General features: G+C 37.5%; 1 protein-coding gene and 1 long non-coding RNA gene across 2 annotated transcripts; one reads left to right on the forward strand and one right to left on the reverse strand.

Moving 5' to 3' along the window:
* Positions 1-25,767: 25,767 nt before the first annotated feature.
* Positions 25,768-28,984, reverse strand: LOC132841734 (caspase activity and apoptosis inhibitor 1). Its single transcript, XM_060864213.1, has 6 exons — positions 28,798-28,984; positions 28,381-28,575; positions 28,200-28,284; positions 27,478-27,544; positions 26,731-26,792; positions 25,768-26,389 (listed from the first exon to the last, which is right to left on the reverse strand). Exons 1-6 carry the CDS (start codon positions 28,888-28,890, stop codon positions 25,980-25,982), a joined length of 912 nt encoding a protein of 303 aa, XP_060720196.1. The 5' UTR covers positions 28,891-28,984; the 3' UTR covers positions 25,768-25,979.
* A 1,846-nt stretch (positions 28,985-30,830) lies between these two features.
* On the forward strand, positions 30,831-34,784 carry LOC132841735 (uncharacterized). Its single transcript, XR_009647961.1, has 2 exons — positions 30,831-31,154; positions 33,056-34,784. It is a non-coding gene; the product is annotated as an uncharacterized LOC132841735 (long non-coding RNA).
* Positions 34,785-72,089: the final 37,305 nt, after the last annotated feature.

The raw sequence follows: 72,089 nt of genomic DNA on the forward strand, positions 1-72,089 counted from the left end.
TGATAAAGAAGAAGAAGGAGGAATGAAATCATGTATCAGAACACACACACGAGAAATATTGCACTTGGTAAAATTACAGCTCAGTTTAGTGACTGGATATTGATAAAACGCTCAGAAATCCAAATCCTGTGTTAAAATTTGATCTACTATATAGAAATACTTCTATACTTTGCTAATTTTAAAAATAAACCCCAGTAACCTTCCTTCTACCTGTTTACAGCTAATCACATTTACAGTTGTTCTGATTTACTATGGCTAAAAAAAAAAACAAAAAAAAAAAACACACTGCAACACTCTTTCAAGGACAAAACACACGCCAACAGCGGATCGCTTTCTTCGTCTCCTGCCATTCTCCTCTTTCTTGGTTCCCAGAACAAGTTCAGCGGCGAGCATTAATTATTTGCGAGAGAGAGTATTTGCCTAATCAGCAGCACTGGGGTTTAAGGGCTGAGCGTGAGTGGCAAACGCCAATAACCTCTGGGCCGAGTATGGATCAAACAGCCAATACGGCAGGACGGATTTGTCACGGCGTGTCAGCTCTCAATGTGGACGACAAGTACGGTTTGTCAATGGGGAGGAAATTAAGCCAAAAGTTTCATGATCTTTGGAGTTTAGCTTTTTCTCTCTCTCTGTCTCTATAATCCTTTACTACATGAACTGCTAGCATAATTTATATCATGTACACCTTTTGTTCACAATGCTGAGAACAAAGTAACTATGTAACCTTGATTAATTTACATAAAAGTACATAAAACAGCTGTTTTTAAATTTATTTATATTTATTTTACAGGAAAAAGTTTACATGATCGTGACCCGACAAAAAGATTTTCACTACTAAATTTTCTAAATGATCAAAAAAGATCAATTAATGATTTGCCAAACTGAGCAGGTTTGTATATACCTCTATCCATCAATCCATCCGTCCATCAATCCATCCATCCATCCATCACTGGATGTCAACACATACATACTGTTCATTCTCTGGATATTACCAACGCTATTGGTGTTCATAGCAAATTCGCAGTATTTTTGTTGCCAGAGATTTTCAAAATTGAGCCAAAAAAAATGAACAAATTGTAGATTTGAGATTTAATACAGTACCAACACGTGCAATGCATGCAGCTACATCCAGTCAATTGATCCTTCATCATTCACCTTTTTTGTTTCTTTGAATCTGGTGATTATATGATGAGATATAAAGTTAATATTTCTGCACTTTGACTATGTGTGATAGAATAGAAGTCTTTATTTTTTCACATAGACATTACAGCACAGTGGAATTCTTTTCTTCACGTATGCCAACTTTGGTGGTTGGGGTCAGAGCACAGGGTCAGCCGTGACACAGCACCTTGCTCAAAGGCCCAACAATGGCACCATGGCAGTGCTGGGGCCTGAACCCCAATCCTCCAATCAAGAACCCAGAGCCTTAACCATTAGAGCCATGACTTTTCATACAATTACCTCCATGTGTTTTTTTTTTTATCTCAAATTCCTGGTCTCCTTTTTTTTTTTTGCTAGTTCAGTGATTCTTGTAATTCTGTTAATAAATAAAGTATATTATGGATATTATGCATATCAAAACACGACACCCTTCTAAGAAAATCAAGAGCTAAAATGAAGTGGACTCTTTTTCTTAGTCCAACACATTCCAGAGCTTTTTATTTCTCTTACATAACAGCGATTTCCCAACGAATACAAATTTCGATTTGTGAAAGAAAAACAATTTTTTTAGACATACACATATACACTGTTATCACACTTTATAGCAGGATCATTGGATAATGGATCAATTAGGAGATATTTTTAAATAAAATGCATCACCATCAACACTAAAGAGAAGCCTTGGGGCCAATGCTAAGTAGTGAGCATAAGGAGAGAGATAAATCTATAATATTTCTTGAATTTGTTGGCTTTAAATGCTCTCTTTCTTCATCGTAGAGTGCAACAAAAGTGTGCACTATGAGCTCACAGTCTGCCGCTGTGCAATCCAAACACTTACTGAGAGCTTTTCACTCGATAGTATTATTTAAAAACGCAGGGTGTCGAACAAAAGCAATTTGGCAGAGTGATGGCTCGCTAAGGGTACTGCTGTGAATGCTTTTGGAAGTTGGCCAGTGTAATTGTCCGTGTTTGACGCTGTGGCCTCGACACACTCACCCCAGTCAGATTTGACACTGGGAAGCGTTACAGAAACGCTAACCCACATTTCCGCAGAATTGCCTCATAATTTTTTCTCCTCCACACTGTGCTTTTCAGTGCAATGTCACGCATTAGCGAGGCTAATTCCGATTAAAACTGCTTTTCATATCGCAGCTCTATGCTGGACCGGATTTAAAGGTGATAGGATTGAAATGAAGTCAAAAAGTGTCAAGTCTTCAAAGTTGAGCGTAACTTCTTAGCTCAGACTCGGATCATTTCCACGCTGATGGCTGGCAAACAGACGCTCGAAGTCAAACGTTAAAGGTGAAAGAAGGGAGCAGCGAAACTGATGGGACGCCGCTGATTAAGATTCAAGACTGGCATAACCTTCAGCGCTTTCCAGTCCGCCACTTTCTCCCTCGAGTGGCAAATTAAATGAGAGCGACACGCCGAGAGAGACGAGCTCAATACTGATGATTTATCTACTTAGACAAATGAAATCATGGTCAGCGATTCCTCCCTTGACAAGGAAACCCGAGTCCCGTCTCAAAGTGTCCGACGGAAAACTTAAGGGATAAATCTAATTTGTATTGGACTCGGCTTTTGGCAAGTCTGGCTTTCCGGGGGAAGATAAGGACGTTTGAGGGACACAGGAAAAAGACTGAGTGAGATATTCTTGTAGTTGTCAAGCTGAAGACAGTACCCTGATACATATGCACAGTACAATAACCTCACGCCTGAACTTCATGCTCGTACGTGGTTCGTCACCAAACGGTTGCCACACTGTTGTACTAGATGGTGATTAAGACATATGACATAATTCCAGCACTGCCAACTTGTGATAAGCAAGGCTCTTATCCCTGATCTGTTTAGCTGTTAGATAAACACAATTCACTCAGGATAACAGCGTCTACCAACCAAGTGCCATAAATGGAAATAGATGTTTCCTAAGCACTGTTCCAACATGACAATGTTGAACACCTTGAGTGTCCTGCACAGAGCCCTGACTCTGAACCCCACTGAGCACCTTTGGGATGAACATGAATACCCACTGCTCCCTAGACCTCTTCACCAGTGTATGATCACATTAACCCATCTCATGAAGAACCTTCCCAGAAGAGAAAAATGGAGCGCATTATATCAGTGATGAGTTATTATGGGATGTTCATCAAGTTTTTTTTTTTTTTTTTTTACATAAATCACACATACATGATTAGAATGTTTATTATAATAAATTGTTACTGTCATTAGGTTTCCATTACATGGTATCTCAGCAATTCAAAGGAACATTTTGTTTAAACCCAAGGAATTAGTTATTACTGTGATAAAGATAACACACTTGAAGATCTGAGATTTAATAGACTACTGAAGCATATTTAATATTTATTCAACGAATCCGTCCCTGTCCTCATAATACAGGAAGCATCATTTAAATACAGTATTTTACTCTGCATTAACAGACCCTGGCTAAATTTCTCTCTTTGCATCACTATTCTGGTTCATCTGCCTAAGGATTAGTCTTAAAACCCTGAGGTGGGATAACTGTCGGCCATGATCAGGCTCAATATTTTCATGTAAACACACCTGTCACCTGTCACCCGTTTCGGAATATCGCAAACACTGCAAGTTAAACTGCTGGCTGAATGCAAATCCGGGACTATTTTCAGAAGCGTGAAATACTCAAACGTAATACTCTGACATATTTAAAAAGGACGTCCTCCTTTTTCAGGTACACGTACTATATATTTGTCTGAGGGGAAAAGAAGAATATCAGGATAAACCGTCGTATTTCCTTCGGTTTCTTCATTCCTAACTTTCTGAAGAAAATTTGAAACGTCTTGAAATGTTAAGAGCAAAACGTCTGTTCTACTGGGGTTAACTCTCTCTATAAATGATCGAGTGTGTGTACGAGTACATACGTTTATGTCGAGCGATATATAGCTAAGGTTTTATATAGTTAACCACATCGTATAACATCATCATGCTGTTCAAAATGTACAAATGCATCATAGCTCCTGCGTCGACTGGCAAGACCATCAATACGCGCCGGTACTTGAGAACCATTTCCAGCATCTTCATTTCAATTAAAAACATAAATAAGGTTTAAAAAATGGCTTTTAGTTTCATTTATGAAAGAGACTAATATCAAGCTGTAAAGAAATTTTATTAGCCAAATAGCGGCACTATTTTTAACACTTGTGTTGATTTGCCTCGTCATCCTCCCATGGGTAAATCTCTGTCACCGTCTTCAAGGCTGTTCCTTTATTTTATTAGCTTACATATGAGTCACTTAACGCTCGCTCGTCTGTTATTGATCTGTAAGTGGATTCCTTTCTGGAGTCCACAGGGAAGGTCAAGGACTCTCGGATAGGCTTGAACATGATATCACGTCAATAAAAAAACTGGTCCTCCGGTCCATTTTATAGCATACTAGAGCATTCAAGATGAATATAGTCCTATGGATAATATTACAAATCTAAACACAGAAACCATAGAAAAGGAAAAATTTTATCAAGTTTAATTCTGTCATTATGAGGCGCCGCTTAAACATGACCCGAACTTTGAGTTTTCTAGTTAATGGAATATTGTTAATATTGAAGAGAGAGAGAGAGAGAGAGAGAGAGAGAGAGAGAGAGGGAATGAAAGAAAGACCGACAGACAGACAAAATGACAGACAGAAAAAGACAGACAGACAGGCATAACTACAGAAAGAGAGACAGACAGAGAGACAGAACACACTTTGAGATTTGAGTGAGTTTTACTGCCCTAAGGGGACACTATACTCCTTTCAATTCAAGTTTATTTGTATAGCGCTTTTTACAATTGACATTGTCTCAAACTAGCTTTACAGAACATAAACATAGAACAAAAGGTTATTATAAAGAATAATATAAAGATTAATATAATACATAATTCAAGATTAATATTAGATATATTTAAATGTGTTTGATTTATCCCCAATGAGGAAGTCTGAGGTGACTCAGGCAGCATTGGCAAGGAAAAACTCCCTAGAATGGAAGGAAGAAACCTTGAGAGGAACCAGACTCAAAGGGGAACCCAGCCTCATATAGGAGACACTGGAGAGTGTGATTATAAATATACAGTCTGACAAATGTATTAGTGTAAAAGACCACATGGTCTTCTCTTTAGTATCCTGCCCTAAAGACATGGCTCAAAGCTGTATGAGTGTAAATAAAAAAAAAACCTTCATAGCAACAAACACGATATAAAAAGAAATAAAAAAACACCCTCACCATATTCCATAAAGGGTATTACGCTTATTGCCCTAAAGGAATTTAACAATATGTTCGACAAAGGAGTCATATCCTTATTAACTAAATCTAAGATTTCCTTTAAAGGATGATATTTTCAAACTGCCAAAGGACAAAGCAGGGAAGAAAGAAGGGGAAGAAACTGCCCTAAAGGGAGACCAAGCTTCTTCCTTAATAGACGACTCACATTTCCTATGTGTATAGACACTTAAGGTACGGTCAATGTGAAACACGGGATAAAGGGTTTTACACACACTGCCCTAAAGGCATACTGCCCCAAAGGTGGGAGAAAAACCCAAAACACATTTCCTTAAAAGGACAGCTCACAATTATCTACAAGGGTTATCATGTGGACACTTTACCTGCCCCCAAAGAGTAAAGCTCTGCCCTAAAGGCCCTGCCAAGGCTAAAGTATTTTATTCATTTAAATATAAATGTTAAATGTTGAGTAAAAGAATTGTTAACTGTCATTTTGCTTCTTTCTCGGACAAACTTTAAATGAATAAATCTTGTAAATCCTTCCCAATTTGCTAAATAATTTATTTTAAAATGGGACACCGTACTGAACAATATTGTTAAAAGCAAGATACGAAAACGTTTTGAGGTGAGCTAGGCTTTTATTACTTCAGCCGTATTATCCTCACAGCTCCAGACGTGTCTGATTGTCTAGATTTGGTGTAAGTGAGGAAAAAAAAACCTGTCAAGTTTTTGTTGTTGTTGTTTTTACTGCTGTAATATGTAAATGATGTTCGTAGAGTGACATTTCCTTTTTTGCAGAGCCTCTTAAACAGAGAGTCTGGTCTGCTGCATGAATATAAATTTCCTTATTTGCTTTTCACACACAAAGAAAATTCATTATTTGTTACTCTCTCTCCTGCTGTGTTAAAGTATTTTTCTGTTTTTAGGTACTTGCCTGCCTGTTTGTATGTCAGAAGCCTTTTGGGGAGCGTTTTTCAAAAAGCGAGGCAATTTGGACGTGAGATTTCGTTACTTTACGTCACTCCTTAGGGAGTCAACCAAGAGAGAACAAACATGGAAACACTTTTAAAAGCAAACTCTCAAGCTGTGGTGTGTGTGTGTTGCAGCCTTAAGCGAGAACCATCTTACCCCAACACCTAGTTTCACACAAAGCCCACACCTTGAAGTGTTCTAAAGAGGATTATAAAAAGCCACTCAGACCGTGCTACTTAATATGACATTCAGGATAATATCTATTTATGGATGTGCCTGCAGGGACCCTTTAGGCTTTTTTGGCAAAATGCAAAGTGCTCAAGTCAATCTTATTGCCTTAAGGGGCACAACTCTACTGCCCCATTCACTGGTCTAAAGAATGCCACAACGTTATTATTCTCACTCCTGCAAAGACGTGAAAAGATATTTAAGGATCAGACACTTTTAATGCCTTAAAGGCAGAATATTCTCATGGCTCTCAACAAGTGACGTGCATTTACGGTCTCAAAAGTCAACACACTTATTACCCCAAAGAGGACACAATCATACATCCCTAAAGGGAATACATTCTTAATTCCCAAACCTGCCCTTTAAACCCCTCCTTCACATACCCCACCTCAGACCCCAAAATACACACCAAAGAGATGCTACATTTACTAACCTGGTTGTACAGGTGGATCAATGGATGGATGATAAATAAAATAAAATAAATCAACAGATCATGAAAGGATGGGTAATTGGAGGTGTGGAGGGAAGGATAGGCAGCTTTAAGCAATATATTGTTTTAAACAATGGAGATTTTATAAACAGATGAGTGATGCATGGGAAGATAACGAATAGATGAATAAAAAAATAAAAATAAATGGCTGAGTTGTACATAGACAGATCACCAGCTTATTAAGGGATGGAAAGGCAGAAACATTGGTGGATGGGAGGATGGGCAGAAAAATGAGAAAAAAAAAAAAGATAAAATGTATGAGTGATGGATGGATAGATCAACAGATCATGGATGAATGGATGGATGGATGGGCACCTGTATAAAAAAAAAAAGACAAATCTAAAAAGATTTGAGCAATGGATGCTTAACTGATGAACAAGAGGAAGGATGGATGGATAATTGGACGAGAAGGACGGAAAATCGACACTGAAGGAATGCTGAACGTTCATAAAAGCTTTTTGACACCGTTTTAGGATTTTCAGCTTTTTCAGCATCGCCTTCGTTTTTCATAACTGTAGAGCAAAATCAATTAACCAAGCTGACTGTGTCCTTAATAGCAGTGTGCGGTAATGATCTGGCAACCTACCAGTTCTGTCGCAGTGACTAATGTGCTTTAGACATATTTATGAAATGATCCGTCATTAGTCCACATATCAAAGCCATATAAGTCGCATTCTCCTGAAAAAACGACAAATTCACATCTAGTTTAAAACATCCAGCATGAGCTGCTGTCATGTGCTGAGGGGAAAAAAAGGTGTTGTATTATTTTACATTTTTCAATCAAACTGCTGGTGAGATCTGTAATAGACTCACACTGGGACCGAGCTGTCTGGCACATGCCTAAATTGCTTATATCATTATTAATTACTTTTAGATTGTTCATTTTGATTCGCCTTTACAATAACATTTCTCATTTTGTCACATTCATCACTGCAAATCTACCTTAAAGGGGTAAAATTGTTTGTTTTTCAAATCCATTTTTCATCCATTTATTACCTCCATAGATCTAGAAATTTCATAAATAAAGAGTTTAGAGCTCTGAATTAAACTAATAAGCTAGGACTTATGAAACCGGACATTTGAAAAACACAAAAACTGAAGAACTGCATAAAGCAAAATGATCTCAAGCGTCAGCAAATAATTTTTGGTTTAATACAACTATCAGCAAGTAAACTTTCATTACGCACAAAGAAAGTGAAGTTAATTTTTTCCCCACAAATATCCCATCTGAGGGTCTTGCGGTCAAAAGCACAGCCTCTGTCCTGTTACAAACTCTCTGGAGCAGAAAGTATTAAGGGCCTTGCTCAAGGGCCCAAAGGTGGCAGATTGGCAGTGCAGCGGCTTAAACCCCCAACCGTCCATATCTGAGAGCGACCTCATGACATGACTATCAATGGGAATGAAGACAGTAGAGCACACGTGAACCATAAGCCTAAATTTTATAGACAAACGTCAAATTTCATGTCCCTCCAGAATTTTTTTTTTAACTGACATGAATGATGAATCTTATTATGCCTCTTGTTCAAGACCTACTTCATCAAACAAAAAGCTATGCACTCTGCTGGGGATTGATCTGCATGGACAGCCAGCAACTCAGGGGATTGCTGTGGATGGGGCCACTTGGAGACTGTTACGCCTTCTATGAACCCAGCTTTATGGTCGAGTCTTCATCAGCAATCATTTGAAGACTTTGGCAAGAAGAAATTAGTGTTGGGTCTGTGGTGAACTCCGTTGTAGAAAGGACCTTATTTCCTGTCTAGTGTCACCCAAATGAGCATGAGGTTCCCTTCCGAGTCTGGTTCCTCTCAAGGTTTCTTCCTCATATCATCTCAGGGAGATTTTCCTCACCACCATCACCTCAGGCTTGTTCATTAGGATACATGTTAGATATAAATAGTAACTTAATTTTACACTTAAAAAAATTCTGTTTCTATACTACTGTGAAGCTTTGAAACATTATGAATTGTTAAAAGCGTTAAACAAAGAAATTGGATCGAATTGAACTCAGCTTAAAAAATTGTTTTATTTGTCTAGCTTTCTCCTTTTGTACATTTTATACAGATCACATCAAGTCAGAAAGTATATCTATGACGCACCTCATTAAAGCAGTTTGGAACGAGTGTGATGATTTAGCGCCATGTTCTTTTAAACCTTAAAGTCAAATCATCTGAAAATGCTGAGTATGTGAAAGGTTCTGCAGAACACACACACACACACACACACACACACACACACACACACACAAAGAGCTTGAAAAGGATTACACATAAAACACAAGGAGACAGTCTCTTTAAATGGAAATTAACCCCACAATGGATGTGTTCAATAACACTCACATATTTTATTAAAAAAAAAAAATCCATATACATTAATGTTTAAGCTCCTGTTCAGAGAACTAACCAACTTCCTGCAAGGTGGCTCGTTCAGAGATTATAAAAATAAATAAATAACTTAGCACTGTAATTAAAGGCAGTTAGCATTGTAATAGGGAGCTGATGGATAATCTGACTATATTATAGCATCCCAAATGCTCTGCTCAATACTCATTCCATATTAATTGGTATTTACTTCAGATTAATAATTGCCATGGAGCTGTGGGCGGTGCAGCATGGAGCTGATATAAAGAACTCAGGAGAACGTGTTTCATTATGAGATCATTACTGCTCATTGGGCTTTTATGAGCTGCCGGGGATCCGATTTTACCCATAGTTCACCTGCGCTTTGTTCGGCTCTCTGCACTATTGATTGTGGTCTGAATCTTTTTTGGGAAATGGATTTTGAGGAAAAAGTTTTTGTGGAGGAGCAGAACATTCAGATGAATTGAATACTCTGATGATTTATGTTGTAAGTCCATATTTTGACCTTTCAATACCTTTTATCCAGTGAACCAAAATGCATGAGGTGGATTTTGCTTTTCTCGTTCATCTAAAGCTTACAAAAAACCCCAAAAAACTGTGGTTTCATCCTATTTAAAATCACATTGAACCTTTTATTAACTGTTTATAGAGACATCCATTATTCATCCATCCATTTAATTTCTGTAGCACATCTGTCACAGGGTCATGAGCAGCCTGAAGTCTATCCCATGGGACTTGAAGCACAAGGAGGTTCCAACCAATGACACACACACAAATTCACAGATGCCAATCAGACAAATCAAAATCATGTATATGGACTTGGGAAGGAAACCTGAGCACCTAGGGGAAACCCCTGAAGAAAGAGGAGACCTTGCACACCTCACACACACCGCAGGAATCAACCATCCAACCCCAGAGATGTGAGGTTACCAAGCTATTTACTAAGCCAACACAAAAAAAAACAAAAAAAACAAAAGGAAGTAGCAGAGATCGTTGCAGCCAAACAATAGACTTTGTTTCCTGCTTGTGTGAACTCGGGTCTAATATTATCACATTACATGGGGCTTCATTTTAATAGCATACTATAATAGCAGATACCTAATACTAAGGTCCTGATTAGACTATATATGGTTCATATTAGTCCACATAAAGTCAGGAAAAATATGTATTGGTAAAACATAAAATGTTCCTGACCTTCGTAATGTAAAGGAGTTACAGGACATTTGCGATCACAAAATTTCCTACTTAATCCATATTGTTTCCTCCCCTTATACAGTAATTGCATCCTAGTCATGTCATCATTTTTAAGTCCTTGATTATTTTTCTTAAAGCACATGAGAGAGTGTTCATTGGAGAGAGGTAAAATGTAGACCCACAAAATTTCTTAAAAAGCCCCATTTGGTGGATCATGAGATTCATTCAGAAATAGGACTGATGTCAGGAGGAAATGCAATTGGATACAAAGCAAAATGGCAGGTGACAGTAAAATACATGCATTATGTAATATTTGATATGTTTTGAGTAGCCATCAAGTTGGATATTAGACATCCATCTTGTTAGCAAACTAGCATGACTTTGCAGTTTTGTAAACAATGGAGTGTGGGAATTTCCAAAGACTTTTTCTTCAGGTAGCTTTTTAACAGTGTAGACCAGACTGGTAAATGCAGGTCAAATGGTAGAAAGAACACTAAAGCAACTGATCAATTACGGAAGAAATGAGGATGCTGGAAAATAACTTTCAAGCTAGCATGTTCAGTTTTGGCAGCAGGTATCTTTTCAGACCAAGATAGATTTTTTTCAGCGGGGAGTTCCTCTTGCACAATCGTGTGAAAGTCATGGCCTTTGAGAACAAGAGACAACAAGAATCAATCTGTATGTGACAGCAGATTATATTTTGCTTGCTAGCATGCAAGGCATTATGCTAGGAAACTTGGAATCCTGTTACTTAGCACTCACATTGTGTTAGCTTGCTGCTGATAGCAAGTATTACGTATGACAAGATTGGTATTATACCCTCAAGAGTTGCAGAGAAGGTGTGTAAAACATGGCATCAGTACAAACGACCAGAATCAAATCAGAAAGGATGAAAATTGAAGTAACTGTAGTTGCTGCTGGTTAAACTAAAGCCGTTTCCTGCAGCTCTCTGACAAACAGAGCTGTGAGTTCGTCTCAAACTGTTGACAGTGCACTTGAGTAGTCAAACAATACTGGCCTTTTCACACCATTGCCATAGGAGACCATCTATATAAAGATTCACACTGCCCCCTGATGGTGACTAGAGGAACTACAACATGCCAACAGAGATCCTTAACGAAGGGGCGGGAAGACAAGATTTACTTTACATGTTTATGACAGGTCTTTTGATGTTAAATCTTGCCAGGAGCAGAAATAAACTCACTTAAAATGTGAACAGAAAACATCTCCACTGTTATTAGGTCTTATTTTGATCACATACATTTTCCAAAATATCTCCAAAAAAAGTCTGTAAGTTCATGTTAGATTTATGTCACCTGTCACTACATGAACTGGAGACATGGCTTTATTGATTGCCAAGTTGTCAAAGCACATTACTGTAGTAAACTGTATGACACAAATACCCTTGCATGTAGGCAAACATCCAGAGATGGAGAAAGAGAAGGAGAGGAAGAAGAATGTCTCTACTGGAGGATCAAAATAAACACAGCCTTGAGAATGGGAATCTGCAGCCATTAAAAGTCTGTCTGTGTGACTTTGTGTGATCTTTGCCACTTTGTCTATGACAACATGCATCGGTCGTCAGTTAAAGACAAATCCACTGTGAAGCCACATTAATGTATGTAATGTAAGCCTTTTGGAATCTATTGTATATTATTTATTAATGTTTACGTCTGACATCCAAAAGGTGATTTTTCGTGACTTTGACTATTCACATTTCTTGGGATTTTTACAGGCAACACAAGTTCACACTGTTTTGTGGTTCTCAGGGTGGAATTGCTTGGTTGATAAAGTTCAAAAAGGCTTCCTGGTTCAAACTGACAAAGTCTACAGTAACTCAAATAACCCAAATAAGAGTTACTATAGACTCAAAAAAAAAAATCAATCATTCTTGAAAAAAAAAACAGACCAGAAAAACTACAGTAGGGTTATCTATTAGTTCTATATATCTATTATCATAGGTCTATAGTGGTCTGTATATACTGTAACATCTGTATTGCTTAAACATTAGAACGTACAGACAGGGACATTAGACATGGAACAGCATTTTTGGACAGTGAAAATGTTATTATTTTTGCTGTCTACTACACTAAAATGAGATCAAACTAGTTTTAATTGAAGGGTTTTTACATCAAGATCTTGAGAACAGTGTATGAATTACAGCACTTTTCTTACATTTACGGCATTTGGTCGATGCCCTTAACCAGAGCAACTTATTTTATACAATTGAGCAATTGAAGGTTAAGGGCCTTGCTTAAGGGCCCAACCGTGGCAGCCTGGTTGTCTTGGGATCTGAACTCACAACCTTCCACTCAGTAGTGCAACACCTTAAATCACCAAGCTACCCCATCCCCACAAACCATACATTCTATATTTGCTCCGCCCCTTTTTTATGGGACGAAAATTAATTGTACAAATGTCTATAGATATTGTCAATTATGAATACGGTATTGTGGAATCTGTTGCTCTCAATATGAAGAGTACAGATCTGTCAAGAAGGTGCATCAAAAAGCTCCATCAGACCCCAGATAACTGTTGTAGATGACAGAAGAATTCTTTCCATGGTGAAGAACAAGGCCTTCACATGAAGAGCGACGGATGTAGGTGTATCTGAGTCAAAGACAATCAAGAGAAGACTTCAGGTGTTTCATACAGACTGTTTAAATCTAGATCCTCAAAAACCAGAAGACAAGATTAGAGTTGGTCAGAAACATCTGGAACAACATTTTATGGACAGGTAGAACAAAGCTCAACTAGTACCAGAAAGACGAGAAGAAAAGTTGAAAGATTTGTATCCAAGTATCAAAAATGACAAGAAAATTCATAACTGAATGATTGTCCTTTCTTATCCTCATCTTATTCTTATTCTATTTATGAAGCAAGCAAAATAAAGATTATATAAAAAGGTCTGTATCTGTACATTTTGTTGTTATTGTACATAAAAATCTATATTACATTAATACAGTTTACACTGCATTTCCAGTGGGAGGTTTTTTTAGATACATTTTATTTTTAAGTCCCTTTTAACCTTCTTAACCTAATAGCACTACAACACCCTCGCATTTCATATCACTATAGAGGGCTGCAAGATTTTGCCAAAAATGCAGGCTGCTACAGTAGGTCTCTCTCTGTCTGCTACTGGAAACAAGCAGAACATGAACAATTCTACAAAAAGGTCAAAAGTTACTGTAGGAGTATTTAGATCTCATCAAGATCAAATTCCTCTGATCTCTGCAGCTCATCTGTTCATCTCTTTAGCCTTCGATATCTCCATCACACTCGCTCGTCTTCCAAAAAACCCCAAGGTTTCTCTCCATGAGTAACTCGTGACATATATGATGCAAGAGTTTCCTCAGCACTGTTTGACGGATATGGCAGTACGGCTATAAAAAAAAAAAGCCATTTCAGAGTCAGTATGTTCCTAAATGCATTCAACTACAGGCTGTGCGTCAGAAATCAGTGTGCACTGCAGAAAGAGGAGCGCCGGAGCAGCACGAAGGCCTGGAGGTGACCTGGGGCTCCTCAACGAAAAGCTGAGGATGATGAAAATGCAGTCAAGGGTCTCTAAAGCCCAACACTGCCTTGTTAGTGACTGCAGTGGCTAAGAACTGACAAAACTGACAAAGGGGCAAACGAAAAAGAGAAAAAAAATGGTGAACTACAATACACAGATTATTTTTGTTGCTTTGTATGAGTCACTTTACAGATATACTTTTTAAAATATAGTTGCCACTAAATATTTAATACAGCACAGAATCAATGCTGTGTTTCTATGCAGCTGTGTTTGTTCAGATATAAAGAGATACAAGTACAGGATTGAAAAAAAGCACAAGTGAGAATGTTCTGCTGTAAAAGAGAGAGAGAGAGAGAGAGAATGAAAATAAATGGCTTAACATCAGTTACTTTGCATTGCGCTAAATCAGATTTATAGTTGGCACTAGATCAGTGGAATGACTATATCTGTGTATTCAGATAAACCTATACGGTACTGATTCATGTTACTGGCCATAAGTCAGAGGTTTACGGAATGGATTTGCTGGCCTATGGCCATTTATAGTGTGTGTGTATATATGGGAGAGAGAGAGAGATTTCGGACAAGATTTGACTCATCATTTACTTTTATCTTATTATCTTCAAGACAGAGAAAACATGCTGTAACACACAGTAGGAGCTTTTTGTTTTGTGGACAATCTAACATTAAATGCAACCATAAATAGTTATAAGCATGACGCGTCATTCTTTAATAAATCATAATCAGTGATGAATATAAAGATTCAGAGAGATCAGCCTACAACACATCTTAGAACTGGGGTAGAAAACTCTGAGGAAACCCCTGAAGAACATGAACACACACACACAAGGTGGAGGGGGAAATCGAACCCCAATCACTGGAGGTGGGACATGAACAAACTAACCACTAAATGGTTGTTTAATTCCTTACTTTAAAAAAAATAAATTAATTAAAAAAAATATATATGTATTTAATTATGAGATAATTTGCTTCTTTTTAGGAAAACTAATCTACAACTATTTTGAGTTGAGTCTAAAAATAGCTTTCATAATCACACATTTAGTCTATTCTAGTCTTATTATAAGATATACTAAATAACCCTGACCAGATTCAAGATATGTTCATACTTAATTCATGGCTGATCATTACTTTATTGAGGTAAATGAAGTCCCGAAAGAAATGTTTACACTCTGCTAATGAAATTTAACCACCATAAAGTACCTTAAACTAATATGTTGTAGAACACCACACCTAATATACTTCTTACATGACTGCCAGTTAATTAGCAAAAAAAAAAATAAAAAAAATAAATAAATAAATCATTCGCTCTGAGATCAGCAGTGACTCTAGTATTGGAGGAAACATGGAGTAATATTTAGCTTTTATCGCTCATCTCCATATTTATTCATATCTATATTCTTATCTCTTTAATAATGGAGGTTTGTGTGTTCTTTTTTACTGCACATATTGTTGCTAGTCAGCTAGCTACCCACAACTAGCTCATGTTTGTAACAAGATTTCCAGCACTGGAGTCTGGATTTAGATCTTCGGGCATCAGCTACTTGTATAAAGAACTTTTTGTTAGCAAGCTAACTTGAAAAATAAAAGGCTGAATTTTCAAATGGAAACATGTGAAAAGTGGTACAGCCTGGCCCAAATATGGTACCTAAATACATCCTACATCCATAATAAATAATTAGACAGCAATGTTTAACGCGCAATACATGAACATTTACTACATGAATTGTTTAATACATGAACAATTTGAATTGTATTTTCACTTCAAGTAAAGTCAAGAAGCTTTTACTGTCATTTCAATCATATATAGCTGACGCAGTATACAGTGACACAAAACATCATTTCTCCAGGACCAAGGTGCTACAAAAAGTGACAGACATAAAACAACACTTATAAGCTAAGAACTTAAAGCGTCTAGTGGTCGTATGGCTGCTATCTCGGGTGTCCATATACTTTGAATACTAGCATTAAGCACACAGCTACTGCCTTGCCGCCATCTTGGATCTAAAGTGTCTAGAGCAGTGTTACTTTTCCTTCATGAACTTTTTTTTGTATAATTATTTTAAACCTTTGTGATTTTGCTAACAATCCTTTCTGCTAGCATGGCTATTAGCTTTGCGGGCATTAACTCTGAGCTGAGTGTTGTGTTCCTTCTCATAAGCTTCCTGCTGGACCAACATGCCTACTGTTAAAACTAACATATTACAATATACAAATTCTTTCACTGCAGTGATATCACATAAGTCTCTTCTGTGCTAGAGGGCAAAAATAATAAAAAAAATCCTACCATCTTAGACCATCTTCATTAATTGACAGTGCAGAACAATATTGGGAGTGACTGTGTGACATGATTGCTTCATGCTTGTTTGTGCCCTCGGCTTCAAAAGCCTCAGAAAATAGATTCATATTTTCAAAGACTGCGCCATTCTCATTATGCCAAACATAAAATCCATACAGCTTCTGCACATTCTAATGTGTCCATCTGCAGCCTGGCAGAAAATCACTTGCGTTTACCCAGAAGCCTCGGCGTGCATGAGAGACAAATATTTGATGGTCAGTGTCAGCTCATATCACGCACTGGGACGTGGTAGGGCAACGGACGCGAATATTGGATCGAAGCTATGTGTAAATATTCATAAGCGGTCAGAAGTGATTCAGAGGAACCATAGAGTATCACTGAATCAGTAAATAACACATAGGGATTCTTTTAATGTTGAAGTATAAAAACAAAAGCACTATATATATATAAAATTAATTTAATTGTGGATGATGAAGCTTTATTTCTTATTTAATTCCTTTTTTACTTTTGTTAAATAACAATGCATTAAAAAAAATTTAAAATTTATTGCACATTATTGGTTACTGTGTAAACAATAGCAAGAGGTGAATATGTCACAACAGAAAGGCTGAGACAGATCCAACAGTCAGGTGAAACGCAATAACGGACGCATGAACTAAAGGCTTCACAGTAATGAGCCAATGTCTGATTATCTAGGACGAGTGTTACTGGAGCGTGTAATTGGTGTGTCATTCAGATGGTGGGGATTGTAGTCCGGAGTGGCCGTGCCTGTAGGCTGTGTGGTGCATTCTGGGAAAATGAGTTCAAGGATGAAGGCCACGTGACAGAATGCATCAATATAAACCTGTAATTTGTCTTGCAGTCTTGTCTCAGGTTGCTAATATTATTCCATGTCAAGTTGTCTGCTTAAATCTATCCCTTATAATGATAATATGAAATGATTTTTTAATTACTCATTCAAATAATGCAAATTTCTTCAGTTACCATGAGGCAAAACTATTATCTTTGTCCATATGTATACTGTTCGTATATCTAAACACGTACAGTAATGTATGTCTATATAAACATAAGCGTATTCTCTCATCAGCTGTCTGTGTCCACACTTTCAGAGGATGATATAAACATAAGCGTATTCTCTCATCCTCTGTCTGTGTCCACACTTTCAGAGGCTTTTCAGACACTAATAGCGGAGACCATGGTCTCATTCCTTCTTGCCTTTGGTGTCAGCTTGTCAAGATTGTCAGAGAAATGCAGTGGAGTGTGAAATTAAGTTCAGAGACAGATGGAGGGAGAGAGAGAGAGAGAGAGAGAGAGAGAGAGAGAGAGCAGCAGAAATGTGTACACAATTTTGTTTATTCATATTGCACAAACATTCAGCTGCAGCTCTGACAGCGTGTGTGATAGAGGAATGTGTAAAACACAAAGACGGATGACAGTTAACGCTGCTTTGGTGGTCAGTTTTTTAAAAAAGAGATGGATGTCTTCCGCTTCCTGTTCAAATGTGCTTGAAAATGACTGTCCCCAGCTTCAACTAGGCATCTTGTATTCATGAACATGGAGAAATCTCACAACATATCAAGCTCCTGTCTAATCTGTGGCTCAAAGTAAAAATAATTGGTATTTGTAGCTCTGCTGAGGTTGATCTGGCCTTTGGTAGCTTATTATAGACAAATGACCTAAGCAGCCAATCAAACCCTTAGACAGGCTGTAAGTAAGTAAGTAAGTAAGAACAATGAATGAATGAATGAATGAATGAATAAATAAATAAATAAATAAATAAATAAATGGTTCACCAAATATTTCTGCATTGGTTGCAGTAATTTGAAAAAAAAAAAAAAATGCATTATTTAGAAATATCTATCTATCACAACGCCACCTGCCACCCCCCTCTGTACTCCAGAGGGAGTTTTGATCACTTCTCCTTGTGATTTCCCGCCACAAAGGACTACTAAAGCAACATTTTTAGCAAAGTATTGTTAGCCCAGAGACATGCCAAGCCGTTGTCTGTTTGCTAATGTCCAACTGTCAGTCCTTGCTTGACAATTACCTGTTTACTGGATTCCTTTTGCTTGTGCCTTGTGATTTTTTGCATTTGCCCTCTGCTCATCTTATTGTTTAACTGCGTTTCTCTATTGTTTTCTCTATCTCTCATTTCTCTACTCTCTTTTTTTCAGCCTGTTTGCTCTGTATTTGGAAATAAACCACATATCTATCTAGCTATCAATCCCAGTCTCTTCTAACAAAAAGTGACATGTGTGTCATTATTGCAGATGGGAATTAATTCTATCTTGAGTGAAGAAAGAGCAAATGGCTGCATATGTGTGGGTGTATGTCATCTGTAAATAAATTTACTGCAGGTTTAATGTGTGTGGGTGCATGATTGACTAAAAGTGTGTAACTCTTGGTATAATGCCTAATCGCTCACTCAGCTGTCAAAAACCTGCATGACTTTGGGAATCGCTTCGTTTGCAAATGAGTCACTTTCACCTGCCAAACAGGCATGAAATATAATCACATAAAACCTTGACTCATTTACACACAGTGTCATTTTTTTCAACCGCGTGTCTGGCAGGAGCTTGTTACAGAGGGTAAAGAAATTCAGCGAGAAGATTTGTGAAGAAAAATAAATAAATTAACAGTGAACATGTCAACTAACTGTTGAATAATATACCGTTGAATATTTTTAGCTTAGTTTGTAGTCTTAGTGTTAACCTTTTTTCTAGTGGTAAAAGAAAGTGAGCAATATTGAAGTTTCTTCTCTCTAAGCATGTGCATTACAGAGTTATTGTTCAGTTAAGTTCTTTCTCCTTCCCACGTTGGCCTTTAAGAAAGGAAAACGAGGATGTATGAGAAAGAATGATAGCACATTCTGGCCATTTATAGACTTTGTGACTCCTGAATTCCCACTGAAAGCTTCTGCAGGTGACGAGAGTCTCCTTCTCGCTCTATAATGGCCTATGCCGAGGGACTGTTACTATGGGAACGTGGCATGAAAACGACACCAGCACAGCTAAAAGTGTCTCTATCTGAAGAGTCGCAGGACTTGTCGGAGCTTGGTGTGGAAATGTGAGTGTGTGAGTCAGAGGTGGTGAAAATGGGTCTCGGGTGATGTGGGGAATCGAGGAGCTTAAATCTGAGGAATTTTCATACATTTCTGAACTCTGAGATTTCCACTGGGACTACAGTGAGGGAGGCCACATCTCAAAACCCATATCTGCCTTATTCCCTTAGCGACTTTGCCCTCTTTGTCAAGCTAAAATGGAAAAATAATTATATGTATGTATGATTAAATGTACAACTATAAAATGCCAGTGAAAATTTTTTATCGTAATGGCTCACCTATAGCAGTGAATAAAACCATGTCAGACAAAAGCATTCAGTAATGAGACAATATTATTTGACAATGTAAGGATGTACAAACATAATGTGCAGGAATGTGGTAGAGATAAATGGGAATACAGGAAGGTATCTGAATCTGTTGTGATGAGAAATACCAAAGCTGAACAGTGCAGTCCACAATAGTGGAGCATTGATCGAGCAGATCAACAGGATGGAGACTGGCAATGTTGGAGCTTTAAGGATGGGACAGTGTTAGATTTCATGTGGATGGAATTGAGGATATTGGAATTGGATATATTGGAATTAGCTTGTGGGATAGATTTGAAAGACAGTATTGGAGATTGTAAGGATGGACTGGGGACAATGTTGGAACTTGTGAGGATGAAATGAAAAGTGTTGGTGCTTGTTTGGAAAGAGTGGGGACCAGTGTTGGAGGATGGATTGGGAAGACTGTTGTAGATTGTGAGGATGGACTAGGGACAGTGTTGGAGGATGGTTTGGGGACAGTGTTGGAACTTGTGTGGATGGAGTGGAGCCAATAATGAATTCTGAAAATGGAGTGGAAAGAGTTGCAGCTTGTTTGGGTGGACTGAGGACAGTGTTGGAAATTGTGAGGATGGAGTAGGGACTGTGTTAGAGGCGTGTTGGAGCTTGTGAGGAGAATGGACTGGTGACAGTTTGGATAAATTGGGCACAGTGTTGGAGCTTGTGGGAATAGAGTGCACACATATTGGGGATGGAGCGGGGGGAGGGGTGATTTGTATGAAGGGGCTGGGATGGAATAGTTGGAGGTATACTGTAGTGTGGATGTTTAGGAAGGCATGAAAAGTATCACTGGGATGGAGATATGGCCTGATATAACAGAACTGAATCAGTGTTAGATTGTGCAGGAGGTAAGGATGTAGAGATGATGAGGCCTGCAGGGAGATTATGATCTTTTATGGGTTAAGAGTAAGGGTTCAGTGTGGGGATAAGGGACATGGTAGGAATAGTATGGTATGGTCATAAGGAACAGGGGGACAAGGTGGAGATTCTGTAAGAGCATGTGCTGCTGGGTTGTGATAGTTATTTTCAGACTCTGCAGATCTTTAATTACTGCTAATACCAGCTGACCTTGCATTATGATCCTGAAGGGATTTCTTTAAATCACAAGTTCTTCATCAGTTGTTTTATTTAACACCCAGTCCATTAATAGACTATGCTGGTTCAATCCTACGTTTGGGCTCTTTCTGTCCTGTGGTCTATTTTATTTTCACTTTGTCCCTAAAACAAAAGCATATCACATTTAAATGGGTCATAATGCCATACATCACTATTTGATATTCTCACCAGGATTCTGTCTCGGAAATAAAAGGCGAGCTCTCTTGATGGATGTGAAGCGACAGCAAATGACCTTGCACAATCAGTGAGGTGTAATCAGATGAAAACTCCATGAACGAACATACACAACGTCTGATGGCCACTTTGGCAGGAATGACAGAACAGGGACGAGGAAAGAAGAAGGAAACGCATAGCGGCAATCAGGACACAAGCTCTTTGGAAAAATACTCAAGTTTAGATTTGATGGCACTTAAAATTGATTTCAGATCTGAGTTTTATTTTACAAACGGTCTGTCTAGACAGATAATTTAATTTATAAAGGGTTGGGCTCCAAAAAAGGTGTGGCTATATATGGAAATGCCTTTAAAGTCAGAGATCTGGTAAAGACCATACAGTATATGGAAATTAAGAGCTATTAATTTGTTACCTGGCCAGAAATATAGATCCTATTTTTAAATCATCATCACTGCTGTTGTGAGCCAAACAGCTAACATGAGCTTATATGACTAGCGCTTTGTAGGATATAGGTGCAACTTTTAAGGACATAAAGGCGGTGTATTTGATTCAAGATAAAAAAAAAATAAGAATAATAATGAAACCATGTAGCCAGTTGGAAGACCATCTTTCTTCTTAAGGTTCTTCTTACTGTATTTATATACCCATCTCAGACTCTAAGCTTCATCCAGACGGTGGCTTAGTGGTTAGCACGTTCGCCTCACACCTACAGGGTTGGGGTTCGATTCCCGCCTCCACCTTGTGTGTGTGGAGTTTGCATGTTCTCCCCGTGCCTCGGGGGTTTCCTCCGGGTACTCCGGTTTCCTCCCCCGGTCCAAAGACATGCATGGTAGGTTGATTGGCATCTCTGGAAAAATTGTCTGTAGTGTGTGATTGCGTGAGTGAATGAGTGTATGTGTGTGCCCTGCGATGGGTTGGCACTCCGTCCAGGGTGTATCCTGCCTTGATGCCTGATGACGCCTGAGATAGGCACAGGCTCCCCGTGACCCGAGGTAGTTCGGATAAGCGGTAGAAGATGAATGAATGAATAATAATAATAATAATAATAATATTAGAGACCAAAAGTTCTGGCTAAGTCCTTCTGTGTGTCCTTCTACTTTTCCTAATTTATTTTTTATCGTGGATCCCCGACATGTCGGTACAGTGGATACAAATGAACGATATGTAGCTTTTCAGTGCTTTTATATACACAATATTTAAATGCACATTTAGCTTCACATTTGACTGAAGTGCTGAAATGAGACATGATCAAGAACATCTTCAGGATTAAAAGACCTTGTACATGGGATTTGATTCAATCAGTAGCCCAAAGCCTTAACCTCTGAGCCACTGTTGGCCGTAAAGACGGCGGTGGGAACATGTTGTTAATGAGATGTTTTGATTAGCAGCGAACTGATCAGATGCTACAGAGAAATATATTGGAGTGAAGAGTTCCTCGATCACGCCTCTGGTGTTTGTGAGAAGCTTGATCAGTTGTAGGGATCAGATTTAAAGGGCTGATATGAGAAAAAAAAGAAAAAAAATAGTAATTACTTGTCTAGATAAGCATGAATAACTGTTGGAGGTATTTGTTCTGGGTCATTAAAATGACAAGCCCAAAGGTAAGATCAGGGAACCAAGTCACTCTCACAGCTCTGATTGCAAATGGTAGAGTGAGTAATGGGACTCATTTTAGCATGTTATTATAACGACTGTGCTACATTGGGTGGACGATCAGCATCAACAGAGCCAATTTTAGAGCCCCTGTTAAAGGGATTATGTCTACTCTATAATTTTGTCTTGTTTAACAAGGAAGATGGGCTGACATGGAAGAAAACGGGTCACAGACTGGTCTTATTAATAATAAACATTTATTACTCTTACATTTTTTAGATTCAGATTTGCACACAGACTTTATAAGCTTAAAAATGTTACTTTTATTTTATTAAGAAATAAATAAATAAATAAATAAAATGATTTTTAATTTGTCAATGTCCCACTGGGATGAATAAAGTATCACTGCATGTTATTTCGTTAAAGAAAATTTCCATGCACATGAAATTTTTATACTGAAATATTCTTGGTGTCTTTACCGATTTTAGTTTGTTACTCTGTACGTACATCAGTGGGGATGATGAAAATGCAAGCACAGTTAGAATGGGGTTTATTAGTTAATTAAATTAATTTAAATATAAAAAAATATTAAATTAATTTAAATATATTAAATATATAAATTAATTAAACAAAGAATAATTGCAGCATGAATGTTGAAGTGTGAGAATCTTATGCAAAAAGACCAAAAGATGCGGCTGCACTTAAATCCATCTCGTTAGTTAGAGATGAAGGGCCTAAACGCCACCACCGCAACAGGTATTCGAATGGCTTTTAGAAACAATTCGAATAATAAATAGACAATGAAAGATGTTTAAAAAAAAATAAAATTCTGAGTTGATTGCTATTGGTTTAAAGTTTAAAACATTGCTACATATCTAGTTAAAAGCAAACTAATAAAAAGACATCATACACAGCACCAGCCATGAAAAATATATACAAAACCTGCGAACAGACAAAAACACGACAGGCTCACATTTAAGAATGTTTGTATTTAGATAATTTTACATACTGTGACCCAAGTAAGACCCTTAAAAGACCACAGTCCCTGCTGTGTCCCTGAATACTACAGTGAGGGAAACTGTTCATACCTACAAATAAAGTAAACTACAACTGGTATTAACAGGAGTTGAGCTGTGTGTTTAAAGACAACATTTCGTTGTGTATAGAAACCCAGATGTAGCCTGTGATTTATCACTAAGGGAATCGATTCATTTAGCCAATCATGAGCACTGTGTTATTTAAAGCTTGTTAAAGTGCTCAGAAATTAATTCACCCTTCAACTCTACACACACGCACTGAAGTTTTGTGTGTGTGTAAAAACACTAAACAGACCACACGACATCATGTTTAAAAAGAACAAAAACCCTTCAATCTGATTAACTAACAGCGTCTACAGATGACTGCGTCTTTCAAACGAGCAAAACAGGTCCATTTTGCATGTCTGCTCTAATGAATATGCAATGAATTGATCCTGTTTGTGTGAAAATGCAAAATATAAGATGGCGTCTGTGCAAATGGATGAACCTGCAGTGTGATTTACAGCAGGCTGAAAGTCACTTTGTAAATACAGAAACACCGCAGCCAATTAAGGACAAAATAAAATAAAAAAAAATAGGAAAGATGTCTTGTTTGTGAAAAACCAGAACAAATGAAAAGGTTTTCTTTGCATTTACCTCAACAAGCACTCACATCTACATGTTGGAGTTAAAGAATATGCATCATGTCTTATTCATAGCCTTTGGTTAACTTTGAATTTTTTCCTTTTTACTCAAATGTCACATTCCAATATTACCCGCAACGAGAGAATGCTAAGAGAGACGATAAGATGCTGTGACACCTTTCCACCTACCCAGCTTTCCCACCTCCTCATCTCTACACGCCGTTCCTACAATGACATCATTAACAATGACTTAACGCATTATCATCATCATATTAGTAGATTCACCACATTAAGTCCTCATTCCATGCCCTTTTACGGAAACATGCTCATTTCATGTTTTACATATCTGAAGCTTACAGACATCATGACAATGACCTTTAAAAGTAACACCAATTATGTGCAATTAAGGCACAAACATGAGTGATGTCTCTGCCCCACCTCATCTGTGATTTATAGCCTGCATTTGAGTAGGTTTACTTCAGCTGTTTATTTGCTTTTATAATTTATAGGTCCAGATTTCTCACACACACACGTGCCATCTAAAACAGCTTCACACGGCACACAGACCTAAATGTTTTGTCAACAGCGGCCTCTAGTGGACATTATTATTTTTAATTGTTTAAGCGTCTCTGCGTTTGACCTTGTATTTCCTGCCACAAGGTTCTATTTTTTGTTCAATCTGCGCCTCTAGTGGACACTTAAAGCATCACTTAATGAAGATGTGAACATGACATTTCACTGAGCACTGGTAAATGCTGAAAATGCTGGTGTCCTTTTTCTTCTCATGCTCAGTAGCTGCTACACAGTTTAGCAAATCATACATGAACAATAAGCTTATCTGCACACTTGTCTATTGGGGTATAGAACCCTTGTTTATTTGGAGCACGCACTAATCATTTGGACTATTACTAAACGCCGTCTATTATAAAAAAAAAACAGCATTCTGGTTCGATAAATCAGCCTTTTTAAAAAAATTTTTTATACATCATGTGGTCAGCTGTGTCTTACCTGTGGAGGCATCTGTGGGATTTTCAGGACAAGTCATGAAGGCATCACCAGTTGGTTTTGTTAAAGTGGCTCAGATCCTTACACTCACCCATTTTTACTGCTTTCAAAACATTATCCTCGATAACGGACTGTTCACTTCCTTCCTAATATCTCTAATCCCTTAACGAGATAATCAACGCTCTTCGTCTCACCTATGAGTGATTTTAATGCTGATTGGTGTATTCTAAACTAGAACTGCAGCAAAACAGTGACCTCTAGTGGCACTTACCAATATAGAAACGATAAAAATCAGGTGGGAAATGTCATGCTTTTGCTGAAGACTAAAACTGTAGTGTGTGAACCAACAGTATCGACTGTTACACCTATAGACGCATTCATATTAAAGTGAGCGTGTATTTTAAAATATTAAAACATGTTTGTAAGAAATCACAGGCAACAACCATGAACGGACACATTTTAAATCAGCAGTTTGTTGAGGTTCAGAGACTGAAAACAAAACTAAGCAGAAATTAAAAGCCAATATGGCGTATGTTCCTTGGCTGCAAAATTTTTGAAGCCAATATGACTTTGAGACCGACTCAAAGTTTATTTCTTCACCTCGTTGGCCTTCATTAGAGCTTTGATGGCTCTCGCTCTCATCTCTAACTCCAGAAGTGCCAGCTGCTGTGCTGAAGGTGCTGCGGCAGGAACAGGAAATGATGCGGGAGCCGCTTCCATAGCAACCTCCTGCGAACGCAGCTTGATCTGTGCCTCGTCACTGCTGTGATCAGTGAGAGCGAGAATCTCGCTGACGCTCTTGTCGATGTCGTCCTGAAGCTCCAGCTTCGGCTCGTCCGATTTGAGGTCCGCCTCTGGAGGAGGGGCTGAGGACAGAGGGGGCATCACCATGGGAACGGGTATTTGCTCTTGGGGTTTGGGGTCTTTGTGGCCCTCGATGTCACTGTCGTTCATGTCAGCGTTTATGCTCAGGACGTCGCTCTCTTCTCCGGATAAACCTGAGTACGCAAAAAAAAAAAAACACGACACAATTTTAATAAACAAACAAACAAAATAAATAAATAAATAAATAAATGATAGATAATCATTTCCTCCAGGATTTCACAACTGCAGAAATTAACACAAAATAACACAAGCAACCTCTTGCATATTATAAATATTCTTGCAATTTTTTTACAATTACAACAGATTTTCTGCAGATTTGGGTCGAGGCGTGTTTTAAAATTTTAAAAAAAAATTTAAAAAAAAAAAGTCAGAAAAATATCTTCAGAGACTTGTTTATGGACTTGTATATGCAATCTGAATTGCAATATTTTACTTCCATCATCATCATCACCACCTTGCTTGTCTTCTTCAGCGTTCTCTTTCATTGATGACGTGGAGTCCACGCTGTTGTCCTGCCTAAACATCACATTCAAAACAAACAAACAAAACACCCTTAGGATTAAAACTAAGCCCTGTACTATTAGCTGCATGTAACCACTTAACAATTACACCACTACATTTGACAAAACAACCTTATAACCGTGCAATTATGACATTTTTCTCAAACTGCGTCAACATAATGTTATAAAACTTAAATATCAGTAAATGCATTTCTACGGCTTAAGTGTTCATGCAACATTTCATGTCATGAGTCATGTCACTAGGTTTATTTACTACAGTACAAACCTAGTTCTTGGAGTCAGAGGCATGACGGAATCTACCCTAACACCTGAGTGGTTACATTTCAGTGTGCAGGGTTTCCTGTACACTTACTGACAGAACGGCTGCTTGAACAGTCAAGGTGTCATGCAGCTTGGTTAAAGTCGCCATGGAAATGAATTTAAAGTTTTGGGGAGTTTAGTATGGATGTCGATAAGCTAGTGTGCTCCAAAACCATGACAATATTCAAACTTCGATGTATTCAAACTGAATCTTTCTCCTTCCCTCTCTCTCCACCTCCCATTCTGTCTAACTCTCTCTACATTTCTCTCTCCCTCCGTCCCTCTCTGTCCATACACCCTAAATAAACACAACTACGTGACAGACGTGTTGATACTGATGTCTGTGTATTCACATGAGAATTCACGAACACATGACTTACTGACTGTCTGCTGAAGTCCTGTTAGTCTCCTTCTCTTCAGCTTCTGAGCTAGCCGTCACCTCTTTACCTTCAAAAGCGAACAAGACGGCAATAATCACATTAAAGCCAAATGAACAGTTTAGATCCAGAATCTAAAATGAAATTTTTGATCATCAGTTGTGAACAAGGCCACAGCAAACAGACCTACAGGGTAAAACGGAGGGACTCTTTAAAGGAACTCTTAGTGATTCAGATGCCAATCTGTTGCAATTCATGTGAAATGCCAGCGATCATTTAGATAGTTGTCTGAATCAACCCCCTCAATCATAAGCCATAACAGCCTCAAAGCAACTTTCTGTCTTTTCCAAAGCTTTATTTTAATTGCATAATCCAACACTGAAATAGTTCATTTAGATGTTGGCATAAATCATGGACTCAAAGTCCCAGACTGTGATGAGGCTTGATGACACTGGATAATGTGTGATGACATTAGTAGCAGGAATGTTTACACAGAGTGAACAGATGAGTAGACACCAAGTACTAAAGCGCCCCTGCATCGCTCTCTTTAGGCAGAAAGGAAGGCGCTTCTATAAGCAAGAAGCTGTTCATTATTTATACAGAAGTCGTTAAAGGAGGGTTTGTTTGTTTTTTTTGTTATGTATTTTTTTTAAAAGTATCTAGAAAACAGGCAATGATTTTCTTTTCCGCTCATTTTTTAAAAAAGTGAAGTAAATTGGATTAACCCTCCAGGATCTGGAGCAGGTTGTTCTCGGACAGCTGCTCCAGTTGATCCCAGCAGAGTGTCTTGATCTCCATGAACGTGCATCCCTACAGAAACAACACAGCGGCAAAGACAAAGTAAAAACCTTCCAAGTAAACAGAAGGACGTCTATGACATGAACTTGAATGAATTGAATTGAAAACCTTCAGCTCGTCAGGCAACATCTTTTTCAGCTTGTTTTGCCCGAGGACGTGGAAGCACTGCTCCAGCATCTCCTGTCTGTTGCTCAGATAATCACTGATGGGTTTAAAAGGCACAGTGAGATCCAAACCACCTTCCTCAATGTCGCTTGGTTCTTCCTTTAACTCCTGCACATGATGCTGCTCTTCTTTAGGCTCCTTAATAGTAATTACAATAAAAAAAAAAACAAATATAAAGTGTTAATCAGAAAAAGTAATGTATATTGCACGTTGTACAGCCTACAGCATATGCATACAAATATACAAATAGTCAGGGACTGATGTTATACTTTCTGTAAAACTACTTGAATAGAAATGAATGGTTGTTTACATTAGCATTAGCTAGCTAGATTTTTTTTTTTTTTTTAAACAAAAACCAACCACCATGCTCGATTCGGTGTTTCTCTTTTTTCTGTCTCCATCAGCCGACTCTCGACGAGAATGCTTTCTTTTCTTTTCTTTCGCCGACTTCATTCTCTCCACGTATTGTTAATCGCTATGTTTGTAATACCGGTTTGGGCGCGTGTTGATGACCTCACAGTAGGGTTGCGATTAGGCAACGCATCCGCCATATTGGTAAGGTCAGATTGAACAGTAACCTAATGAAAGTGAACGGCGAGACACAACTTGTTACAGATGTTACAAATGTTTCAGATGTTATAAATGTCTCAGTGAATGTACATGGAAAAGGTAGAGGGCTTTTTAGTCACAACAGCTCCTGATTTATGCAGTGGTGGCTCAGCTGGAGGGGCAGTGGTAGCTCAGCTGGAGGGGCAGTGGTGGCTCAGCTGGTTAAGGCTCTGAGTTGTTGATCAGAGGACAGCCAAGCTGCCACTGCTAGGCCCCTGAGTAAGGCCCTGCTCCAGGGGCACTGTATCATAGCTGCCCCTGCATTCTGACCCCAACCTCCTCAGTTGAGGTATGTGAAGAAAAGAATTCCACTGTGTGCTGTAATGTATATGTGGTGATAATAAAGGCTTCTATGCCCCGTTCTATTCTATGATATAATAAAACACTGGAGCTATAAAACAAAACCAACAAACAAAAAACCTATGATGTGGGTGGTTTCAACGGTAAAGAACTAAAGAAAAAAGGCCCCGATCTTCAATAAATCGACCCGGCTCTGGTTCTTCAATCTTCTGGTGTAATGATGCACGGCGTCAGTAAGAACATGTTTGGAGGTCTGCTGCCAAAGGCAGACCACAGGAGCTGAACCAGTAGACAGGTGGAGCTGTGCTTGGATGTAAAGCTGTTTAAATACATCTAAAACTATTCATGTAGAAATCGGTGGTATTTCTCCACTACGACTTCTTTCAAAGGATCTTTCTTTGTTGTTGTGTTGTCTAAATGTGTCATTATGGAGTAAAATGATGTACATTGATGTCTCACTGGATTTCTGAAAAGTCATGATTTTGATCCTGAAGCCTGTACAATGAAACAGAAAAAGTCCTGAGTTACAATAAGTACGATTTATGATAAGTCGAGTAAATACAGAACATGATGTATACTTGTATCTTTGCTTTCCCCATCTACTCCGTAATCTATCACTGTTTCCTTCCGTATTTCACTTGCATGCACGAGTGGGATCCTGACAGACTGGCTCCTGGAAGGAAGTGTGCACTCTAAATCAGTTCATTCTTTGTGTGCAACATTCCAGTAAATCTTCACACCACAGAAGGTGATAAAAACTCTGGTTTTAAAATGCGTGCTTGTAATGTAAGGTATTGGTCTGACTGCCAGTCTGGATGGAGACACACAAAAACACCCCACTTAATTACTTTGTTTGTCTTCTCCGTTCTTCAGTCTGACCCTTCCATTTTTTTCCATTTTAACAGAACGGATGTGAATAAAATTAAATGATTCAATAATCTTGGCTGGATGTCAATAATATAATAAAATCATGGGTTTGTTTTCAGATATTGAGAGTTTTGAATTGAATTCAATGGTCATAAAGAACCAAATTTTACTAAGTGATCTCCTAAGATATTTATGTGAAATTATTGACAAGAATATCAATAGAAGCCTTTATTTTGTCACATATACATAACAGGATGGTGAAATTCTTTTCTTCACATATCTCAACTTTGGTTTTTGGGGTAAGAACACAGAGTCAGCCGTGATACAGCACCACTGGAGCTCAAGGGCCCAACAGTGGCAGCTTGGCAGTCATGGGGCTTCAGCCCTGATCCTCCGATCAACAACCCAAAACCTAAACTACTTGAGACACAACTGCTCCTCAAAATATAAATAATACTGTTTTATCATCTGGGTCTTATAGACACATGAGAGAAAGATGAACTTTAAAGTAGTGAGAAAAAACATGAAGAACGAAATGCTCTTATATTCCAAAGCAGACTAAATCCATTTTTGAAACATGGTGGTGTGGGTATTTAGAATAGTGAGTATTTATTTATTTACTTTTTCATGTGCATGGGAATAATGAGGCATTACTTACCTTACAAGGGCATTACTTGCTACAACAAACAGCAGAGGAATAAACCTGCTTACTTTCACATTCCTTTACAAAGAAATGCTCGCCTCCACACTCGAACAGGTCGAACGAGTTTCCTTGTCTATCCACATCATGTGTTCATTTCATAATCAAATGCAGGTGGTTTCCAGGGACTTAAAAGTGACTGTGCTTCTCTCTTTATTTTGATGAACGAGACTGCTCTACATGTATGCTTTAATCTTCTGTGAACACAAGAGTCAAGGTTTTATCCAGAACTAAAGCAGTGGTAAGTTTTCAGTTTTCTTTCAACACCTCTTTTTACAATGACTTATGATGGAAAAAAAAAAAAAAACAGGAAGATTTTAACAATATCTGTCAATGCAGTGATATCAGATAAGCTTGAAAACAAAAAGACTGTAGACTTTGCATGTATTTCTATTAAACCCAGAATTTACAACTTAGAACACAGATATACCAAGTTAAATAAAGATCATTCTTTATGGCTTAAGTCCTTCGTGTTAAAAAGAACTATTCCAGTGTTGTTAATCTTTGCTGTTATTCAGATTTACCGCTTTGTTTGAATGCTATATTTTTTGTACAATGTACGGTGTTATATACAGTATGCACACTAGTCAGTGCTATTTTGTATTTTGTGTATTGTCTTGTAGTGTTTGTATTTATCTGTCTGCTCTGTCTTTTGTCTTGCACTGTTTGCACTAGGTTGCAGAGACCAGTGTTGTAATGTAACGGAGTACAAATACTTTGTTACTGTACTTAAGTAGAAATTTCACTGGTAATTTCAAGTAGAAATATCTGTACTTTACGTCGCTATTTAAATTTATGTCAACTTTCACTTTTACTCCACTACATTTCCCAGATAAAATGTATACTTTTACTCTGTTATATTTCCACTAAGCACCTTCGTTACTTGTTACTACAAAATAAAATCAGTAGAAATATGTGCGACTGCAATAAGGGAGGTTTGGCGAATCACTGCTCCTAGATTGCATTACGCTCCGCACTCTCTACGGAGAAGCACAGGCACGTGCAACGTGCACGCGCAGTCAGAGCTGGAGGCGTTTATCTGTAACGTTAATCGAAATGTCACTATTCTTATTACCAGAGTTGTAGCACAAACAAAATATTAATGCAAACATTCCATTCAATACTAAATAAAAATAACATTTATTGATTTGGTCTTTGTCTTGTGAATATTCTTTTTATCAATGACTGCATTCATTGGACACACTGTTTGTAGAGAATGCACACATACATGAACTGATTTGATTCAAGACTGGCATCATTACATCATGCATAAAATTTTGGTGTCCACTTTTGCCATTTAATAATACCATAACTTTTGGCTTACTATGTAGTCATATAATATATAATATAAAACTCTTCTTGTTTTAAATTCTCACTGAGGGCTAAAACCCCCTAAAGATGAAATCCTAGAACCGCCCCTGCTCTTATGCCTACCGAAAATCACTGAAATTTTACTTTTTACTTTTACTTCAAATATATTAAGTACATTAAATATCAGAAAATTACTTTTGATACTTAAGTACAGTATATATCAGATACTTTAAGACTTTTACTTGAGTAATATTCTAAAAGGTAACTTTCACTTCTACCAAAGTCTTTTTCTGGTACGATACTTATACTTTTACTCAAGTATTGCTTTCTAGTGCTTTATACAACACTGGCAGAGACACACTTTATTTGGCTATGACAATTTAGTTAAAGTTCTTAGCTCTGTGTTGTTTTATGTAGCTTTATGTCATTTTATGTATCACCATGGTCCTGGAGAAATGTTACATAAGCGATAGCGCTTATTTTACATTCCACTATACACATATTCAGTTTTAATACTTAAGTGTCGAGATGTGAAACAAAACAGTATCAATTCCGGTCAGCAGGTGGCACTGTTGTTAATATAAGGTTGGTGAGGTAAAAATAATAATCCAACTGCTAAGCAAGTCATCCCTTCCAATCCTAGCAACGCCCTTGGGGTGCAGACAGGACCAATACAGAAAACTAAACACACCCTAGAACATGATGCTTGTCACTCCATGATGGAAAGGCATGGAAAGGAGTCTGTTAGGACAGTTATTCACACTGTGCTGATTTGCTCATAAAGTAAAGGATGCACAAGCAAAGCCAAAATAATTGAATTTCTAGTTGCAGATCATGACTGAGGAGGCGGCAGAAGAAGTGATGACGATGACTGGGAGGATGATTTTTTTTTTGGAAGTTTTCTGCCAAGGGTGAACTACAGGAGCTGAACAATTAGACCATTAGAGTTGATTAGTTGAGCTATGCTCCTTGGGAAAGCGTGCTATGGTGTCACTTTCGGGGGTCGTGTGCACAGCTTCCTTGACATGTGTCAAACTAGTACACAGTATTTTATTGTGTTACTAGACCACAAAAGTACATTGTTTAGTATGTCAATGTTGGCACAAAGTATAATGTGAAAAGATGGGCTTGTATATTCTCCATTGATGAAGGAATCGTCAGGGCTGGGACACAAAAAGAAGAAAAAGAAGAAGAAAAGAGACCAACTCTGTATGGGGAAAAGATTTGAATAATATTCAGAAAATGAAATATGTAAAAAAAGTTTATACCTTATCCTTTCATTGACAAAATGAACAGCGTGAGATCTCATCAAAATAAAAGATAAATACTCACGTAAAAACATGAAAACTTAAATAGAGTTCAAATGTCTGGCAAACAAACTAAAGAACAGAGCAACATGTACACATATGTGGGAAATTTAAGCTCGAGGGTAGTAAGGATACAGTTCTAATAAGAAGAAACACTGTTTTGGGAAACACTGACCTCTAGTGGCAAGTCCAGAATCCTTTCAGGAATGGATTTGATACTGATGCTAGTTTCTCAAACAGAAAAAAAGTGTAAAGAGTAAACTTCTTTGCAAAATCAGTAACTTTTTCTTTAATATGACGAATTCAGAAAAAAACAACAGGAAAATAGACAAGCCTAACGCAAATAATGCAGCCTTTATTTTAAAGCTGCTGATGCGTCATGATTACATGTACGTTCATTGTGTGTGAATGGTTAGTGACTCACTTTTACATGTACATTTTTGTTTCAGTGTAAGCATTATTTGTTTCACTGAGTTTTGTTTAGTGTGTTTCACACTTTTATTTAGTACAAATTACTGTATTTCATATAGTAATAAGTAATTACTAATAATTTGTACTATTAGTAATATGGAGATTGAAGGGCTCTATATGGCAGCCTGGGAAGACTTTTCAGAGGTCAATTCACTATATACACAAACACACACACAAACATATATAGACACACACACAGTGTAGTAAAAATAATCCTTAAAAGGACATAATTAGATGAAACAAAATAAGTTTATTTAAAGCGCTAAAACAAGAATTCATTTCCTGTCTTAAAAGTCTTTCAAATTCAGCTGTAATTATGTTCCATAAACAGCTTTTAAATGATTATTGATTACAATTGGAAATGGAGGTTCAGGGAAAACTTGTTGCTTTAAGAACTACAGTTATTTTCCCAGGCTGCCACACGAAGGAATGCTTTATCACTCCGTAGTCTTCAATACGAGGGATCAGTACTGATTCATTTCGATTGTAGAACATTTATCTATTGGTTTATTTCCACCTTTTACTTGGTTGTGTGACATCAATTGGCTGGTATGATTGTGATGATTGTGTTAAGTGTGCACTTTAAAACATGAAGGAGTTTGTATGGAAGAATTTGGCCTTTCACTGTTTATGTTTGATGAGTCTATGAAACACCATTTACAGACAGGAGGAATAAAGAAATACTGCTTTAAAGTGTATGCTTAGAGTGCGGCTTGAATATTTGACAGCCTTCACTGATTGAAGTCGCATGTAAAACTCCTATTAAATCTTTAATTTCTGAAGATTTTGTTTCGTCCTCTGCTTTCCTTTATGCTTTCTGTACAGTTTTTATTCAATTCGATTTATTTATCTGGTGCTTTTAATTTGCATTGTCTCAAAGCAGCTTTACAGAAGAACAGAAATAGAATAAAAATGTAAAAGTTTAAAATTAAGTTTCTATTTTACTATCTTATCTAATGAGCAAGTCTGAGGCGACGTTGGTGAGGAAAAACTCCCTGAGATGATATGAGGAAGAAACCTTGAGATGAACCAGACTCAAAAGTGAACCTCATTCTTTGGGTGACACTGGACAGTAAGTAAATAGTATAAATGTAAATAATGCAAACTGGCTATATTGCTAAAATTGAGCACTGTTACAAATTTGTCACCTAACCCACATGTTCGATGCAAGAAGTCAAAACATACAGTAGACCTATATAACTTTTACTTTAACTGTATAATTTTAAGTGTCTACACAGACAGTATCCTGAGCACCAATCAACGGTGCTACCAACACCATGTGGTCAAAAAATATGTAGTTAACTGAATATTCACTTCAGTGTACTGAACTAAAAGATATCTTTTATTTTATCTATAAAAGATTTATCTAAAAGATATATTTATACTCTGAATGTTAGAATCTGTGAAAATGTAGAAATAAGGACAGACAATAAAATATAAGAAAGAAAGTATTTTTTTTTAGTTTCACAATGAGGCATCAGGTGGCAGGGTACAAGATATTCTGTATATTAAGCAGGGATGACTGAAGATTTGTGTCTCCGAGGCAGGAGTCGACTCTTCTCGTTCGCTACAAAAAATCGGCTCTTAGACGACACATCACTGCAATACATTCCTCCTAAACACACAATGCACCAGACGCTTTCTCCCTCACACCTTGATGCAAGTCAGGATTCGATTTTTATCTCTATATCAAAGACAAGAAATCTCCCCCTTATCAAACACCTGCTGAAAGCTGCGAAGTGAATCTGTAATCCTGTGTTAATCCCAGCTAGATAATCTGCCTCTAATCCCTGATGGTGTTAATGGGATTTTTGCGCACGTTTTATATTGCTTCCAATGGAACAAAAGCCAGATTACGAGTCCTGCTTATTTTTCGACGTCAGCGTAATTATCTGATTGGGGAACAAAGCTGTGTGAATTACTGTGACTTTGTGCAGTGATAAGAGTTAATTGTGTTACGTGGACAGAAAAGATGCGGTGCCTCGCAGAAAGCACAGAAAGTGCTATTCAGACTCTAGATGGAAATTACCAGTCTAAAACACACACATACACACACACATATTCATTGTTTATTAGCTAACGGGGCCGTGTGTGTGTATGTGTGTGTGTGTGTGTGTGTGTGTCACTTTTGTATTAATGTAGCTGCTCTTAATTCTAGATTTATTTTGACCTGAATACTTTATATAAAATATAATATTCGGAAAATATAACTGTATACAATATATAACTAATATAATGTTATTTGCCTCTGTGTGTGTTTGTGTTTGTGTTTGTGTGTGTGTGTGTGTGTGTGTGTGTTATTCATACATTCCTAAACTCTACGTCACATCAGTCCACGTCACACACACCCTGTATTCAGTATACCGTACTGTACGCGCTGCATGAGTCTGGTTGTTGTTGCCTATTCTGGTCTCTAGGGGTCAGTGCATCATCATCTATCACGAATACACCCAGGAATCCAAAAAATAAATTAATAAATAAAACATTTTTTAAAAACTACTTTTTTTTCCCTCTCCATCGCTCCTGACTCGTCTCATGGAAGACAAAATCAAAATCATTCCTATCATGCTTCATGCTCCAGCGATACAATGAGCCATGGATGAGCGAGAGAAAAAAAAAAGAGAAAAATATAAATACAGGATACAGTGGCTATATAGTGGCAGTGTACCACTATATAGGCTCCTGTATTATTATTATTATTATTATTATTATTATTATTATTATTATTATTATTATTATTATTTGGAAGGAATGAAAAAACTGAGAGTGTTCCGTTTTAGAAAAAGAATCAACCTCTGATTGTGACACAGCCCTGATTCTGGAGACTCCTTCCAAAAAGGCTTACAGAACATCAAGGATCATACATTTAAAACAAGAAAAACGAGAACATTACATGGATCATCTGCTGTACAAGTCTGTGTGAGAGCTGCAACGATAAAGTATTAGTATCCGAAAGCCTTCCATTTAATCTGCCACAACTGACAGAGCTGATTTTTTGACCAATCACAATCGAGAATTTAACCACGCTGTGCTGTAAATATGAGAAAAGTTGGGAGTAACGCATCGGATTAGTGTGTAGTGATTGCTCAAAGAAATGTTTACTTAATCCATTCACTGAGACACGATGCTTTTTTCCAATCTCTCTCTCTCTCTCTCTCTGCTTGTCACGATCATCCCTCCGTCTCTGAATGTTTAACACGGCTCTGATCTCGGCTAATTTAAAAGCCCTCATGCCAGAGGACTGTTGTTCGCTAGTCTAGTTCTGGCCTTTGGTTTTAAAGATTAAACTTCTGTAGACTTGCCTCAGAGTGACAGAGTCTAAATGCTTCTGCTCAAAAGGAAGGAATGAGAGGGAAAAAAAACAGGAGAAGAAGGGATTATGTAAGGAAATGTGGTGTCAGATTAGTAGGATCTCGCTTTAAGATTAACCACTGCTTAAAAGCCTGTAGGGGTTGTGAGATAAAGAGGGTGTGTGTGTTTGTGTATGTGTGTCAGAACATTTTTGACAATTGCTATGTGCTCATGTCACAGCTATTTGCTATCAATGCTAATTCCTTGCTAACATTTACTTTAACTTAGATGGACTATTTAATCTGTGTCACTGGTCATTTTGTGTGTGTGTGTGTGTGTTGTTTGTACCAAAAAAAGTGACCAAAAATGTGACGCACAGAAGCTACAGTATTTTATATAGGATCGACTATAATAAGTCATGGTATATTTGTGTGTGAGTGTGTCAGTGTGTGTGTGTTCGTTCCAGACCCAGATGGAGTGTATAGCTTGCAGCACTCAAGGAGTCTGAACACATTAGATGATTGCTGTTCAAGAGCCTGCCCTTGTGTGTCAACTGCGAGTGTAAAAACGAACATCGCTTACTTGCAAGGACAGAGCTTTGCTGTCTCCATGGAAACCATGTTGTGTACACCAAATAAGCAGGTAAAGAAAATACACAACACAACAGAATGCAAGTTTAACGTGACACAAAAGTTAATTAAACAAGAATGCACACAGACTTATAGGCTGTAAAAGTATTCACCCCCCCGGGACAGTTACATGGCTGTTGGCTGCAGGTCTTTGGGATATCTCTTTATTAGCTTTGCACATCTGGATCCTGATGTTCCTGAACATTCTTCTTGGTAAAATTTCTGTCAGACTTTCAGTGAAGAGCAGTTTTCATGTTTTGCTAGTTGCAGGTTCTCAGGTGAATTGACTTCACTCCAGTGAAGATTTGGCAGTACACTTAATGTAGCTGCCTTGTTGGAAGGTGAAGATCCAGACTGGGCCCAAATCTCTGACAGACTGGAACAGGTTTCCTTCCATGATGAATTTGGCTCCATTGACATTGCCCTCAACTCTGCCTAGTGTCCCAGTCCCTGGCAAAGCTTTGCCACAACATAATGCTACCGTCTCCACCACCACACTTCACTGTAAGGATGGTGTCCACAGAGGGATGAGCAGGGCCGGGTGGCTCTTTGTGCAGTCCAGAGAATCATTTTTCCACTTATTTCAACTCCAAATGGGATTTTATATGGCTTCTATTCAGTAATGGTGCTCTTCTTACCACTCACCACATACACCACATGGTTGTTCTGAGAACAGTCACACTGAAGATCTTCCAGACACACCCACTCAGACATGCTTCCACTTCCATATATGGTTGTGTAATGTGCGCCATTCTTAAGGTGGTGATTACCTGAGATTATCACGTCTGCACTCAGGCAATATGTGTGTCTGACTTTTTATTATCAGCGCCTTGAAACATCTGTACTCCCTGAAGCCATCATATCCACTTTATGTGTGTATAAATATGTCTGCCATCAACACTCAACATTAGCAAGCATTTAGAGGGATTATGGACACACACACACAAACACTGCACATTCCGCCCTGCTCTTCCCGACGGCTCGAGACTTCATTCGGGAGCTGATGCACTGGCTCATTGCCCTAATGCTTTTAAACATCATCATTCAGTGCCTGCACAAACCTCTTTCTGTCTCACACACACACCCACACACAAACATACACATTTGGCAAAAGAGCCCCTGTAATCATGTGCTTCATAAACAGCTTCCTTTTCATTAATTGCAATAAAAACAGACTTTTGGAATGATGGCGATTCAATGTCCCTATTTGGGACACACTGACAACTACACACACACACACACACACACACAAACAAACACACACAGCTGGGAATGGGCAGATTATAGAGGACAAATGTAGAGAAAAGAGAGAGATGCTTTAAAGAGCTTGTAGGCAGATGCTAATTCCTGCTAATTGGCACTAATTGGCTGGTTTGGCCATATTTATAATTATGATGATTGGAGCTCTTAAATGCACCCTGAAAGCCACTGAGAAATCATAAAGCATCTTTAAACAGCAAATAATTACCAGAGGAAAATGATTACTTTTTGCTTGTTAATCCCAAGAAAATAAGCATCACCAATATGGTGATAAGGACAAGTAAAGGAGGCGTGGCCTTAGTTACTGTTAAAGACAATGAAAGAGGTTGTGGTCTTAATGGTTGTTAAGTACAAGTAAAGAAGCCATCTCTTCTTCGGCTGTTGGGACAAATGAGGCAGGTGTGGCTTCTATGACTGGCAGTTCCAGTGACGTGTGCGTGGCCTCCCAGATCACAAAACTGTTTTAAGTAAATAAAAAATGACATGCATACACACATATTCATGTTTAAATTAGCATACAGATATTTCTTACATATCTCTCTCTCTCTCTCTCTCTCTCTCTCTCTCTCTCTCTCTCTCACACACACACACACACACACACACACATGCACACACACACATGCACACACACAAGCACATTTTGTCTTGTGTCAATTGCTCTCTCTAATTACACACATCACAATTTGTTAATAAAGTGACTTTTCCTAATCTGTCCTTGTAACTTAATATTGACCATCTGTTTGTTGACTTTAGGTAACACACACACAAACACACACACACCCCACATTAAATCACTTAACCTAACTGTGAATGTCATCGACAGGGAAAAAAAAACTTTTCGTTGGTTAACTTGCCATGCTAGCTGAAACACATAATCAGCATAATTAGCAACACTTCATCTCATCTCTCCCTCGGTTTCTTTGCTTACCCAGGGCTATATTTTCCTTCCTGTCTCTTCAAATACGTCTTTCATCTCATCCTACTTTGCACTACACACTGTCTACCATCAGCTTGTGTCAAAACAAATTCAAATTCAAGAACCAACAAACTTGCTTTGTTCAGAAAATCTAGCTGGCCAAGTCTTAGATTTAGTCAATCAGCTTAAAATATTCAGTTAGACAAATGATGAATTAGCTAGTGTCTACAAATTCACAACTAATTAAGCTAGTTGACAGATTCTGCTAGTCATAAAGGACACAGATAGTTTAATACAAATATTTTTTTAAAGGCTAGTCTTAAAAAAATCAACTCATTTTCAATAAACTATGAATGAGTTAAGGCATGTACTAATCATCACATGAGTTAAGGTATGAACTAAGGATGGGTTAAGGCATGTACTAATCACAAACTAATAATGAGTAATGACATATACTAACCACAAACTAATAATGCATTAAGGCATGTACTAATCATAAACTAATGATGAGTTAAGGCATGCACTAATCATAAACTAATGATGAGTTAACTCATGAATTTATGATGGGTTAAGGCATTTACTAATCACAAAGTAATGATGAGTTAAGACAGTAAATAATTACTTTGCCTACTAATCACAATCTAATGATGAGTTATATTATGTACTAATCACAAACTAACGATGAGTTATAGTATGTACTAATCACAAACTAATGATGAGTTATAGTTTGTACTCATCACAAACTAACGATGAGTTATAGTATGTACTAATCACAAACTAATGATGAGTTATAGTATGTACTAATCACAAACTAATGATGAGTTATAGTATGTACTAATCACAAACTAATGATGAGTTATAGTATGTACTCATCACAAACTAATGATGAGTTATAGTATGTACTCATCACAAACTAATGATGAGTTATAGTATGTACTAATCACAAACTAATGATGAGTTATAGTATGTACTCATCACAAACTAATGATGAGTTATAGTATGTACTCATCACAAACTAACGATGAGTTATAGTATGTACTAATCACAAACTAATGATGAGTTATAGTATGTACTCATCACAAACTAATGATGAGTTATAGTATGTACTAATCACAAACTAATGATGAGTTATAGTATGTACTAATCACAAACTAATGATGAGTTATAGTATGTACTCATCACAAACTAATGATGAGTTATAGTATGTACTCATCACAAACTAATGATGAGTTATAGTATGTACTCATCACAAACTAATGATGAGTTATAGTATGTACTCATCACAAACTAATGATGAGTTATAGTATGTACTCATCACAAACTAAAGATAAATTTATAAATCGAAAAATCCATGAAAGTCTGTGAAAGCTCCTTGCTATTGGAGCGAATTTCTTTATCCCTGGACTCATTTAGCTGCAGTCTATAGCTCCATAATGCATATGATTGGGATCACCTACAGACTTCTGCTGTAGTATTTTTATTTTAAGCGCTCTTTCGATCCACTGACATCCAGTCCTGCACCTGCATTAGGGTCTTTATGCGAATGACATTTTTTTGTATGTGAAACACACAAAATCTTTTCTTTAAATTTATTTATTTATTTATTTTCTTATTTTAGAATTGCAGCATTGGTGTGGAAACAGAACGTTCCATTACTTCAAACTCATTTTAATTCAATTACACAGAGGAAATCGATACGGGAAAACACACACATTCGGCACATTATGGATTCCACAGACATTTTCTGGAGTCATTTTCTGATGATGCTCTAAAGGGAGCAGGTGATGATGTGGGCTTTCTCTGTCAGGACGCGGCATTGTGACAGCTCCGGGTGAATCCTGTCCTCCTCGAGCATTAAAGCACCAAACACATTATCGATCAGCCCTGCCCTAAGCCTAAGCCTCAAATGTATTGGATTTATCTCTTACACACACACACACACACACACACACACACACACACACACACACACACACAAAACATAAAACTCATGTGACTGTTCTCCTGTCACACAGCGCTGACGAATGAGCCGGCCAAAGAAGAAAAAGACAAAGTAACATCATCAGAAAAGTGAAAATGAAAACAGATGATCATGATGGATTGAGGAATTTGGCAAACGTTTGTTTGTCTTTGTCTCGCTCTTATGTTCATGTTTTGCCTCACAAAGTAAGACTTTCATGAAACGTCTTTGGGGGATTTTGGTGAGCCGTATTTATTTGTTGGCTTCTTTAATTAAAATACATACAGAAATGAATGAGTGTTATTATTTGGAAGTAAACTATTTGTGTGTGTGTGTGTGTGTGTGTGCGTGTTCAGAAAACTTTTCAGTGAAATTGGCTCAAAATTGAAGTCTGCCATTATAAAGAGTAATTAGAGACAGAGAGAGAGAGAGACAAACAGAGAGAGAGACAGTCAGACAGACAGATAGAGAGACAGAGACAGAGAGAGAGAGAGAAAGGGAGAGAGAGAGAGAGAGAGAGACAGACAGACAAACAGAGAGAGAGCAAGAGAGAGAGAGAAAGTGAGAGTTAGAGAGAGAGATAAAGTCAGACAGACAAACAGAGAGAGAGAGAGAGAGAGAGAGAGATAGAGAGAGAGAGACTTGACTTGAAGTTCTTTTCAAAAACTGGATTTATTTTTCATTTATCAAATGTCCATATTCACTATATCAGCTCAATGACACAAAAATCATCTATTTAGAGATTTAAGCAATGTTTACAATAGCTGTCTCGCTCTAATTGTGTTACTATGGTTACAGTTGTTTCTAGGCAATTTAAATGGAAGTCACTAACTGGAGCCACCTGTGTGTTCAACCATCAAGCCAATCAGAATCGAGGATTCAGACACACCAGCAGCTAATTTACAGAGACTTTTATAGTGAAAGCTACTAGTTTTATCGTCTACAGCTAATACTGCATTGTCAAGTGTGTATGTGTGTGTTTGAAAGATGAAAGAAAGATGACCGTTAGTTGATGTGAAGCGATTTCTCATTGCTGCTATAACATTGAGTGATAAATGGAACTTAACACTTAATTATTAACAGACTCAGAAGTTACACAGAAACATCCGGGTTAAGGTTAAGATTGGTAACCAAATCAATATAAAATATCAACACTGGAAGATTATTGTGGTGTGTGTGGATGTGGTGTTGGGATGAAAATGAGCTTTCAGGTGTTAACAGTGGCTCAGTTCCACACACATACACACATTCACACACACACAAAAGGATGAAAAGTATGGAATTGTGTGACTTCAAAAAAGGAAAAACAAAACAAAACAAACAAAAAAAAAAAAAACAGGTTGCGTCTCCTCTAACAGGAAACAAATAATAACCCAAAGCGAACTCATTCATCAGCGGAGCATGACCCGGGTTAAGCACCGTCTCGTGGGTCATTACTGCGATCCGAGCGCGGGCAGATGGGAAACACTAAACATTTCATTAAGACGTTAGTGTTTTTTCCACTCCGACTCGCGGCCTAAAGATCCGATACATCAAAACATGACAAAGATCCACGGAGCTAACGAGAAAACTAATTAGAGCCGGGGCTGAATCTCGCTGCCAGGAGCTCCACCTATAATGGTCATAATCTGAGCTGTTTAATACGCTGGTGCAGAAAAGCACTTAGGAGACATTCATCACTGGTGTGTGCCTCAAGGCTGCGAGATACACACTGTAACACACTTCATAAAAAAAAAAAAAAAAAAAAAAAACAGAACCTGGCACTCTAGAATAGAGTGAGTGTTTATGAGAATTATTTTGAGATGAAACAAAGAGCTAAAAATGGTAATGACTACATAGAGGCGTGCTATAAATCACATCCTCTCTCTTCTTTTCTTTTAGTGGAAGAATAAAATCATAAAACTTCCTGATCGGGTAAACGCGACACAGACGTCTGTCCGCTAACGAAAGTGTTGCTAACAATAGCATGTGACACAGATGGTTTTCAGGCACTCTGGACCTTTAGGTGTCTCAGCGCTCACTCGTGTACACACACTTGATCCTGTCAGCTTTCTGGTTAATTGGTGTGGTGTTCGAGACATCTGTCTGTCGCAGAAAAATCCCTCACCATGTGGCGTGTGTCGTTTCTGTTGCGTCTCTTTGGATACAGACGCCGTTATCATTATCGCGTTGTCTTTATTTGGAGTTCAGGTTGGTTCAGTGCTTTAGGGGAAAAAATAAGGAAGGAATAAATCACTTGGTGGTATGATGTTATGTCAAAATAATCAACAACAGGATATGTTACAGACAGTGAGTGATAGGATTGCTGTGGTTGGAGCTGCTTTTAGACTGTCATGCCATCTTTGAGATGCTTTTCAGTTTGGCACGGTTGTTACACAAATTACACTGCTCACAGGTTTGTTTTTTTCCACCTCAAACTAGAAACAGTTGTGTGAAAATCTCAGGAGATCATTACATTCTGAAATACTCAAATAAACCAGCTCACCAGGACCCAACCTGTTGATGTGATGATGAGAACATTAACCGAAGCTCTTGACCTCTAGGTGCATGCCTGAAAAAAGAGAAAGAGCAAGGATATTTGGTGTTCCTAATAAAGTGTCCAAAGAGTAATCATGGGTGACTTTGGTGGTGGTAAAGTACTTTCAAGCGTTTTTGTTTTCGATTCATACAATTTATCATTATTATACTCAAGCAAGAAAAAAAATGCTTCAATGAGCCGATAGAGTTCATGAACTCGTTCCAGAAGAATTGGATGTCGTGGACGTGGGTTTAAACAGCAACAATAATAACAACAAGAACAACAACACCACGAGACAATGTGCTGTTTACTCAGAGCGTTTTTACACCAATGAAAGAAAGTGTTTCTGAAATCAACGAGCAGCTCGGATATCGATCGCGTCTCTCGCGCTCGGCTTTAATTACTCTTTTAAACTCTGACATCCAAACAATAAAATGGTAACAGAAAAGAAAAATGAATCGATGGCAGATGCTTGATGTGTGTGTGTGTGTGTGTGTGTGTGTGTGTGTGTGTGTGTGTGTTTGTGCACGATAGAGAGGATGCACCAAATTCGCATTGATTTAACGCACTTCGCTGCCATCAAATGATTCTCTTCTCCTCGCCGCTTCAGCGAGTCAGAGGTTCGAGACGTTCGAGGCTGTAATATTCGCTGAGATTTTTTTGGACAGTGTGAAGTTGAGTTTGATTGAATTTCTGTAGCACAAAAGAGATCTTTAAACAAGGCTTTAAAAGTTTCTTCCTGTCGACACACATACACACACTTTTATGAGCTCAGTGATATTGCTCTGGTACTGATAGATAAAGTAATCAGTTTCAATCCTATTTATATTTGACTCTCACTTTAAATGTCATGAATGTAAGATAGTCTGTTTGCTCTAAAAGTAAATTCAAGGTTAACATATTTACTATAATGCTATTCAATTCTGAGTGGTCATAGTGCATAGTATGTGTGTGTGCGTGTGTGTGCGTGTGTGTGCGTGTGTGTGTATGGACCCTCGGATGCTGTTCAGCTGTGAAGCTCCATAAACATCGAGCCTTCACTAGCATTCACCTTTTTTGGCAATTTGCACTACAGCTTCTCTTCTGTGGGATCAGACCAGACACACACACATCATGCCTTTGGTTTGACATTAACCACTGCGTCCCAGCAACTCCTCACAGGGATCATCTAGCAATCGCAATGTGGAACCTGTAAAAAAATAAATAAATAAATAAATAAATAAATAAATAAAAATAAATTTCCTGTTTTTGTTCACTTTCTTCCTAATATCTATAACCCCTTAACCGGTCCCACTGGAATAAGATAATCAACGTTCTTCACTTCACCTCTCAAAGATTTTAATATTACAGCTGATTAGTTCTAGAAAGAACTAGAAAGAATGGGTATTTGCAGTGATGTTATAGATCAAAGAACTGGTTTGGTTCCCTTAAGAACCTTTAAGTAAATATTTTTTTCTTAAAATTTGCCATGACCGAGATTTTTCTATCTTAATGAACCGTCTACTAAAAATGATTATTTAATGCAATGGAAGCGTTCCATAAATGGTAAAGGTTCTTTGTAGAACCACTAGGAACCATACTGCCTGACCAGGAACCATTTTGAACCTTTATTTTTAAGAGTGTAGATGTGTGTACATTAAAAATCTTAAACTTTGACATTTTTTATTCATTTTCCCCAAAATTTGACTTATTTTTTGATTATCTTCCAAGTAAAAAATAAGAGCTAAGATAATAATTGTATATTTTTATAATGGTACTAATAATTGAGATAATCCATGGGCACTTGAAGACAATTGTGAGATAATAAGCTCTGGGTAATACAACAATATTGAGAATGTCAGTAGAGATAATTTTGAGGTAATAAGTGAAGTACTTTTGATAATAAGTCAAAATATTTTCATCATTTCACTAGATTTGGGTTAAAACTTGTTAAAACTGACCTCAGACTTATAAAACTCCAAAATGGCTGCTGACATTTTGAGCGACGAGGAAATAAAAACCTAATTACGACCCAGTTGAAAGAGTTTGCCGTGATGGACTGCACCCTTTTGATGAGTATCACATCTCTGATTTATATTCTGGCTTCTGCTTTCATTGAGTGGAAATATTCTGCAATTGGATGCCAATGTGAGTGCAATACAGTGAAAGAGCTCGGAGCTCAATTTGAGGAAGGCTGCTGAAGAATTCTGTCTCAAAAATGTAAAGAAATAATACAAATAAAAAGATCATCCTCTTTGACAGTTTTAGGCTTTTTAGGCATATAGTATCCTGATCTTGTCATCTGGTCCCATTCATATGTTTATACTCTTCAGTCAGCTGGACTACGTTGAGTAGTCCAGCTTTCTTTGGTATCTTCATCTCATGAAACAGCTGTCTCCGAGGCTGCCAGGAAGCAGTGGGCCTTGATCCAATCAGCAGCACCCTGTCATAATGCCCTTCTTTTGTGTCTCACCTCACTTTTTTTTTCTCAGGCCAGCTGCTATTTCCCGTGAGATTGAGAGGGACGTCAGGGCAAGAAAAGTCAAGCTCTTGTGCTATGTCTTGCTCTCAACAGTCTTGCCCTGACTTCACTAATGTCCACATCATCATCTGTGGGATCCTGATCCATGACCTAGTTGCCTCCAGGGATGTCTCGGAAAGGCCTTTTGAAAATGAGGTGGCCTGGAGTTAAAACACTTAATGGTAGCTGAAATATTGGCACCCAGTAAGGCACTGAAGATCTCACACACACCACTGACTGGTGATCAACTTCAACCCAACTTAACCAGTTGATCCTGCAGTCTGTTGCATCAGCAGATGATAAGTTTGGTTAAACCAAATGAGGACAGGATAGCAACAGTGATTAGGAGGCTCAACCGGGTAGAAATGTGTAAGATATATATATGAGGCGCTCTTTTCCAAAACGCTATAAATACATTTTAATAGTTTTTATGAAAATTTCTTTTTTTTACCTAGACCCACACATTTTGTTTATATTCAATTTATCCTGTTAAAATGGTCTGTTGGCTCAGTCTGAACATGTTAAACAGTGATTGTTAAATGAAACAACAATTTTGTTGAATATAAATTCAAAGTTCCTTTTTATTTTTTTCAAAACGCTATAAATCCATCCTTTATTTTAAAAATGTGTTTTTTTTAATAAAAAGAGACATAAACCAACAAGAGAACATGCAACATATGGCATCAGGGAAATAAATAACTTTCAAATAAAATAAATAGTAACATAATATAAATAGTAAAAAATAAATATTTTCAATTTCAGGTTTCAATATTTTCCACCACATAAAACAAATAATTTAAAAATAACACACATACAAACAACACTAATTAAATAAATATACAACAATGTTAACAATACATTCCAATCACTTACAGTAGTAACACATTTAAGCTATACTGTACAAAAAGTAACGATAGTAATGATAACAATATTGGCAACTTATTTAGTAATTCAGTACATTCAGTAGGTTTCACTGGCTCATCCAGGCCATCAAAATTGTTATTACAGTTAAAAACACTCATTTTGAAGACTGCGCACAAACAAACATCTCTCGCCTCAGACCGCCGCCATGTTGGATTGCATCGAACGCTCACCGAATTCTGATTGGTCGAGAGGACATATAGCGTTTAGGCAAAAAACAGGTTTGGCACTTATCGCGGTTTGGAAAGGAACTGCATCTTGCAGTATATTTTAAACAAGGAAATATAGCGTTTTGGCATGAAACATTGATGGAGCAGTATATAGGTTCACAACACAGCAAAATGACATGACAAACTCGTTTTTTTTTTAATTTTGGCGTTTATCGGGTTTTGGAAAAGAGCTCTTCATATACAGTATATATATATATATATATATATATATATATATATATATATATATATATATATATATATATATAATTCATCCCCTGTCACTCAGAGTGACACTGACCAATCACAGGTGATTGTGGGTTCATGTATGTGGAAGAGGGGAAATAGCGGCTAAAGGAAAGCTAGCTAGGGTAAATAAATAAAAATAAAACATGAGGCCTTGGCAGCATATTGGAGTTTTAGGTGTGTTTACAATTCTGTTTATTATGGAAAAGTATAAATCCAATCCCCAGCATGAGCATGACCTTTTCACCCCTCTTGCCTGTTAGACATTTTCTTCAAGCAAGTTAAATCTTGGCAAGTCATGTTTTTTTAGATAAACAACCGACTCCAGCATGGAGTGCACTTTACTGTAAAGCGATGATGAAAGTCTTCTACGTTACCAAACGCAGACAAAATGAAACCTTCTGTGTCATATGAATGTTTCTTATCTAATATGCAAACACTGGCTGGTTCTTCCTGGGATATTAAATGGCTCTGTCAATTGCTGTACAGATTTCTCTGCCATTTTCAATGTTTTCCCCCTTCGTATTCCCCCTTCTGTCTGCATTTTCAGTGTGTGCTCTTCCCTTCATTCTGTCACTGACTGACACCAGCGTAATGGGAGAGAGATGTACATACATCGCCTTATCATCAGAGCAGCATGCCGTTAAATTACACTGACACAAAGAGTGAGAGAGAGAGAGCGAGAGAGAGAGAGAGAGAGAGAGAGAGAGAGAGAGAGAGAGAGAGAGAGAGAGAGAGAGAGAGAGAGAGGAAGGGGGAGAAAAGGAAAGGGAGAGAGAAATAGAAAAAGAGAAAGAGAGGGAGAGAGGGTGAGATTGAGAGCAAGAGGGGGCGATAGAAAGAGAGAAAGAGAGAGAGAAGGAGGGAAGTAGAGATGGACTGGGAAAGAGAGGGAGACAGAAAGAGAAAGAAAATGGAGAAGAAAGGGAGAGAGAGAGAGAGAGAGAGAGAGGGAGGGAGAGAGAGAGAAAGGGGAGATAGAAAAACAAAGAGAGAGACTGGGTGAGAGTGAGAGCTAGAGAGGCAGAGAGATGGAAAGAGGTAGAGAGGGACTGGGAGAGAAAGAAAGAGGGAAAAAAGAAAGGCGGGGAGAAAGCTAGAGAGAAGGAGAAAGGGAATGGGAAAGGGAGAGCAAGAGAGAGAAGAGAGAGAGGAAATAAGAATTAAAGAGTGGATGCGGTAAGAGCCGAAGAGCTGATGTTCTTCCTGCTCTCATCTGCAGTAAAGTTATTCAGCTCGTGATTACTCAGACTTATCACCACTCTCTGTTTCTATGATTCCATCTCATGCTCTTCTAATGTAGACTCCAGTTTTCATCCTCTTCTGTCTCTGATTAAATCCGGCACAACAGGCACTCACGGCGAGACATTAATACTCCTCACGTGTATTTTATATTGCTCATTAGACAGGATGCCACCTCAGGCTACGATTCTCATCGGCTCCTAAACACAAACACATGCTAATTTATTAATTTCTCGTCAGGGCTCACTAGCGCTTATATTCCATACAAAGCGATGAAAGAAATGGGCGTTGACAAAGAGGCTTTCAGAAAACTGCTCACACAAAATAGAACTTTTACGCTACGCTGATTACAACTTTCGACATTGTTACAAGCCAAAAATTAAATAAAAAAACAACAACAACAACAACAACGAAGAGGGGCACGGTGGCTTAGTGGTTAGCACGTTCGCCTCACACCTCCAGGGTCGGGGTTCGATTCCTGCCTCCACCTTGTGTGTGTGGAGTTTGCATGTTCTCCCCATTCCTCCGGGTACTCCGGTTTCCCCCCCCGGTCCAAAGACATGCATGGTAGGTTGATTGGCATCTCTGGAAAATTGTCCCTAGTGTGTGAGTGCGTGAGTGAATGAGAGTGTGTGTGTGTGTGTGTGCCCTGCGATGGGTTGGCACTCCATCCAGGGTGTATCCTGCCTTGATGCCCGATGACGCCTGATATAGGCACAGGCTCCCCGTGACCCGAGGTAGTTCGGATAAGCGGTAGAAGATGAATGAATGAATGAATGAACAACAACGAATAAAGCACTGATTACAGAGGTTAATGCACATTACCATGTCCTGCGTTACAATTTATATATTTATTAAAATGCAATTTTAGATACATTTATCTGGAGACGCCACATATAAGTTTTTATATGAATTGTCCATTATTGTTACCATAGTAACATTTGACTATGGTAACAATAATGTGCTTGAGCGACTGTGTTAATATAAAGCTGCTTTAAAAAACAATTAACTGTCTGTAATTCCGTCCTATCCTGGACCCTAGACACTGACACTGGAGACTCCTTCCTCCATACAGATGTTTCTTGTATGGATTATCCCCATCCAAGTGCTCGTCTAAGCCGTTACCATAGAAACAATACGTTATTAGAGTGAGTGTCTTAAAATAAAGCTGTAATTTAAATATCAAGCTGTTTGCTAGAGGAGATTAATCAACACTTTCTGACCAATCTGAATTGATTATATTGGTATAAACTGGGATTTGTTTTCAGGGGATCTCATAGAACACTTGCTTAGAGTGCACTTAAACTTTTGGACTAGTGTATTTTCTGCAGTTTGACCTTCACCCAACTGAGGTCAAGTCCATTTCTAGTTACTAAACACTCACATCAGGACATTCCACCATCACCATTATCTCCATCCTGAAAGGGCCAAATTATACCACACCATGCACAGGGATGGAGAAGGGGCAGAAGGAAGGTGTGTACAGAGCTGATAAGGGACAGAGAGGTGAAAAGATAGAGGGACGCATTGTGATAGAGTGACAGCAGCAGACGAGTGCAGAGGAACATATGGAATTGGCAGGTTGCTGCAGTTTACTGCTATCTTTGTGCAACAGGACAAGAGGTTATTGAAGAGTGCCAGGGAGCATGACCCGGTTGGGCCGAGACCGCCTCTTCAGAGGTGAGTGAGAGAGAGAAAGAGAGAGAGAGAGAGAGAGAGAGAGAGAGAGAGAGAGAGAGAGAGAGAGCATACATGTGCAGACTACTAAACAGAGCTGCAGAGTTAATAAAATTTTATGAGGTTTAGGGCGTTGGCTATTTGGCTGTGGACATCAGGAAATGAAGGCCTTTTATCAGCACACATGGTGTGTATCCACAAAAACACTCTCATAAAAGTGCAGCTTTGTAAAACAGCTATGAGTTTAAGTGCAATATTTGCTAATTACAAGTTGTAAAATTGAGTGCACACGGCAGAATCTTTCTTATATATTTATATAAGCAACCTGTTAAAAACATCAAAATAAGGTGAAACCTGTAATCGGAACACTTGACACATTATAAGCGTAAAATGTGCGTGTTATATTCATATATACTGTACATCCAAAAAGATTCTAATTTCAAATCTCTAAAATTGTCAGTTTTGTGTGTGTGTGTGTGTGTGTGTGTGTGTGTGTGTGTGTGTGAGAGAGAGAGAGAGAGCGAGAGTGTGTGTGTAGACTGGTCCTCAGGTGCATGAGAGTTCACAAACTGTAGTCACTTTGAGATACAGTATATCTAGATTTTCATTCGTGGGCACAAACTTTTACACACACTGACATCACTGACAGCTTTCTGAACTAGTACATAGTAACTGGATTGGGAAAGTATTGAAGTATTGAGTATTCTAATCTATTCTATTCAAAATCCATCAGCATACCAGACAAAAATGAGAAGCTGTGATTGGTTATTTGTGACGTCAGTCAAACAGCACCTTGTTTTGAAAGTAGGAAAGGGAAGTGACTTTTGATGTTAGTGTGATAGATGGATGGATAGATGAATAGATGGATGGATGGATGGATGGACGGATGGATGGACACCCATACACACAATAACTAATCACAGACCCACCCATATAAGCAGCACAAGTGATATGATCCCCTCCTGCATCAGTCAGTACAGTTCACCGTCTCAGTGACTGATAACACTAGCGATACGGTGATTGTTGCTGTCAGGGATATATTACGAGAAAAAGAAAGAGATGAAGAAAAGTCGCACATGCTTTAGGCTTATTTTCACACGCTGGAAGCAAAAAAAGAATGAAATTAAACACACAAGTGTCAGATGATTTGATCATTTGATAGACTAATGACCCACTATTGCTATCTGTCACATCTCTGGAATGTAATGACATGTAAATGTCTCTAACAGCACCCTCTCTCTCTCTCTCTCTCTCTCTCTCTCTCTCTCTCTCTCTCACACACACACACACACACACACACACACACACACACACATTCATATTCATGTGAAATGAATGGCAAGATTACAGGTTGTCAGCGTGATTTTCTCTTTTTGCCTGTCAATTTGCAGGCCATTTAGCTCCAGCTAAGATGCAGCATTTACTTTGTTAGTTTGAATGAATGCTAAAGTTTGATTCGAGTTGCTACTTTTTCTCCATTCAGAGTTTCTGAGTTTAATGAGAATCTTTTGTAGCTGTCGTACAAGTGCAGAACATCCCGGAAGTCGTTCTGTTGTAATCCCTGAACGTGGCTTTTTTTCTCCTCCTTCCCCTCTCGCAGGACCGCAAATGTGTTTTGGAGATAATTAGCAGGGAAATTGTTGTTCCTTGTCTGGTCGCTTTGTTAATCCTTCTTACTCGCTCTCTATTTGAACAGCTCAAATGGACAAGTCACACCTCATTTACGCGATATTAGTATTAAGTTGTGGAAGTCGTTTTGTTCAAATGAATGTTTTTTCTCCTGTTTTGTGTGTGTGTGTGTGTGTGTGTGTGTGCTGGATTATTTTAGTCCCCATTTTGTATAACAATACTCAATGCATCGGATTTCCAAACCTCCATAATATCCAATATTACAATCATAATCTGATTTCATCTCACAAATAATTCCTTAAGGAATCTAGAAAAATCCAATAATCAGATTATTCACTCCATGTATACCGTTAATCTGATTTAGATTACCACATTCCTCAAGACATATATTCCATGTACTATTGCCTTGTGTCTTGTGTGTAGTAATCAGATTATTTTGTACATGTAAACGCACGTGTCTTTTCTTTCATTTCTCAATGAATAAAACATGTTCAACAGCAGATACACAATATGACAACAATCATAATCTGATTTTAGGTCACGATAAATTCTTTAAGAAATAAGATAGAAATAATCCAATAATCCCATTATTTCATTCATGTATACTGTTAAACAGATTTTTATTTATTTATTTAATTATTTTGTTTGTTTGTTTATGTTTGTTTGTTTGTGTTTTGTTTAGATTACTGAAATGAATTATTGAATATTCTGGTCCATATTCAGTGTCCCATTGCCTCTATGTGCAGTAATCAGATTGTTTTGTACATGTCCAATAATCAGATTCCATGTATACTGTTAATACTACTACTACTACTACAACTAATAATAATAATAATAATAATAATAATAATAAATAAATAGATAGATAGATAGATAGATAGATAGATAGATAGATAGATAGATAGATAGATAGATAGATAGATAAGATAGAACCTGTATTGTGTCCTGGGACACTTTTAGTGTGGGAACATGGTTCTTGACTCATATAGTATTGACTCATATGTATTCAGTGTAATACTTTCAGCTATACTCTGAATGTCTGAATGTCTGAATATCTGTTCACACTTTGGACCACATCAGTCCCACCTTGAATGAATGCTGCTAACCAAAAGGTCATGAGCTCAAATCTTCAGCCAGACCTTTAACACCCAGCTGCTCAGATAAACCCATCCTTTCAGATCGCGCATCCGCTTTTCTCGGCATCAGATCAAGTATCCACTGAATGAATAAATGTAAATGTATCAGACCAGGCTGTGAATTATTCATGATATGCGAGCAGTCAATAACACTCCTAACACACTAATCTGCAGATGCAGTCACACGAGTGGAACAAAACAATCTCTTCCATCTAATGGGTTGATGAAAAACTCCAGCATGTCTCGTGACGGGTCGAAGCCGAGTGCGTGTCGTCGTGATTTACAGTCTACAGCAATTATAGAGGTTGCTTTACACCTAAAGCATCTCGGTTTAATACATTATCCATCTTGTACATGTAATGGTGTGTGTGCGTTTGTGTGCGTTTGTGTGTGTGTGTGTGTGTGTGTGTGTGTGTGTGTGTGTGTGTGTGTTTAATGTGGTTGAGGCAGTGTGAGTTATGGACAGTCAGATTAAATATCCTCAGTGGCACTCATATGAGTTGTTATATTCAAAGGAAGGAGTAATGACTGCAGTAAGATACAACACACACACACACACACACACACACACACACACACACAGAATAGCTCATCACAGAAAATGTAAAACTGGCCACACTTTTTGTGGAAGTAAAGTATATTCCTGCAGTCAGCAGAACGGCTTGTGCAAAGATGAACTCCATTTAGATTTATAAGCGGATTTGTACGTTTCCTTGGTGATTGATTTCTCCACCCTACACACACACACACACACACATTTTTTTGATTTCAGTCAAAAAGTGCTGTGAATCGCAGGAAAATTAGTAATATGACAAGTATGAAGGGTATTGCATTTAGTGTCAGTAAGGTATGCTATGCACGAGTGTGTGTGTGGGTGTGGGTGTGTGTGTGTTCCATCTCATGAGTGTTCACAAGCTGTACTCACTTTGATGTATGGCATCTATATTTTATCGAGGGGGCACAAACTTTTGCACACACTGACATCCATTCATTTTTCTGAAGCAGGATGTAGTCACTGGATTGAAAAACACTTTGGAGGCGTATTCTATAATATTCAATTCTATTCAAAATCCATCTATATGCCAGAAAAAATGACAAGCTGTGATTGGCTATTTGTCAGTCAAACAGCACCTTCTGGTGAAAGTAGGTGGGTCCAAGCAACAGTGAGTGACAAAGAGGGACAAAATCTTGAACAACTGGTACATGATATTAAAGTGTGTTTGTGTGTGTGTGTGTGTGTGTGTGTGTGTGTGTGTGTGTGGTCCCTCTGCTTAACTAGCAGTGGTTACTAATGTAATATATTCCTATTTGTTTTCCTTTAGCAACCTCTGAATCACTACTGAATCCTTATTTGCAAATGGATTTTACCAAAACATCAGCTGAAAGCAATAAATCCAAAAGATTACAACTTGTGATGAAGTTATACAGAAAAAATATGTCTAATAACCAGAATGAAAAAAAAAAAACAAACATCTGGTCCTTCGAAGATTTTATCTAGAGAAGACAGTAAGAATAATATCAAGGTCAAACAACACGGAGCACACATTGACGAGTGCGTGAGCATTACGGCTGCCATTTTTCAGCTTTAGCGTTTCACTAGAACACAATGGGTCATTAGTGTCTCTGTAACGACATGTTATTACAGCCGTACGATGTCTCTTCCAGAAAAAAAGTGTACGTCGATACACTTTGACTACTACCATTTACCTAATCGATACAGCTTCTGCCTCACGCTTCACGTAGTCCAGCATCCAAAGCAATGGGTCTCACTCCGAGAACGTTTCTACCATCATTAGTGTGACTTGTTTGATTGGACGCCTCTGTGCTGTTCATTCAAGCCCTCCTGGTATAAAGTGAACGCTTGTCCTGGCCACCTTGCTGTGTCTCGGTAGGGACTAAAGACTACAGAAACGTCTGCGAATGAGCATCAAAGCCACAATGCGCTCCTGCTTCATTCCCCACAGAGACAGAAGAGAAAAGGATGACATCTCAGCTCAGCGTGATCGGCTCTAAACCATCGACCTGATGAGAAAGCGAGAGTGATTTTTCAGTAGCAGCGAGAACAAGAGAGCAGACGCTCAATTAGGCCACGGTGTAGATATTCATCTCTTTTTTTCATTCACCTAATGAGTCGTTGATCATCCCAATGGACAGATTAGAGTCTTAGAAACTCTTAAGTCTCAGGTCTAATGTCCTCCAAAACATACCACTATAAATATGTGTTTATTTATTCATTAATTAATAACTAACTTAGTAACTAGCCTTTTTATTTGTTTGATAAATAACTCTACTTACCCATTAATTAGTAACTACCTTTTGAAGTTATTTTTAATAATTCATTAGAAACTAACTTATTAACTAGCTTTTTTGTGCTTAGTAGCTAAGCTGTACTAACTCATTAATAAGTAAATACAGTAACTATACTTATTCATTAACTAGTCACTACTGTAGTAACAAACTATACCTATTAAATTAGGAACTACTTTAGTAAATACTTTACTACTTTAGTAAATACATTTTTGTACATACTTACAGTATTAACTAACAATACTTACTCGTTAACTATTAACTAAACTTTTATATGTGCTAAATAACTAATTATATACACTGTTAAAATATATACTAACTTGCTAACCACCCTGTTTTACCTACTTAATAACTAACTCTACTTGCTCATTAATTTGTAACTACCTTTTGAACTAATCTTAATAATTAATATGTAACTAACTTATTAACTAACTTTTTGTACTTACTAGGTTAAGCGATACTAGTAGTTGTATTACTAACTTTGCAACTAAGCAAGTAGAAGGTTAGTTAGTTACTATGCAAGTAAAAGGTTGTTACTTATTTAGTAACCGTTAAATGTGTTACTAAATAAGTAACAACCTTTTACTTGCATAGTAACCTTTTGTAAACTTTTAGTAACTAACAATATTTACTCATATCTCTACTTACGTATTAATTAGTAACTAACTTTATAATGAACTTAAATTAAGTTTTTCAAGAATCAATGCGGAAGTATGGGTTTGTGTTTGCTTCATTGTGTCTCAGGTGTGACGTGAGTCAGGTTTGGTACAAGAAAGAATCAGAATTTAGATTATGTTGGACATTATTCAAGGTTTTACCTGAAATATATATATAAAAAAAAGATAATTACAGGGATGTTCTGAACGCATGATCCAGACAATGAACCAGGTATGACTACGTACTGTAATATCTTCGTGTATGTTCATATGCGACTGCCTTCAATCCTGCCGTCATTCTCTAATCCATAGATTCATCTACATCTGTCTCTCCTGCTGCCTCACCCATGTTCTCCTTCGTATCTCTTACTCCTTTCCTCCTCTTGTCTCCCTGCAGTTATAGTGATAGGGAGCAGGTCGTGTTTTGATGTTGGATTTGATAGATTTGTTTGTGGCCGCATTCATTTGGCGTGGATCAGAAAGTCGACGGGGCATAAAATGGAAATTTGCCTTCAGACTTTGAGGCCGGCGCTCGGGGCGCGGGAGCGAAATGAAAAAAGAGAAAAGCCATGTTCTTCCGTCAGCAGACATTCATACCAGCACTGTACTTAAACTAATAAAATATACAGCAGATGGGAAAACTTGATCGTGTCAAAAAAATCCTTTCGGGTTTCTGATTTACAACTGAACTGAAATTTACTGTTGTCACGTTGCGTATTTTTCAGCTGGATGATTTGCAAATTTTCATATTCGACGTTGGAATAAAAACTCACGTATAAAAGATTATTTGCAAAATGCCACCAGTGGCATCTATCAGTAAATATCGCTAACCATGAAAAATAGACTGGGTTTAAATACATCAAATACATCAATCACAGCTTGAGCTACCTGTATATGGCTAATACTGCTAGTGAGTAAAGCGAATCTTATGCTAACAGTTTAGCGCCTTACTTTATCAAGCTGCATGCCTCGACTGCCCCATTACAAGCCTGACAGTTATGGATAGAGCCTGGTACCCGAAATAATTAGATTAAATTAAAATGCATGTTGTCGGAAAGCGATGTCTTCAGACTCTAATTAAAATGAATTTTCTTTAACAATGCAGACACGAGTCCACTGTCATGTTGTGAATGTGAAAGGGAAGATCTGAGTGCTGAGTGAAAACATAGTGATGCAGATGGAATGACAGCACTCACAAAACTCTTCAGACTTTTTTGTTTTTAAATGACGACACATTCTGTGACTTGCTCTTGCCTGGCTGAATTGCCATCTTAGGCGTGTTTATTAGTGTGAGTCACATCTCAAAGATCTCCAACCATTGAGAAGAAAATTGAGAATTGAGAAGAAAAAGTTTTTGGTACAAGAAGAAAACACTGATGTATTTTAGGAGAAATCACTTCATTCTACTAAAATTCAACTGTAATCTTACTTTATTTTTAAAAATATACAATTATTCATTCAATGTGTTTCTGTCACTGAAAATATATCCACAATGTGTGTGCCTGTGAGTACAACAGACTATTTTAGCAGGGCTACAAACTCAATCCTATGCTATTCAACTCAAATACATTTACACTGAATAACTTGCTAAATTATTAACTAATGTAAATAATTAACTTACAAACTGATAATTAAATTAATAACTAGAAGTTATTTTAAATAAAATAAAAGTTAATAACTAAATTTACTTACAAATTATTTACACTTATCTATTAAAGTAATAAGTAATTCAATAACAAACTCACTAGTAACCTTAACTTACAAACTTACATATGAATCATTATTTTTAAGGGATATGGTAGCCTAGCGGTTAAGGTGTTGGATTACTGATTGGAAGGTCATGAGTTCAAATCCCAAGTCCACCAAGCTACCACTGCTGGGCCCCTGAGCAAGAACCTTATCTCTCAATTGCTCAGTTGTATAAACTGAAATAAAATTGGAAGTCACTCTGTATAAAGGTGTCTGCTAAATGCTGTAAATGTATTAGAACTAACTAGCAAGCTTAATAGTTTACTTACAAGCATACTAATTTTATAATTACAGCTTACTAATTTTACAATTAACAATTCACTTAAATAATACAAAACCGTATAACTTAGATCTAACAAACTGACTTATAAACTTAACTAAATGTAACTTAATATTACTACATAATTAACTTACTTTACACTGTTACATAATGACTAAACTTACTAACATACTGAGTGTCTAACCTATACCTAACATCTCAGTTAAAGAACTAACTTAATATGAACTGACTAACCAATTTAATTAATACTAAACTTTGTTACTTAAAATTAACTTGCCTATAAACTTATAAACCAACATATTACTTAATTTACTTCTGATCTTTCTTAACTAAATTTCAAACACAATTGGTGACTAACTCTGCTCACTAGCTAAATAATTAAAATAATAAACAAAATTTTAAATAACTAAAGAATAAATAATCACTGAAAAAACAGCTAACTTGTAAGTAACTACCTTTTCTTGCAAACACTAGCGAACAAATCTATTTACTCAATTACATGCAGTTACTTGCACATTTTACCTCAGAAATGTTTGTGTTTCTTGGGTGTAATAACTTTTGAAACTAATAAACAACTTTTTCAATAAAACACCATGGCAACTGGGACCTGCAGAGACAGAAAAAGTCAGACAGTCGAAGTCTCCAGAAAAACTGGGGCAAGAAAAAAACAAGCCATAGAGATTAACTTCTACTACTGACATTTAATTATTTTTTGTAGGCAGTAATGCAGACATATAAATATTTTTAAAGGGCAAACAAAAAATAAGAATAAGGTGGAGATGTTTTATATATATATATATATATATATATATATATATATATATATATATATATATATATATATATATATATTTTTTTTTTTTTTTAAATTAAATTAACAAGTGTTAAAAAAATTGTTTATCTAGCTTTAAGGATATAAAAGTTAGCTACAAGTTATCTACATCTACCACAAGCTATATAACATAAAGTAGCTTACTTTTGCTAAAGATAGCATGCTTTCGTATACTTCTAGAAAAGTTAACACAATGCTATGAATAAAAATAAGAGCATGAAACTTGTTTTTGTGTATAATAAAAAGGTTTATACAAGATCAGTGTTAAATTATTTATTAGGCTCTGAGCTAGTTTGGAATTGGAATTTAATAATGTATATAACAGAATTTGAATTCTAAATTCTTATCCGTTTGATGTTATTGTGTAATCAAATATACATATATATATATATATATATATATATATATATATATATATATATATATATATATATATATATATAGGTCCAAAGACATGCATGATAGGTTGATTGGCATCTCTGGAAAAATTGTCCCTAGTGTGTGAGTGCGTGAGTGAATGAGAGTGTGTGTGTGCCCTGCGATGGGTTGGCACTCCGTCCAGGGTGTATCCTGCCTTGATGCCCGATGAAGCCTGGCACAGGCTCCCCGTGACCCGAGGTAGTTCGGATAAGCGGCAGAAGATGAATGAATGAATGAATGAATGAATATATATATATAAAAATATAAATTAAAATATATAAAATATATAAAAAAAATATTTTTATATATATATATATATATATATATATATATATATATATATATATATATATATATATATATATATTTTTTTTTTTCTTTCATAAAATTATAAAACACTAATAAAAGAAAATTAATTACTTTTAACATCCACCCACCAGTCTCAACCTCTATCTCAACTTCCTATGACTGTCTCTCTGTACCTGTCTCATCACCTCAACCTGTCTATCTATCTATCTATCTATCTATCTATCTATCTATCTATCTATCTATCTATCTATCTATCTATCTATCTATCTATCTGCCTGTCTATCCATCTGCCTCTCTGTCTATCCAGGCAGAACATGGATTTTAGTGGACTATCTACATCTCGTCTACACTCTCTCTTTCTCTCTCTCTCTCCCTTACACACACACCTTTTTCTCCGCTCCCCTGGCCCGTGTCACTGGCAGAGTACAGAATGATGGAATACTCTCATTTCACAACAGAGAGAGAGAGAGAGAGCGAGAGAGAGAGAGAAGAAAGGAAGGACAGAAAGAGAGAGCTCTTACACTTTACTTCCTCCTTCACAAAGATGGATGAAGTGCATTGGAGAGTCCAAAAGGGAGAGCCACTGGTCCACCCATACACTACTGTCCTGTCTGTCCGTGTGTGTGTCTGTTTACTTTACAGTCGCTGCTATTTCTCAGGCAGAACCCCATGATTTATCAACCCACCTACACAGAAACACACACTTTCTTGAGGTCACAGCTGAGTGGCGTTATAGGAGAAGGTTGTAGTTTATGAACTTTACATTCTGGCCCTTTGCGGCCACTGTGTGTGTGTGTGTGTTTGTGTGTGTGAGTGTATGTGTATGTGTTTGTGTATACACTGCTGTAGTATCCCATCATCCAAAGCCTGCACACCAAATCTATCCATTTTATTCAGGACATGTGTTGATAGACATACACACACAGGTGTGTCTCTCGCTTGGAGTGTATAATAACCAATTACACCATCTCACACACACCTGAGACTTCGCCCTGAGCGAACTCCTCACCAAACATCAAAAAGAGACAAAAAGGCTTGACATGATGCTTCGTCATTTCTGTCTCCTTCACCTGTAAAAAATGAGACAGCTTTTTTTTTATTAGCTGTGGACTCTTTATGCTAAATTAAACATGGAAGTGTTTACGAGTCATTCATCATTCTTTCAGTTCTGTCATATTCACAACTTCAAAAAAGAATTAATTTACAACATGGAAGAAAACACGGAGGTCGGGTTAACAACCGACTTAGCCGCTAAGTCTAATTATGTTGGCTTTGTAGAAGCCATCATTCTGTTTTCCTATTTCAGCTTAGACAAAAATATATAAAATTTAATGCGGCCTAGGGCTTTCCAGCCACATGCCCAAAATTCGGATATGTTGTAGACCCTGGTCTGAAGTTTGTTGCTATTACTTTTCGGTACCGGGTCTCAAATTTGCCTTTTTTCCCCATAGACTCCCATTATAAAATTTGGAGGTTTATAACTCGGGAAGCTTTTGAACTATCTACACCAAACTCGGCCAGCTCCTTTAGGGTGATACTCTGAACAAACTTTTAAATTGGTGTACCGTCTGGCCTTTTGGTTGTGCCGCAGCCCTGCCCCCAATATATGCAAAATCAAAAAACATTTTACAACATGGACATGTGACATATCAAAACACTCACAACAATGAGGGGAAGTTCCTCACATGTATTCTGATGATGTCACGTGATGTCACGTGAAAATAAAAAATTTTGCACAACATTGGCATGTGACATATCAAAACACTCAGTACAATGAGGGGAACTGCCTCACGGGTATTCTGATGACGTCACGTGAAAATCAAAAATTAGCACAACATGAACATGTGACATATCAAAACACTCAGCCCAATGAAGGGAACTTCCTCAGGAGTATTTGGATGACGTCACATGCTCGTCTCCACTTGCCTCCAAATGTTTTGGCACCCTGTCTTTCTGTCCACTTGCCTCCAAAAGTAACAGTGATCCTTATGTCCACTCGCCTCCAAAAAGCACCGGCCTTTGCGAATACTTACCTCGTCAAAGCCAACATCAAACTTTACAAATCTAGTTATGTTGTGAATTTATTGTTAAGAATCTGTATTTTTAGCATTTTAACAACAGATCTGGGGTAAATGTTGATATTTCTTACATTTCTGTTACATTTCCACAGCCACATTGTGACTTTGTTATCTATATAAAACATTAAACACAATAGCCAGGTGCTAGAGAGCTAATCTCTCAAGTTCATTCATTGACCTGCAGTGAGTTTAACGAATTACTCGCACTCCCACTGTTATTGAATGTACAATGTAATTTAGAGTGTCTTACATAAGTATTCACCCCCCTGGAACATTTCCACATTTTGTAGTCTTACAACTAGTAACTGATATAGAATTCATGGAAATTATATGGATGTCTACAAAATATAAAATGTTCATAATAATAATAATAATAATAATAATAATAATAATAATAATAATAATAATAATAATAATGTAGAGGAAAAATCAATTAACAGTTTATGAATAACATATAAACCCTAAACTTGTCCTGGTGCAGCCAATAGCCTTCTGCAATCATGCAGTTAGTTGAATCGACTCAGCTTATATGAAATGAAAGAGTCACATGATCTCATTATAAATTACTGTTCTTGCAAAAACTTTGAGTTTGTTTAAGAGCTATTAAAACACATCCAGGACAGAGTTTGGATATTAAAACATATTCCTCAGAGCACTACTAAATTCATTAAAACAAATTTAAAAGAATATGACATAACTACAATTATGACTTCAGTGTGCAAACCATTAAACCTGTGACTGGGTAAAGATGGTATTATTATGAGAAATAACCCAAAGGCTAAGCACAACTCTGCGGGAGAAACTTCTCAAAACTGGGCTCTTGGAGAAAGTTTAATGAGATGGTTTGATGAGAAGTTTTGGTCTTAGATTGGGTCAAAACCCATCTCTGTTCAGCAAATTGAGAACATCATCTATATTCACAGTGAAGCATGCTGGTTGCTCCTCCAAATAATAGCCTCTTTCGGACACTTTAGCTCCTCATACTTCTTTGTAACCCTTTCCAACTCTTTGGCTCTTTGTACTTACATTTTAGCTCCTTAGCTCATCTTTCCATAGACTCTTTTTCTCTGGACACACATGGCCCCTCCATACCACTGAAGAAATGTCTCTCCTTTCCAGACTAGACTTTCTACTCATACTATACTATCATCCCTCTATTTCTTTACTGCCTATATTTGTCAGATATATTCATGTATTCATCTACCTGTGGGTTTCAAAGGCAGCTTGGTGGCTGGTGCAACTTGTCTGAAACCCTGAGTGTAATTTTAATTCCAAATGCCCACTAATAGTTTGCACATTCTACATCATTACATTTCCCCTTTTCCAATCTTTACAAACACACACACACACTCCGACCAAGCACTATGAAAGGATTTTATAAGCAGGCTGCTTCCTTTTTTTTGCTGTCATTTTGCTGTCAAATTCAAAACCGGTATTGGCCAGTTTACTTTAAAAATGGATTGTGTGCTGATTTGCCTGAGCGGCACGACTGAATCAGAAACATTTATCCTCGCTGGAATGGAAAGTTAAGGACACGATTACTGAGACACACTTACTTATTTTCCATTGAGAAATGGTGCTGGTTCAGGGGAATTTTAAGAACAGGCTCAGAGTTCCAGGAGTCTAAAAGCTTAGCTAGTATGTAATCGGATATAGGAATTTCCTGGTGAAATAAAAACATGGGATTTTACATGGGAATTTCTTGCTTTGACAACATGTCTTACATTCCTAGGCAAAATCATTGCTTACATACAGTACAAAGCAGTACATCAGCATAAGCAATCAATTTTCCATTGAATTTAGTTTATTATTATTAATGACTAGCATTAGCATATCATTCATTTTTGCAGGTATCACAATAGAATTACAGTATTACAATAGAATAGAATGAAATAGAATAGAATAGCTATTTTGGCTATTTTGCTATTAATCTCTTTTGCCTGTTGTTTTTGGAGGTACAAACACATGGAAGGTGTCGGGCGAGTTTCTCCATGGAGCGAATAAGACCCAAATGCAGGGATAACAGGGAAAAAACCCCACAAAACTACAAACACATGTTAAACACTAGGAAAGACTAGGCAACTGAAATAGCAAAATAGAAACAAGGAGTCAACAAGGAGGTATATATATATATATATATATATATATATATATATATATATATATATATATATATATATATATATATTGAATTCCAGTTGAATTCCGCTTCATGAGGATTTTAAACATTTGAAGAGGAGATGCTGATTACATGTGGTTTTTAAGGAAACAGCCTCAACATCAATACACAATTCTCAGACTGTATATGACTGTAGAAAGGACATTATTCATAATAACACTTAAAATCACACCCTCCAGTGTCACCAAATGAGGATGAGGTTTGATTTGAGTCTGGTTCCTCTCAAGGATTCTTCCTCTTCCATCTAAGGGAGTTTTTTCTCACCACAGTCACCTCAGTCACCTCAGGCTTGTTCATCGGGTTAGGGTTATACATCTGATATATAAAGCTGTTGTTAAGTATATCTGAACAGATAAAACTGTTCGAGATACAAAGAAATAGCAGCTAGTTATTGCACATATAACCTGGAAACAGAATGAGACTGAATAATATTTTGTTTTGAGTTCATCTGCACCCTTTCTAGCTCAGAATATAAAAACTATTAGAATTTATGAATAGCAGTCGAGTTATGGGTGATGTTACTGTAGCTCAAGTTTAAGCTGCTCCCCAACATATCGCTGACAGATAACTAATATAAACACTCGTATATAATGTATATATAATGTAAATATAATGTTGCAATGGAAATGTTCAATGGATATTAAGCATGCTTATTCTTTACATAAGCATGCTTACCCTGTAAAAATGAACCCATTAAGATCCTTTATTTTAAACACAGAAAGATAAACATGGAGGCAAAGGATGTAAGTGAGTGAAACAAAAAAGCTTTCGAGGAAAAAAGTGAGAACTCAGCGGTGAATATCCTCAGGGTGAAACAGGTGAGGATGTGAGGGTGATCAGGATCATGTGACATGCACGGACTGATGGGGAATGTAGTCCAGTGCTGATTTATGACAGACCCTCACTGAAAATAATGAGTTTTCCGGATGGAACTCTGAGCCTGGAAGAGAAACATAATTCCCATGGCGTAAAAAACTGTACAGATAGTCGATAGACGAGACGGCCCAGTTCTGTCTCCTGAGATATTCTCCAAGCAACTGTGAGAAAACAATGAGAGAAAATTGTGATGTGAAATTTGATTGTGAATAATAAGCAACACCTCCATTTTTTTTTACCAACCAAAGAGACCACAGTGCTTGGTATCACACACATTTGGTATCTATCTGTTCATGGCTCAAGTGTAGATACTATTGGAACTTCAGTAGGAAATCCGAAAACTCCTGAAATTTCAGAGAGTAACATTACATGATTGCTGTGCTGTAAACAAGAGAATCGTGCGCCAGTGTTTAGTAGCCTTTTTGGTTGATGGACTGGGTTGATATTGTGTACATGGGCTTTCCAGTACAAGAAGCGACACCTAATTTTAAATTGTCAGACGTTTATCCAGGCAGGGGCTGAAATTGTTAGCCAACCCACGAAAGTAAAAGGGAAACGTAAACACAAACACTGGGATGGAAATTAAATCACCAAGTAAAACCTGTAATGATGGAATTATCCCATATGCTCATGGGGAACTAATCCTGAGTCCTAGATCCTGAATAGAGCTATTGAAGGAAATAAGAAACAGATTACAGTACACCAGGTTACATCCACGACAGGCTGGATAAATACATGAAAATACATATAAATAGAATAAAATAAATACATTTTCCTAGTCAACATAGTGACCTATTTTTTAAGATAAATGCAACTCAACAGGTTTAATAAATTAAAATGATGTAATAACAGTTAGTCACCCACGACAGGTATTATTTTTGTACACTAGAAAATATGATTGTATGGACTTTGGGGGTGAAGCCAAGGCAAGTACCTGTTCATTTTGAACCTCCTGTTTCCACCATTTATTATGTCGGTCCTTTATTCATACATCAAATGTGTTGTGTCAAAAGCAACATAAAAATAAAGAGAGAAAATTGGTGTGAAATCCCAAACACACACCTGCCTCTCATTCTCCTCTCACTCCGCTCCTCTGAGGTCATCACTTACCTCTGTGCTGATTGGATCTTGCTGACGGTGACACACACACGGAACCTGGTTAAGCTCCATCTGGTGAGTTTGTTTATTGGGTTTCCCATAATGCAGAGCACGACTCTGGGCTCGGGATGGAGAGATGATTTTATTTATTATATGAACTCTTCACCCTGGAAATCCTGTCTGGTGTGTCTTAATCTGCTGCAGTTCAGTGTTGGGAGATTAGATATTCATACACACACACACACACACACACACACACACACACACCCTCACAGGTGCTTCTCACACACCACCATGAAATGAAGAAGCAATGCTACTATGTTATAAACCTAAACTCATTTAACACTGGGTCAGCAGGGTATTTAAGTGTGAAACTCCCAGTGCATTGTGGGTTTTATCCCTTCTTTGCAGCTTAGTCAGACCAATTAGGCCGAAAATAAATTGCTGGCACCTTGTTCTTTTTAAAAGCGTACGGCAATCTTAAGTGCTTAATGTCCTCACTTAATCCCGACACAATGTCCATTATTATAATGGTGTGTTAAATGGCTTTATATATTCACATGCACTCCCTTTTCCCAAACGTTAATTATTCACGAACATGAATGGTCTAGTGGATTCTTTTGGCCTCTAGAAGTGTGAATAATGCTAAAGACCTCGAAGGAACTGAGTACGATTAGAATGCGCAGTATTGATCGATTAGGCTCAGGCAGGACAGTCTGTGTACTCTCTCAGCTGCGTTATACCACGTCGTTTGTGTTTGTGTTTGCGCCGCAGCTTTCAATAAGCCGCTGATGAATCAGGTACACAGAGTCTCGAGTCATTTAACCCCCATCACTTTGAGGGAAAGACCTGATTTATGGACGTTCGTCCGATCAGTTCGCATCATTAACATCCTAAAGGATGCCGGCAAACACTCGATTTATCTAAAGATGTAAAGATAAACCGAGTTATTATATATTTAATTTTGTGATGTTTTATTACATCACACTTCAGCAACACTGAATTCTCAATTCTGATTGGTCTAAAGGTGTTGTTTTACGCTTTATTGTTTCTACACTTGTATGAGAGATAACTTTAACATCTCTGGAAGGAGTCTCCAGTGTCAGTGATTTGTAGCATGAACCAGAGTTCTTAGTTAATGTGTGAGCTTCAAAAGAGAAATAAACAAATTCTGGTGAATGAATGACTGTTTACAGCTAATAAAAGAAAATAACTCTTTTTTTTTTTTGCATTTCTACAACATCCATTTGTTGTACGAGACGAATAAAGCTACATTTTATAAGATGTTGTCAGTAATCTTCAGGGTGGTAACAGTCCTGTCAGGCTGCATCACACCATCCATCATTCATTACTTTTCTTTAACATCACACCCCCAAGTGTTTCATTTAGTCATTCAGTAGATTTCTCACATTTTACACATCTACCACAAATATCTGGGTATCAACATTAACGCTAATGTTTCCACAATGCTTCTTAACTTTGTCTCAATGTTGCATGAGCAATATCCTCAGTATTATTTTTAGTATTTTCAGAAGCCTATCCAACCAGTTGAATACTTTCTCATAAGAATCTGCTTATAACATTTTCCCTCAGATTTCCGCTGATCATTTCCCCCTTTTAAGCTATTAACCGTGTGTTGTCCGTCACACCCCACCCACCCTCCAACTCCGTGACATTATTCCTGATCTCTGCAGCGTCCATTAGGTGCCATTAAGCCGCACGGTGACCCGAAATAAACCTCAACCTCTAATGTCCATCCCTTCACTCACACAAAACCCAGCTTCAACCTTGCAGCTTTCTGAAATTGCTTTACTCTGAAAAAGTCAAGAAGAAGGACGCAGCTCCCTCGCTTCTGATTGTGTGTGTGTCTTAGTCTGTGTGTGTGTGAGTGACAATAATAACAGCGTTTCATGCTGTGAAACGTTTTAATTGCAGCACTGCCAAACCACACTGCTCATTATGCTAGCAGACGAGCGATGGCACAGTCCTCATCTTTTAGAAAAGCTGCCTGATTTTGTTTATCTGAATCAAAGGGGGAAAACTGAAAGTGTAATAAAGAGAGCTTTGGGTTTTTCTGTCTTTAGTTATAATAATAAAATAAAATAAAACAACAACTACTAATATTAATAAATAAACTACATTTCATTTTAAATTAATATGTTTATTATTATTTATTATTATTTGCCTAAGGTGTCTAACCCATTTGTCACTCATAAAGTAAATATCCTGTACTTAGCACTGCGCCTACCAAGCTAGTTAACACAGCACTGAGACTTTTTCCCAATTCAAGTTTTAATTCCCAATTTTTTTAATAAGTACATTATTAATAGTATATAAAAATCTTTCCAGTACAAGCACATAGCTAGAGTTTACAAGTAGCATGGACTTAACATGGACGCATTCATAATTAGTGTAATTGTGTCTAATCAAGCCTAATCACTGACTGTTGCTAGCTAGCAACTTCCTTCAAATTACCACCGCTTGTCTTACAAAATGACAAACTGATTCCCATAATTGATAATAAACAAGAAAACAAACAGAAGCCTTAGACTTCAGACTTTTAGCATTGATGGTTTTATGTCTTTTTATGGTTTTAATGATGCTCTGGTCCCAACCTCCAAAGTTGGGATATGAAGAAAGAATTTCACTGAGCTGTGACATACATGCGACAAAAATAATGGCTTCTATTCTATTAATTTGATAGCTAATCCAACACACACCACCTTCTCCACTACATTCTCCACCAAGTGTTCTGTTGAAAACCTGAAACGTTCATTAGCTGAACAGACTCTGAAGATCCCTGAGCAGCTGTTACCCCATTGACACATCGTTTTATATCAGCAGTGTAAACGCTGCCAAAACTCTGTCTGCTCACCGAGCAGATCTCAGAGGAAAGCATGAGATTTTGAAGTGTCCATAATTCTGATGCTGATTCTAACAGAAAGAAATCAAGTAACTTTTGTTAAGTATGAGACAGAGAGCTGGATGCAGGAAGAACTGGAATTAGACAAGAGCAAATCCAAAAGAGGAAACCAGAATGGGGAAAAAGGGCCAGACGAGAACCTGAGGCTGTGTCTCATTCTGCTCCCTAGTCAACTAGTTAGGATGCTTATAAACTCATGTTCTTTCTTTCAGTCGCAAAAGCCTACTGCAATATTTACTCAATTCAAATCGCACAATGCATTGCAAAAACCAGGGAACATTAATGCTCACTATTTTGTCTTTATTGGAAATCCATATGTCATATTTACTGAAGTTTCTTAGCATAAAAAGAAAAAAAAAAGGGTAGACTAGACTAGTCCTAGCCGACTTCCGAGTTCCTCCACAATTACCTGGATCTAGATCTGGATCTATACTGGACCTCTCCCTCCATCTTCACTGTTTTTCTGCACACCTTTTTTGCACTGACACTTTAACCCTGGACTGTCACTTTAACTCTAGACTTGCACAACACAGTACCACTTTATACTCTTTATACACACCATACTGCACATGGACACTTTAAGGACAATAATTAAAAACCAAACGGATTTACATATATTTATGTATATGTATATACATTATTTTTCACTTATATTTTCATATTTTCATATTTTATATAGTTTCTTTTTATATACTGTAGTTTATACTTTTTTTATTTAGCTACCTGCTTTTGGATATAATTTTTTTATCCCAAATTGCATTCCTTATGTTTGAATACCAGACAGATGCAAAAAGCATTTCACTGCATGTCGTACTCTGTTTGTATGTGTATGTGACAAATAAAATTTGATTTGATTTGATTTGAGCTTGTTAACTGTCAGGAGCTACTGGGACACCAGCGGGGGTACTGGGACACCAGCGGCTGGGACCCCAGCGGGGGTGCTGAGACACCAGCAGCTGGGACACCAGAGGTGGTACTGGGACACCAACGGGGGTACTGGGACACCAGCGGGGGTGCTGGGACATCAGCAGGGGTGCTGGGACACCTGTGTTGTGTTGTGCCACACCCATCGTGTTTTGTTTTCCCGCCATTTCACCTGTTGCTCATTTTCCTCGATGAGCACTATGTTCTCACACTGTTGTGTTCAGGTTCCCATGTCATAGTTCTGTCTGTGTTATTTTTGTAGTTTTTTAGCTTTGTAGTTTTAGTTTCTGTACCCCTCTGTAATCCCTGCTTCTGGCAGTTAAAACTGTTGTCGATCTTAAGTGACTAATGTTAGCAATAGTTAGCAATATTTTTTTTATTTGATGTTCTATGTACAGATGACTTTTAAGTGTTTAATGATTGTTTTATCTCTCGACGAGTGAGTCTCCTTAGTGAAAACATCACCAAATACTATGTATGAGAGTAAAAGAAAACATGATTGATCTACTTAGCTAGCTTAGTTTGGTTTGCGATGGATCTCGTTTTTAGATGAATTCCTTAACCGAGTGATTAAAGAGAATGTAAACATCATGGACCATCATCTGAACACAGCATGTTGGTCTTTAGTTACACTCTCTGATCAGACATCACTTCCTCTAAAAAGTGACCCTGTTAAAATTCACAGAACTTTGTGAAACATATCACAGCCTGTTTAAGCTTTACGTTCAAGTTGTGCATAAAAAGGAAACATGGTGTTTGTGATGAGATTTTTTTCTCTTCAGAACTTTAGCTTTAATCCAGTGTTTCATACGGAACGCTGCCGTGAGACTGAATGATGTTTTGTTAGATTCGTTTATAGATCATAGCAGTTATATCAGAAGCCAAGCCTCGCTCTTATTAACTCCGAGCTGTGGGTCGATGTGATTGTGATGAACTGAATCGACACACTGCTGATAAACGAAGGGAAGGAGGAGGGAAAAATAGCTCCCATTCGCTATATCAAACCTCTCGTATCAAGATTGATGTAATGGACCTGTCATCTTTCCTCTGTGATAAAGATCTGCCTTCACTACTCTCTCTCTCTCTTTCTCTCTCTATCACTCTCTCTCTCCAGCTTTATGTTCCATCCTCTTTGAAATCTAAGGATATAAGGCATTACATATCCCCAGATAAGTGATGTGATTACTGAAAGTTTCAAACAGCTTTCATTTGTACTATGCCCCTTAATGGATTGAATGAATAGCATGAACCTTCGGAAATGAGTCACTGTTTTTTATATTATACTCAAAAAAGAAAAAAGAAAAAGATAACACAATGGTAAT

The sequence above is a fragment of the Tachysurus vachellii genome, chromosome 2 (genome assembly GCF_030014155.1).
Source record: "Tachysurus vachellii isolate PV-2020 chromosome 2, HZAU_Pvac_v1, whole genome shotgun sequence".
Classification (NCBI taxonomy): domain Eukaryota; kingdom Metazoa; phylum Chordata; class Actinopteri; order Siluriformes; family Bagridae; genus Tachysurus; species Tachysurus vachellii.

Coding starts and splice junctions, on each gene's coding strand:
- LOC132841734 (XM_060864213.1), bottom strand. CDS start 28,890: ATGAAGTCGGCGAAAGAAAAGAAAAGAAAGCATTCTCGTCGAGAGTCG. Junction 28,285..28,380: donor TGTTGCCTGACGAGCTGAAG/GTTTTCAATTCA, acceptor TTGTTTCTGTAG/GGATGCACGTTCATGGAGAT. Junction 26,793..27,477: donor AGGACTTCAGCAGACAGTCA/GTAAGTCATGTG, acceptor TGTGATGTTTAG/GCAGGACAACAGCGTGGACT.